Source organism: Sebastes umbrosus, chromosome 14, assembly GCF_015220745.1.
Source record: "Sebastes umbrosus isolate fSebUmb1 chromosome 14, fSebUmb1.pri, whole genome shotgun sequence".
NCBI classification, from domain to species: Eukaryota; Metazoa; Chordata; class Actinopteri; order Perciformes; family Sebastidae; genus Sebastes; species Sebastes umbrosus.
The window spans coordinates 30,393,942-30,455,098 of record NC_051282.1 but is presented as its reverse complement, the minus strand read 5'-3'; the positions used below and the strand labels follow the sequence as shown (position 1 = coordinate 30,455,098).

The following is a 61,157-nucleotide window of genomic DNA, read 5'->3' as shown; positions in this document are numbered from 1 at the left end:
CTTCAATAAATAGATATATACAAGGAAAACTACATTACTGATTTTTTTTCTGTGCAATCACTGAAGTTGTCCACTGGGTGGCAGCACAACACACAACAAAGCTGGTGACTAGTGAGAGGACTGTAAACTGGCCTGAGCATAACTGTTGCTTATCTCTTTGATATGTGTCATATACTAGAGTTCACAGGTCTCATTCAAGAGCAGAAATACACTGTATACAATATTCATCTTAACATGTCAGTTTAACTCATATTTTAGCAATCAAATAATTTATTATAAAACACCAAAATGCTGCATATGAAATGAGAAACGTATAAAATTGAATAAATTTGATAAAAAAGTATGATTTTTAAGACCTAAAAATACACAAAATAAGTTATGGTGAATATTGTTTTCGGCTTTTACAGTGTACATCTCAGTTTAAAAGCAGATTCTATTATAATGTTCTGTCTATGACACACACAGCGTCACTTGCCCGATGAATGGCCCCACAAGCAGTCAGCCAGATGGGCCGGTACATCGTGCCTCATGCACTGGATGTGTGCAGCCACACACACACACACACACACACACACACACACACACACACACACACACACACATACACACACATGTACGCACACGCTCAGTGTCAATAGCAGCTCTCAGGGTTAGACTAGAAATTCGCCAGATGGGAAGGGATAGAGCGAGGGGGACAGGAAGACAGAACGTCATAAATTACCAAGATAAAACGTGGACTACCAGCACAGTACGTCCACTACTCTATAAATCCATCCATGCGTGTGCACACACAGACACGGCGAGCGCACGAGTGCACTGGATTAATGTTGCTGCCACTATTAGGTGAGGAGTAGGAGAAGGAATTTTTATAGTCACACAGAGGATGTTTCATGTTGGAGCACAAAAAATGACACATTTTTGCGTTACATGGTTAACCCTCTGAGACCCACAATAAACCTGCTTTAGTCTTCTTTAGGGGGGTACAGGGGGTGTTTAGGGGGAGATAGCAGGTCAACAGTGATGTCACATAGAAGTGGTGTACATAATCTGAAAGCTGGAACCTGAAGATTAATTTGAGACACCAAAACCTTGAGGAACATCATAGAAAAAGCCATTCTGTGATTCGGTATCAAAAACTTTTGACATTTGGAGATTTCTGCAAGAATTGCATTTTTCGGCGATTGGATGGGCGAGCACTTCTGTTGTGTAAAACTGCTCAGAAACCCCGTTATTGTCAATCTAGCTAGGAAAGGCATCCATCCTCTGAATGCTCTAGGTCTCTAGTTTGATCCATCCATCCTCTGAATGCTCTAGGTCTCTAGTTTGATCCATCCATCCTCTGAATGCTCTAGGTCTCTAGTTTGATCCATCCATCCTCTGAATGCTCTAGGTCTCTAGTTTGTGGCTGTAAAGTTTCATGAGGCTGTGATTATCCTAGAGGTCACCACAGGTCATTTTATACAGAGAGGTCAAGTTTCACTACAATGAAATGTCTCCTATGGGGACTAACATCATCACACATGAATACAGTTGGGCTCATTGGATCCACAAGAGTCTCAGCTTTACAGTGATACCCAATTTATGTAATTCAAGACTGTTTAGGGACCCCCGTATGCAGAAATATTCACATACACCATTTTAGAATAGGAGACAATAACACATTTATACTGCATGCAAAAAGAACTGCATGTGATTATCATAAAGTGGGCATGTCTGTAAAGGGGAGACTCGTGGGTACCCATAGAAGAACCCATTTTCATTCACACATCTGGAGGTCAGAGGTCAATGGACCCCTTTGAAAATGGCCATGCCAGTTTTTCCCAACTTAGGAGCTTTATTTATCCTCCTTCCCGACAAGCTACACAGACATACTAATGGATTCATTAGATTTTTTAGTTTCATATGATGTCTGCAGCTTCATTCTTGCCCTAGAACTGAACCTACTAGAGCCTCTGAAAGACAGTAAAGAAAAGTACAAGCTCTTGCAGCTCTTGGTTGCTTATTATTTAAGACAGTGAAAGAAGGTGTAAAAGGTAAACATAAGGTCTGCATGTTTGCAAATGACCGGTTAACAATGTGGCAGACAGAGGAGACATGTTGGAGGATGGAAGATGAAACATGAAACTGAATATAGGAAAGCGTAGAACAGATAAAAGTGCAGGAGGGGGAGGGAAGGGAAGAGAAGGGAATCAAGAAAGGTGAGGAGAAAGGAGAAGAGGACATAGAGGAGTATGAGGGGATGAGGAGGGGGGGCTGGGATGAGGAGTGAACGATGAAGGCAGAAAGGTCATCGTACCATAAGGAGGGTGTAAATTGTCCAGAACATAAAACTGCTGCCGTTGACTCTAGGGGATTCTTTTTCCCCCCTTATCCTTCTGCTTTCTAAAAATAGTACCTGCTCAATGTAGGGGGAAACTAGGACATGGTTACCTCTCACATCTCTCTGTTCTATCCATACCTACTTCATTACATCTAGATAGATAGATAGATAGATGGATAGATGGATAGCAGTTAAGTCACTTGGATTGTGGGACTTTTAGGGAGTGCAAAACCTACAATCTACTTCTGACCTGTGATTTTAGGTTGATTTAGTCAGAATTATATAAATAATATTATATAATATCGAATCTGGCTCTTAGTGGATATAGAGACTCTGTTGGTTGCATTAAAGGAACCGTGTGCAACATTTTGGGGGATGTATTAGCAGAAATAGAATATAATATTCATAACTACAACTTGTCATTAGTGTATAATCACCTGAAAATAAGAATCGTTGTGTTTCCGTTACAATTTGACATTTTGGGAAACCGGCTTATTGGCTTTCTTGCCAGGAGTTGATGAATAATATGCTAAATATAAAGCTGGTTAAAATCCACCAAAAGCTCACTTTTTAAAGGAACAGTTTGTAACATTTCGGGGGATCTATTAGCAGAAATGGAATATAATATTAAAAACTAAGTTTCAGGTGATTCAACACTAATGGAAACAAGGAATTGTTGTGTTTTCATTAGCTTAGAATGAGTCCCTTCGTATCTACATAGAAAGCGGGTCCTCTTCACGGAGTCTGCCATGTTTGCTCCGCCATGTTTCTACAGTACACACCGAAAATACTCGGCCGACGGACGCTCACCAACGGCCCCAAAACTGTCCGGTGGCTGACCGTCGGCTTGGTGTGTCGGGGCCTTTAGATTATAGCCTCGCATGATGCACTGAACAAACCTGTACCCTCTAATGATCTAATATAGAGGGGCTAGTTGAAGTTTAAACATGTTAATTGTACATGCAACTCAACACAAATACAGTGATGGCGACATGTAGAAATGATTGGATCCAAACCGCTGACGACCGGTACCGAATAAAAGCAGAAGGATCCTGAGATTTGAAACTCCTGGCCTGCTTCATTACCATTTATGTGCCACGTAGATCATAAAATATGGTTAAAAAAACTAGCCACAGGGCTGCTAGCCATCATCCACCGTGACACACATGCATAAACATATACACATATCCTAGCTCATAAACACACAGCGACCTGTATGCGTTGAATAAAACAATGCATTTAAAGTACTTCTTCCCCCTCAAACTGCGCCCGAGGCTTTCAGTCTGTGAAATGTAGATGTGCTGCCAATGTATGCAGGCAGACTGTCTCTTTAATGAGATGTCACACCACCAGCCCGGTGTTGATTCATGTCATGCACACACACTTGCTGATACATGCAACGTATTATGCACACACACACACAAACGTTTCCTCTGTGTATGGACCAGTCAGCTTGAATTTGGGCAGAAATTCAGAGACGATGTAGATGCAGAATTGTGGAGTTTTAGCCTGCATGAGACGCTCTGTGAGACCAGCTTCAGTTCCACGTCAAGGCTTCTTAATAAATGAGAATGATAGAGAGACACAGAAGATAGAAAATCCAAGCAGAAGTGACACAGCATGAGAGAGAGAGAGAGAGAGAGAGAGGGAGGGAGGGAGGGCGGGGAGCGGCCAAAAAAAGAGACAGAGAGAGAGGGAGGGAGGGGGTGGGGATAAAGGGATGCTTGGGACAAAATGTTCTAATCCCAAACCAACATCACAGAGAGTCACTCAGGGATTTCACATTGTTTTCTGTTTCGGGACGAGGACAGTTGCCCCAGTGTGACCCGGCAGAGATCAGCTGCTACAGTATCACGACTGGAACAAGACATATCAGTGTTGGTGTGACGGATCTGATCTGATCTGAATAACCTGTAGATGTTTAAAAAGAAACAGAGAGAATCCTCTGGGACATGAAGGGGAGGACACGGGAGCTATTAGAGACTGTTTTAAAATGAAAGGGATGCTGTTATCACACAAAGGACAGTAAGAGAGAGAGAGAAAGAGAGAGAAAGAGAGAGAGAGAGAGATGACCTTCTCACATCAAAAGTTTGTTAAAGTCGCCTGCAAATGAGCTCATTATGATCATCTCATTAGTTAACAAGCTTTTGAAGTATGCTAGTGCACACAACACACACACTGCTTTACTTTGTGATACGTTACAGTAACGGGACATTTTGTACTGTAAGGGATCATATTTTTAAATTGACATTACAGTTACTAATCCCACCAAAAGAGGAGGAATGTGACTTCAAAGTAGTCTAATTTACAAGTTGTGTGTTCTTAGCTGGCTTCCTAACTAGGGATGCTAATTTTTAATTACTTTTTCTAACCGATAACTGACCCCCGTTAACCGATTATCAACCATTAACCATCAAGATTAATGCGTTGCATGCAGCGGGGCTTTTTTTATCAGTTGTATGTCTGCCCGGCGTAACGTTAGCGAGTGTCCAACAGGCCGTGTGTGTGTTTGTGCTACGTCCACAGCTGTAGTGTGGCTGGTGGCTTTGTGCTCGCCGTTGTCACACACATACGGTCTGTCAGCGCGGCGAGTGTCCGACAGACCGCGTGTGTGTGTGTGTGGCGGCGGTGAGTGTGGGGTTGCTGTAGCAGTGTGTGTACAGTTTATTTGTTGGTGAATAAACGCTACAGCTCCTCCTCCGTCATGTGACCTGCAGTTCCGACTGTGGCCACTGTGAGGGAATGGCAGCACAGCCCAGTACCGAGCCTCGCAAGCCTCCAGGTAGAGCGCCAGTTGTCAATCCAAACTTTCGTAGTGGCCAAACGGCGGTACTGCAACTTCCGTGCCCGTCACGTGATGCCAGTTTTTAAAGTTGTAAAACGCACTAACAGCTTAATCCAGAGTTATTTCCCTCCCTCCGTTCATGTGAATGAGACCCAGACTAAGGCTGGAGCGCCAAGCCGTGACGACGGCATGACGTTGGGACCCCGTTACCGAGTCCTGTGATCGAGCGGACGTAACTGCGCATGTTCCATGTGCCCAAGTTCCGGGTACTTCTCCAGACTGAAGTCGAGCCATTTAGGCTTCATGCTCCACTGAGACACTTTCATACGAATGAACGGGGCCCCGCCTCCAACGCTGGATCTGGTTCTCTTAATACATCCATCGTTTCTCGGTACTTGGGACACACACATGTGAATACGTACAGCACAGTCTTGTTTTCGTTGATAGCATAATTAAAAGACCCACTACACACACACACACACACATGCCTACAGACAACACAGTATTCACACACAGCGGGGGAGTCGGAACCTCTCGATGTAATGAGGCCCAGTGGGGCTGTTCTCCATGACCCAGTAGTAGTAAATGCTCTTACAACTGAGCTGTGTTATCAATACTGCTCTCAGAGTTGGGCTGAATGCTTCAGTCAGTTTACTGACATCTACTGAAACGTGCTCGTTCGCTGTAAACGCGTCCAAGAATTTATGTCAAAAATATGTCATACTTCCTCAGCCTTCATCTTCATCACTGGGATGAATGAGCTTCTTGTCAATACGTATTTGGATGCTTTTCCAACGTTCCCAGTGGGCTTCCCACATCCATTTGTTTATTGTTTCAGCTCCCCATGTTAGTACATGATTATTGATCTTTTATTTTAAAAGTATTTTGATAACAATGGTTGTGTGCATGTTCTGGTAATATCTCATCACAAAACTACAAATCGTAAACTACGTATGGATAAAGATGAACTAGAAATCATTATATTAATTTATTCTACTCATTGAAAACAGCTCACCTACATTATCCTTATATAATATGTATTCATGCAATATAATCATTCCATTCCCTGGGAATCTGTTTCTTCTTTTTGTTCGTATGTGTACGTAGTTTACATAGTTTGTGACTGATTTCAGCCAAGACTAAAAAACAAACAAGAATAGTATGGATCCAGATGTGTTTACTGAATTGTTGGTTACAAAATTGAAGTTGAATATATATATATATATATATAATTAAATCACTGTCAAAACTCTCCAATTAGCAATTAAACAATACAAAAGTCCCTCTTGTGTTCCAGTCCAACCACTAGATGGCGTATGATTTATACAGTTACAGTATGAAAGCATCAGGTTTGTTGTTGGTTAAGACTTTATATATTTACCTTTATATATTGACATAGCATTATTGTGTGTATTATATAGTTAAATTGTACATCCCACATACTGTATGACCTTATAGCTCAATATTATCACTTTACAAACAAATACACAGCACATGGAAATAAAAAACTATAATCAATTTAATTTCCCGAGCTCATGCGCAGTAGAGAAATTCAAGCCAGACGCCAGCCTGTTTTTGTCCATGTAGAAAATATACCAGGCCTTTCCTCATTGACACAGACCACATGGCTATAGAGTCGCTGTAAATAGCTCTCTTTCTGCTTACGGCCACAATGACTTCACAGCCCCTGTTGCTGTGGCGCCGGAGGGGCCAACGGATGCACGTCTCTGCTGAAATGCTGTAGATCTCTGCAGACACTGGAGGGAGTGCTAGACTACTGTCTGTCACACAGGAATGAGCTGAAGGCAGAGAAAGTTAGTCTGATATCTGAGTTGTTGCTCTAGAAGATCAGCTGTTCTTTATAGAGAGATAAGCACAGATAAAATTATTTAGACTCAGAAGCAAATGAATGTGCCAAACTTAAAGGGGCCTCTTTTAATTTGGTGCTGAGCAGGTGGTGTACGGTGCTTTATGGGGCTTTATCACAGACAGAAAGCTGCCTGCTGTGGCCAAAACATGACAAGCAAATGTCAAATCTTTCTCTTTTTTTGTATTTCTGTATTTGGTGCTTTCAAAATAAACTTAAATTTCAACTCAAAACTGTGTGGAGTGGGAGGGAGGAGGGTAGTTATCCAGCATCTATCCCATGTTTGTTACCATCTTAGCATTTGTAGCTTCTGAGTAATGTTGGCCCCATAGTAGAAAGGACATTTTCACGTGTACCGTTGCCATTGCGACCGCTGTAGCGAGCTAACTTTCGTATAAACTAAACCGACTTCCTGCAAGTTGCAGACTCACTGCAAGCCCCCAGGAAGAACGCCGGTCCTTGATGCCGATTTTCGTAGTGGCCAAACGGCGGTACTACAACATCTGAAGCCGTGACGGCTGTTACCCTGTGATCATGTGACCGAGTGGACGCTACTGCACCTGCTCCATGGGCCAAATGGATGCAGAAGATCGCCGGAAGATCTGGGTACTTTTCCACTCGGAAGTTGAGCCATTTTGGCTTCATGCGCCACTGAGCAACTGTCATAGGAATGAACGGGGCCCCACCTCCAACGCTGTATCCAGTTCTCTTAATACATCCATGGTGTAGCATGGCGGAATTAGCAAGCTAGCTGACTAGCCAGCTGTCTACTAGCTAATACCTCCAATTTAATGCTATACTGGTTATGGAAAATGAGCCGAACAGCGGGCTGGTGGCCAGCGCCGCTGGGTCCAACGTCCCGTCTCCGAAGAAGGACAAGCTAGCCAGCCATCCATCTCCGGAGCAAGCTACCGGTGCCTTCAAATGGGGTCATGTTTACCGTGTTCACCAGAAGAGTCCCCCCCTCCAAGTTGTGACGTGTTTGTTGACGTTGTGAGAAATGGCGAAGGCCATGGAAGATAATTTTTCGGTGCATAATAAGTGAATATATCATAATTTTATAATATTGATATTCCCAACAGCCTCATCTTTTTCCTCTGTCATTATGTCTTTGCGTTTCCTGCATTTATATTACCCGCTTGCTAACATACTAAATGGTTAGCCTCTGTGGCTTCTAGACGCCGACAGTAACGTTAATATCGGCGTTGCTTAGCAGCGGAGTTCTCACGACTTGCGAGCAAACTTGAACGCCAAGCATATCATGTACACGACTTCCCGTGTTGTAAACACAAGCTCCCGAGTTTCATTTGAAGGCACCATTCAACCACACTTTACGGCCCCACTGACGTGTGTTCTGTTGTCACCATAACAACAGTTCAGTGTCCATTCTACTCCTATTCTATTTCTATGGTTGGCCCTTACATAATAAGTCAGTCACTGAGACCCTGGTTTAGCACACGGGGGCACGGGGGGGGGGGGGGGGGGGGGGGGGGGTAGTAGAAATAAGCACGTCAGATAGTTTCCTTGGTTAGTCATCGTCTCCTAAAGACTACTCCATGAATAGACACAATCTATGGACTCGTACACAGTTATTTATAACCAGTCACTGCTTTCCAACTAACACGTCTTTAAATGATGACTGAAGCATTGTTGATCACGGTGTGACCTCCAGGCTTTTCATGCTACGTTAAGCTACAGTTTACAGAGAATACTGAGGTACATGGAAAACACACCTTGATGCATATCACAAGGGTTGGGTGTCTGACCTTATTTGAAGAGAAGCATTACATAAGTGTTCACTACTTTGAAAAGGAAGGAAATGCCTGGGCCTGTCACAGACAGAGAACCAGATAGAAAAGTCGCAGTCGAACTATTTTTGGATTGCAGTCAGGTCCCTTTCTCCACAGTTTGTGCTTCTCCGCCACGAGAGAGTATGAATATTAATAGATGCTTTTATCGTTTGTTATGGAAAGGATCCCTCTCCGTTTGAATGGCAGGGAAGCCATAAACCTGTTTTTCCCTTTTTGCGGCATTACCATACGAGTCGAAAACATTTCTCACGGAAAGAGAGACTCGTTTGAACATAAAAGCGTCTGTGTGGATCGGGGGGGAGCTGGGCTGCACGGGCGAATAATTTGTCCTTTCAGATTTGTTTAGAGAGGCTGATGATTAGTAATCAACAGGTAAAGAAAGGACGATAAGTGACGCTCTCCACAGATGGGCCTTTGTGAGGCATACGTGTGTGTTTACTTCACATATATGTGCGTTGGCTGTGAGGCAAATGCCTCTCTAAGCTGGCTACAGCTGAAATCCTCACGTGCAGCTCACGTCTAATCAAGGCTTGTGTCTTTGTGTGTGTGTGTGTGTGTTTATGTGTGGCAGATCCCATGACGTCATGCTTTCGTCCTGAGCAGCTTAGGCAGCATGTCAGTGTGTATTAAACATCCAAATCACATGACACCTGACCTCTGACCTCGGCACGTCCTGCACCGAGGCACAAGCTCAGAGGGAGCTTGTTGGGTGAGAGAAACTTCGACACAAAGGGAAAGAGAGAAGAGACAGATTGGAATAAAATAACGAGGTAAAGACCAATAGAAAGAGTAGCTCGGTACCTCTGAGGGGCTGGAGTGAAGGTTGACGGCTCTTAATGACGTCCCAATGTGGACGGCACCTGCCAAGTGACCGTTAATGGGCTTGCTTGAATAGGCCCGGAAAGGGGGGAATCACATCGAAAGTTTGCCTCGAGGATGTCGCTTATGCCTGATCCGTTGCCATGACAACTGGAGCTCTGGTTTGAAGAGGGGTGAATAAGTTTGTGGAATTAATTCATAAAGAGACGAGAAAATCTCGCAGCAATTCAGATGACGGATGACAAAAATCAGACGTCGCCTTTCATTTATTCTCTTGTAACCTGTCGAGCCGTCGAGCTGCATGCAGTGAATGAACACCGTGTCTCTGCAGTGATGATGTCATGGCCTTTCAGTCAGTATTTACATGTTACTCTCGTTTTCTGCTCACATTTATATTGCAATATTCCAAAGCAGCAACCTCTGGTGCTCAGAAGCGAGCGCCAAAAACTGCAGTTCCTCAAATGACCACATAAGGCTGGCTCCATTAACGAGTTAATCCCCATTGACCTCCATGTTAAAATGCCTGACTTTACAGCAGAAATAAACATGATTACAGCCTGCTACAAAAAAGGGTTTTGGTCTCTATAGCTAATTGCTCGTTAATGATGACTATACTGGGGGTGAATTTTGATATATCTCACCCGTTTGAATTATATTAAGGCTTAAAGTTTGGCATAATTGAGGGCGTGGCCGCTTTGAGCGACAGGTGGTTGCCGTACCAGGTAGGGATGAGTCATGATTTTTCGTATTCAACTATAAAAATATCAACTAGCTTATGCCACTGTTGTCCTGTCTTAAAATATATATATTTTCCCTTGTTGTAACCGTCGCAGGCGCTGCCTGATAGCAATGTTACTTCCGGTAAAATGTCGTATTTTCAGCGCGTAGCACAGCTGTTCGAGCAGCGGAGCATATCGTTATTCAAACCCGACAGAAACAAAGTAAAACTCACCAAAACCGTCTCGGTTTGTCTTTCCACCGGCCTCTTCCACTGTTCCAACTATATGGTTGAAATAAACTCTTACTTCATAGCGTTAGATGGGAAAATGTGCCGAAGCTAATGACGTTTTCTCCCCCACTGTGTCTCTCTCCACACAGGGCGATTTTCCAAAAATCGGGTTGTTTGAGCACTCAGAGCCACCGTCCGCGCAAACGTCATCATCCAAAATGACATCTGATAATCATTCACTTCGTCTCCCAGCACAAAGCACTTTTGGATAAAGAAATAAAAGAACACAGAGATGCAGAATGTAAAGATAGATTGTGGCAGATGATTGCTGAACAGCTTGGAATCGGGGATGGTTGCAAAACACTAAGGACGTATGAAAGATTAGACGTATGACTGTGCTTTAGGAAGCTAAACGATAGCTTCTTGCTAATGTCATTCATTCATCAGCCCTGTTTTGGGGATAGCGCTATGCATCGCACCCACGTCATTAATTCAGTTTTGTCTCGTACTGTGAATTTGTGCAACAAATAGAATAACATCGTACTCAGTGTGCAAGGTTTCTGTGCGTAACTTTTCTTTTTTTTTAACGCCACCCACTTTGAGCATCACGACGGCTCTTTAGAAACCTCTGAGTGACGTCACGGAGACCACGTCAGCCTATTCATATTCCCCAGTCACTTACTGCTATTTTGATTAAATAGCCTTGCATGATCCTAATAGAAACAACTTTCTGCAAAGCTTACTGGCTTACATGAGTCTAATATGACTGATATGAATATACTGTGCTATAGAGATTACCACACACTGTGAAACATCTCTTATAATCACATCACCATGTGTGTCCTACAGTCCCACCCAACATGAATTCATTTTACACTCAGATATTGTGACTCATTACCTCACATAAAATCCAATTACACGTTTGACTTCCATGAAAATGGGCTGTGTGTATTTGTGTCCTCTGATGTCTACAGTTGCCAGGTAATATGATTTTGTCCTTTGGTGGTGCCTGAGCCATCCTCCCATATGGCATTCGCCGGTTGTAATATCTTTTTTAATGTCTGTTCAGAGCCTAAGTTGTCTTCCTGAACAGCCATTAGTTTCCACCTCCAGCTATAGTCAATTTTGACGTGCAAAAAAACCCCGATGGCATTCAATCACCCGAGTGTTCATTTGGAGCGGTAGCAGGGAGGGAGGCAGTTAGATGTTAGAAGAAAGGCATGAGAAACAAACAGGACATAACAATGTGTTGTTACAGGTGTTAAGACTAAACTATGAATTTTGTCTGAGGTGCGTTTGTCATCTGTGTTTTTGTGTAACACTTATGAGGCGCAGCAGCAGATGGTTTGTGCTGTCGTCTGCCAGAGCTTCCACTTCTCACTGTGTCAAACAAACACACACACACACAGAAACGTGCACAAACACATGCAGAGTGTACGATTATCCCCCTCGAAGGCTCATCTGCTCAGGATATTGCCTTGGGACGGAGCAGGAGCTGAAAATGTTGCAGCAGCTTTGCTGTTTACCTTCAGCCTGGTAGCTGAGAAGAGGGAACAAATACATTCTCTCAGCTTTATTGGTTTTATCCACCAAGACGAGTCAAGTCAAGTCAATGACTAGGGATATACCAATACCGGATCGGATATCGGACCGATACTGACTCAAATCGCTGGATCAGGTATCGGTGACAATGGGTCCGATCTATTCCATTTAGTTCTATGTTACATACTGTATACATTATATACAGGAATTGTAATTCCTGTTTAAGTTTTGACCAATGTTTTGCTGCAATAAAAAGGTTTACACTTAAATCGTAATTAGATCTTTTTTTTCAGACATTTTTCAGACTTTTTTTCAGACTTTTTTTCAGACTTTTTTTCAGACTTTTTTTGTCCGACATTTTTCAGATCTTTTTTTCAGACTTTTTTTTTCGGACATTTTTTCAGATTTTTTTTTTCAGACTTTTTTTTGGACATTTTTTCAGACTTTTTTTTGGACATTTTTTCAGATCTTTTTTTTCAGACTTTTTTTTTCGGACATTTTTTCAGATTTTTTTTTTCAGACTTTTTTTTGGACATTTTTTCAGACTTTTCTTTCTGACTTTTTTCAGATCTTTTTTTTCAGACTTTTTTTCGGACATTTTTTCAGACTTTTCTTTCTGACTTTTTTCAGATCTTTTTTTTCAGACTTTTTTTGTCTGACATTTTTCAGATCTTTTTTTCAGACTTTTTTTTTCGGACATTTTTTCAGATTTTTTTTTTCAGACTTTTTTTTGGACATTTTTTCAGACTTTTTTTTTCGGACATTTTTTCGGACATTTTTTCAGATTTTTTTTTTCAGACTTTTTTTTGGACATTTTTTCAGACCTTTTGTTTCGGACTTTTTTTCGGACTTTTTTTTCTGAAAAAAAATCGATCAGTTTAAGTGTACGCTATATTTAGAATATTTTCGCTGGTTTACCTCGCAGTGAGACAGCTATACAGTCTGTGTTTCTGACTGAACTCGGTTAGTTTGTTTGTGCTATTGTGTGACTTTGGTGAATCTTATCACTCATAATAACACAAACAAACTAAATGACTCTGGTTGGTTTGGCGAGAGCATAGATAACAGCTTCAGTTCCCCGTCGATTAGGGCTGTCCGGCGGCGAGGTAAACCAGCGACAATATTGTAAATATAGCGTACACTTAAACTGGTATTGATTTTTTTTAGGTGGGCCTTTCTTTTAGGTGGTTAACTACGTAACATATTGTACTTTTTTTTTAGTATGATTCAGTCGTTCATTTCATTATAGCAGAAATACTGTTGTACTTTTTTCTGCAGCCATTTGTGTGTGAGGCCCATGGTGACATGGTGACAGGTGCAGAGTGTATTATCGGGCTGGTGAGTCAGTCTGTCTATCAGACTGTTCTTAAAATTGAAAGAGGGAAGGGGTGACTAACCTTTATCACCACACACATTCATAGGATACTCGTTATGTAACGGAGAAAACACATATACATAGATAGAGGATATAGAAACACACAAAGTGACCTCAATCACACCCATGCACAACCTCCAGTAGATTAGTCCCCTTGCTCACCCTCATCTGCTCCTCACATTAATCTCTGAAACACATATTATACACACACCATATCCTTCAACCTGGGGTTAATATCCTTGTGCTGCTGCCACCTTCATCCCGCCACCCCAGCAACACCTCCTCCAACCAGGCGTTATTGTGAATCCCTGGCATAAAAATGGCCCTGCTGCACTATTTGCATTCACATGGTTGCCGTAAGTCTGACTTATGGGCTGTTGATAGCTTTGTCCTATCAGTAAATGAGCAGCAGTCCCCCTGGAGCGTACCAACCAGGGCAGGTTATATCATAACATGTGTGAGTGACTGTATAGAACAGCTGTGAGCAAAGCCCTGCCCTGGCTCTGTGCATATCTGACTCCTGCTCTGCATAAGCGTCACGTTTCCTCTTCAACAACAAGACGAGGCAGGCACATACTGTACACCTACTCATTCATACGGTATATATACACTAGGGCTGTCAACCGATTAAAATAATGAATCGTGATTAATCTCAAATTAATTGCACATTTATTATCTGTTCAAAATGTACCTTAAAGGGAGATTTGTCAAGTATTTAATACTGTTATCAATATGAGAGTGGACAAATATGCTGCTTTATGCAAATATATGCACACTAAAAAATACTGAGTCAATTTTAATCCAATTTGAGTCAATCGTGGTACCCAGTACTGGGTCAAACTAGCACCAACCTAGTACTGGGTAAAGTTTACCCAGTACCAAGAGGTATAAAAACACTGGGTCAACAATAATCCCCAAAACACTGGGTTATTTTGACCCAGTGTTAGTGTTATATGTTATTATTAACATTGGGTTAATCAGCCATACCAATGTGGTTATTTTGACCCCATAACAAAGACATATTTACATTTTTTGGGGTTAAAAATTAGACCAAAAAAGGTGGTAACTTTATATTTCTGTTGTTTTTGACCCATACTGATATATGATTATTTTGACCTAGCAGCATCATATTTATATTTTCTGTTTATTCCAACCAAAAAGTTATTTTTTCCCCACGTGGTCCCATTTTTCATCTTTATATTGGGTCATCCATTAAACCAAAAATTCTATTTTTGTTAAATATTTTTAGTGTTCTGTTTTGACAAAACAAGCTCAAGTTTTACCTTAAAACTGCTGCCAATTTATTTTGCTGTACAAAACAATGTATGACAATATATACATGTGTATATTTACTATTGGAAATCAATTAACAACATAAAACAATGACAGATATTGTCCAGAAACCCTCACAGGTACTGCATTTAGCATAAACAATATGCTCAAATCATAACATGGCAAACTGCAGCCCAACAGGCAACAACAGCTGTCAGTGTGTCAGTGTGCTGACTTGACTATGACTTGCCCCCAAACTGCATGTGATTATCATAAAGTGGGCATGTCTGTAAAGGGGAGACTCGTGGGTACCCATAGAACCCATTTACATTCACACATCTGGAGGTCAGAGGTCAAGGGACCCCTTTGAAAATGGCCATGACAGTTTTTTCTCGCCAAAATTATTTAACCTCCTCCTAGATAAGCTAGTATGACATGGTTAGTACTGATGGATTCATTAGGTTTTATAGTTTCATTTATCATCTTCATCTTCTTCTACCTTTACGACTGAGCCCACACCAACCTAAAAATCACAATTTGTATTAATGCGTTAAAGAAATTAGTGGCGTTAAAAGGAATTAGCGTTACGATCACGTTAACTTTGACAGCCCTTATATACACACATATACTCATCCACAAAAACAAAGCCGTGTTGCTGCGATATAGTCACGTGCACACTGACGCACACACACATGTAACATAATGATAAGAGACATACAGGGTACAACACAAGATAGTAAACAAGAGGGGAGATTTGCATCCCTGGGGCGACAGAACCGTGGAAGGCATGTCACATTATGGGGAGTTGAAAGAAAAACATTTGTTTTCCAGAAGACAGAGACGGTAGATATCCTTTAGGTGCTGTTGTTTTGCTGTTGGCAGCAGTCACAGCGGATGGGGCATTAGGTGGAACCCTTTCCTGCTAATCAATACAAGTTGTTAGAGCCTCTCTCTCTCTCTCTCTCTCTCTCTCTCTCTCTTCCTTGCTCTCTATGTCTCTCTCTCTCTCAGATCCATTGTAATGCAGCACAGAGCCGTCCACACATTGCCTTTACAAAGGCTGCTTGTACTCTAGTAGACCTTGGGCTGGGAGCCTTTGTAGCGCAAGTCTGTGACCTCACTCACTCCTTTTATTACACGGACGCATACACACACACATGCTCCTGAGGGAAAGCACATGGAGGTGTACGCTTTGAAAAAAAAATAAAAACAACACACATCCGCTGAGATGTGATATTGTTCTATTTACAAACATAAGCTCATGCCCCTCGGCACTCACACACACACACACACATATATATATATATATATACTCGACACATACGCCGAAGCGCCGACACACACAAGCTCACTGTGCCCCCAATCCAGCTTTTCACAATGCTAATGGCCTTGGTGCTACCAAAGCACGGAGCATAAACACAATGCCGGCCCACACGGCATGTGAGCGAGTAGGACTGTGAGTTGTGTGCTGAATGGATCTGTGTGTGTGTGTGTGTGTGTGTTTTTTGCGAAGGAGCCAGGCTTTGTCACAACACACTGAGCTTTCCAGAAAAGGCCGTGTTTCAGTATGGTTTTGTAAGGACCTCGCCACCGGTGGGGGCTCAAAGAGGACAAACTGTTCGCTGTAGCTCAGTTCACATCACGATTAGTTTTATTGTTGTGTCCCTCTGGGAGCCGGAGTGAAATCATGAGAGACATAGAAAACAAACTGAACTAATAATCGCGTGGTGTGGCATGGGCGCCGGAAGTAGCACTTTACGGCCCTGTCCCACTTTCCTTTTAAGGTCGTGAATCACTGTATCCCCGCAAATGCCACTGCCACTATAACAACATGGTAAAACAGAAGAAATCATCACTTCCCGTCCAGACTGGAGGGTGTCAGAGATTCTCTCTCATTTTAATGTGGTCAGCAGCCGTCTGCACGGCTCCGTCTCAGCTGTGTCTCACGTAACCGCAACCTGAACTGAAGCCTTTATTTACACTTGACATTACGTGCGTAAACGCGAGGTTGATGCTTAATAAAAAAACAATGAATATTATATTTATCTGCGGAGCAGAGTGTGCTGTGGATCTTTATCCAATCATAATCATCCATTCTGTATCCTAATTCAAATGAAATCAAAGTGATCTGACATCCAGTCCGCCTAAGATTCATAATGAACCCAAAATATTTTTACACTTGTCAGCTGGTTGGTTGGCCCTCGCCGGGCGCATCGTCCGGTGCGCCGCGACCAAGGTCTGCTTGGAAAGGCCCGACTGTGAGTTTACAGCACCCCTCTCCCTACGGCCGCTGAGTTCTCGCTGCGCAGTGCGTCCTCTCTCCCTGTGGGGAAGGACGGGATTCCCGCCGTGACTGTCAACCGGGGCGGACTGTCCTCAATGCGAGGCGTCTGCGGCACCCCGTCTCGTTTACCATGTTTATGCCATCAGCATTCATAACCATATGACCTTTATGATCAAATTGTTTACTAGAGCACCAAGTTCTTCAGAGATCTAGCCTCTTCATTTTGCTCTCAAAGTGCTCCAGATTGATGCATTTGACTTTAAAGGTCCCATATCATGCTCATTCTCAGGTTCATACTTGTATTTTGTGTTTCTACTAGAACATGTTTAGATACTTTAATGTTCAAAAAACACATTATTTTCCTCATCCTGTCTGCCTGAATATACCTGTATTTACCCTCTGTCTGAAACGCTCCGTTTTAGTGCATTTCAACGGAATTGCAATGGAATTGCGTTGCTATGCAACAGCTTGGGTCCATGTTTACTTCCTGTCAGCTGATGTTATTTACATACACTGCAACAGGAAATAAATTGGGACACATTTAGAATGTTTACGTTTAAAACCGTGTAATGGTCTACATATTGTATATTTGTGACATCACAAATGGACAGAAATCCTAACGGCTTGTTGTCAAACGCACAATTTCTGAATACGGGCTGTGTGTGTTTCTTCGTATATTGAGCGTTTTCATAGTTTAACAGTATTTATATAACACTTAAACCTGCTTTACAATGTAAAAGACCTGAGAAATCACACTTTTTACAATATGGGACCTTTAAAAATAACCGATTCCTTGACTTTTGATTCCTGAACTTTGGAGCATTATTTAGCCTCATACCCGACAAGCTAGACGTGGTTGTTAGCAATGGATTCCTTAGTTTTTCTAAGTTCATATGTAGCTCCACTCTAGCTCTAGAGCTGAACCTACGAGAGCCTCTGAAAGACGGTAAAGTCAGTCAGTCGGGTCTCAGGGGGTTAAGATAAAAAATAAGCAACTTAGTGAGCATTTTTTGAAAAGCTTTGTTCGTCACAAGTGGAAAATGCTGGCTTAGTGTCGATTGAGGGGAAAACAAAAGATGCAGTTTGCAATTTATCCACATTGGACATGGCCTTGGTACATGGTGCCAGACTCTCACACTATCAAAAACACACACACACACACACATTTGTGTCTATTTCCCTTGGCCATACAGTGACATGTAAAGCAGCTGTGCTGGCAGTTGTCAGTGTAGTAACCCGAGAGAAGAACAGAGCAGAACAGGACTTCAGCAATAATGCCACAGTGGGTCTGTCTGTCCGTCCGTCTGTCTGTGTGTGTGTGTGTGTGTGTGTGTGTGTGTGTGAGAGAGAAAGAGAGGCAGAGCCTGCTGAGCCAGGCCTCTCATTATGTGGGATGTAATCTGAGCTTTCGGGGCCCGGGCCGGCCCTCCGACTGCGCTGAATGGGGGGGGGGGACGAGCACCGGCCCCCACTGTCTTTCCTGTGCTTTCACTCTGCTTAGCTCGGCAACTCTGATTATAAACCGAGAGGGTGGGGTGGCCGAGCGGTGGAGGTTTGGGTGGTGAAGTTTAGGGCTGGTATGGGTGCGATGGTGAGCTTTGCAGTGTGTGGGTTGTCCGAGTCTGTCAGGCTGAGCTGGATAGTTAAGTGCAGGCAGTTTGTAATTTGCGGTCTTATCTTGGCCTACATATACAGCACCAAAACATCTGAAAAGTATGAGATTGAAGTTACTTTCCACTTTCCTTCTAACTACATGTTGATGTCTTTTCCTGCCTTTGGCTATAAATTAGGAAGAAATATATATAATAAAATCAAATATGATGAGATTCATTGAGACATTTCATTGTAGTGAGACAATGTAGTTTTTTTATTTTAAACTTGACCTCACTGTATAAAATGACCTGTGGTGACCTCTAGGATAATCACAGCCTCATGGAACTTTACAGCCACAAACTAGAGACCTAGAGCATTCAGAGGATGGATGGATCAAACTAGAGACCTAGAGCATTCAGAGGATGGATGGATCAAACTAGAGACCTAGAGCATTCAGAGGATGGATGGATCAAACTAGAGACCTAGAGCATTCAGAGGATGGATGGATCAAACTAGAGACCTAGAGCATTCAGAGGATGGATGGATCAAACTAGAGACCTAGAGCATTCAGAGGATGGATGGATCAGACTAGAGACCTAGAGCATTCAGAGGATGGATGGATCAAACTAGAGACCTAGAGCATTCAGAGGATGGATGGATCAAACTAGAGACCTAGAGCATTCAGAGGATGGATGGCTTTCCTAGCTAGATTGACAATAAGGGGGTTTCTGAGCAGTTTACACAACAGAAGTGCTCGACATCCAATTGCCGATAAAATGCAATTATTGCAGAAATCTCCAAAATGTCAAAAGTTTTTGATCCCAAATCACAGCATGGCTTTTTCTCTGGTATTCCTCAAGGTCTTGGTGTCTTAATGTGGTATTTTGGAGGGATTATTGATAATTTTTTATCAACTCTCCAGTGGTAAAAAAAAATGGTTGATGACCATCATATACTTCTATCATAATGTTCCAAGCTCTTACACACTTTAACAATTAATTTGAAATTATTAATTCATGTTTATTTCTGATTTATGACTAGAACAACTTGACACACAGTGCCGAGCAGCATCTCAAATGAATCTCCAGGTTCCCAGCTTTCAGATGATGTACACCACTTCTATGTGACATCTACTGTTGACCTGCTATCTCCCCCTAAAGACCTCCTGGACCCCCCCTCTAAAAAAGACTAAAACGGGTCTACTGTGGGTCTCGGGGGGGTTAAGGTGTTTTAAGGTGTGATGCTGAAGTCGGCCTACCACAGCAGAGGAGCCCAGATAACCTTGGGTCACCTCAGACTAAATGACCGCTTCTGCACAATAGAGATGATTAATGTCCACCTTCAATACCACACACACACACACACACACACACACACACACACACACACAAGCACATGTGTCAAGTCACGTGGATGGTTCGTGTGTGTATTGTTAGGGTGACAACCTTGTCCCTTGGAGCTAATGAGGCCTAGCGACCAGTGTCCCATGGCTGGATCTGCACTTGATACTAGGGCATTAGCTAAATACAGCGTGCACACCATTCATTTCCACTAGTACGTATTCATCATAAGACTACATATTATACTACTATACAGTCATTATAAACACTATTTACTCACTGAAAAAACACCGTGAGAAAGAACCATTAAAAAGCACCTTTCATACAAATATGAGAGAAAAAAATGGAAAAAGTTTTGCTTAACAAAACCGCTTTAATTGCTGTAATACAGGAGGTAAAAAAAACTCGTAAGGTGACCCTGTTTCTCACTGGCAGAAGTGGGTCTCTCTAATGTGGAATGAGTACAGGGAGAGGTTGTGTGTCTTTGTGTGAAAAGGGGGGCAGTGGTTTACCCCAGGGGAGCGCTCCGCCTACCTTTATGTGCTCCTGTGTTTACTTTCTGCCAGTTGTAATTGGAGGAGTGACTCAGTCTGGCGCTCTCTGGGGAGCAAATTATTAATTTGTAGCCTTTTCTGCCAGACTGCACTTTCAGAAAACAGATGCACAGAGAGAGGAAAAAAGAAGACTTTTTCTTCAGTGTATTGTATATTTATGTGAATCCTTTGACTTGTTTTATACTGTGTGATTGCTGATCTAAAACGGGAGTGTATATGTAGTGTAATAGGAATATATTCAGTCAATCTCTTCAGTCTTTTTCTCTGTTAGAAATGCACCGATCTGACTTTTTCGGTCCCGATACCAATTGTGATACCTGGGCTTTGGGTACCGATCTGATACCAGTGTTTAATTAATAAGCTGTATACCTCACTGTGTGGAAGTGAGGTTAACAAAATGTAACAAATTAATACTTTTTTAAAATTGTATTTATACAAATTAAATTTCTATTTATTATTAAAATAATAAATTGTACACCAGTAACTTGTTAAAAAACTTCAAAATCAACAGAATTTTTATTTATTATTAAAATAATAAATCGTGCATCAGTAACTTGATAAAAAAATTCTTCAAAATGAAAAGATTTTATTTATTATTAAAATAATAAATCGTAGACCAGTAAAAAATCTTCTCAGGAATTACAATTCAAGTGTAAACCTTTTTAATGCAGCAACACATTGGTCAAAAGTTAAACAGGAATTAAATTACAGTATATAATGTATAAAGTATATAACCATAGAATTGAATTTAATAGATCGGCCCCATTGTCACCGATACCTAGTGATGGCGAGATGAAGCTTCATGAAGCACTGAAGCTCTACAGCGAATTGGTTCCAAAAGGGTTCATTTCACGAGGCTTCATCTGGGCTTCATGAAGCACAGGAAACCACCAAAGAGTGTAAAACAGGCAGATATATTATAGGAAAATAATAGAGGGGAGACTGTATTCGTTTTTATTCTGGAACAATAAGTTCTCAACTGTGTTTCGGCTGCGGACGTCATTGTTCTAAAATGATACAAGCCTCGATACGGCTTCACAGAAATCTTCCTGGATTACTCGACACAGCACGTAACATCACTACCGATACCCCATCCAGCTATTTGAGTCCGGTATTGGTGCATCGTTATTCTCTGCCTTGTTCTGTATTCTACCTCAGTATTGGACTGTGTGTGTGTTGGAGTGAGGAGGGTGGTAGTTGGCAGCCCACGCTGCTTGTTGTGAGTCAGCTTACTCACTTACACTTGGCAGAGCATGCCGTTTGAGAGAGAGAGAGACCGAGACAGAGAGAGCAAACGAGCAAACAGCAAGAAAGCGGCGAGGCTCATGACAGAGGGCACAGCGTGAATAGTGACCGAGCGGGGGAGGTGGTGAAATATGTGTTCCCAAAATCTGATGGGTGTAGCTGGTGAAAAAGATTGATGTGGTAGCAGGTGCAATGTTTACTGAGTCACCGACTGCACTTACAAGAGAAACAAGGTTGTTGGGAGAAATGAATGTTCAGGCAACAAGATGAAGATCATTTTGAGATGCATGTTTTCTCCCCATACCAAGGCTGCTGTCTTTACAGCTGGCGTTTGGAGTGACAACACATAGAGAGACCGCAGAATGACCTTGAGCGTATGGCAAAGCCTACTGTCAAGCTGTGGAAGGTTTCAGCTTTAGTCAGGCTTTGGATTGTGATTGTGATTGTGATTGTTGTGGATGGATACAAGGATGCATCACTATACCAAGTAAAGCCGCCCACACATGATGAGCGGTGAAATCGCTCTGCGCTGGCTCTGCCATTATTTTCCTATAGGGAGAGAGAGCGGTGCCGCCCAACTAGACGGATGCGCTACTCTTGGCGTGGCGCAACTCTCAAAATTGCCACCGAGCGCTGTGCTCGAAGTTCAAATTAAATCAACTTTAACCTTGGTTGCTGTTGACCTTTCAAAGCACAACCAATGAAATAACAGCTGCAACTGTTGTTGTTGCCTAGAAACAGTGAATGGCGTTCCTTGCGTACTTTTTGATGGCATATTATCAGAGTCTGAAATTAGCATTAGCAATTAGTGAAATCATCAGGACATCCGCCACGTAGGCAGGCAGGAAAAATGCCAGTGATGGGAATAGAGGAATGTAGTTGTCCGCTTTCTTGGCATTTCATGCCTCTGTAACTATCGATTCGTCTTATTGATGCTTTCCGACAGTTACGCATGCACAGTGACGCATACGCATGCTGTATCATGTTTCAGTTTGTTTTGGACCGGAGCTACGGTGAAGAGAAAGAAAAGCGCTCAACAGCGTGGCGCTACTGCTACTAAAGGGGATGCACCCTATTTTCTCCCTGATGATAAAGCGACACTGTGAACAACAAATCTGTGTTGAAATCATCAGGAGGAGAGTTAGTGACGTTAGCTGTTAGCAGCCGGTGGGAGGCACAGTCCTGATTGGTTAAATAACGGAGCTACTAACAATAACGGAGGTCCCATTGAGTTATTATTATGAGTCGTTCAAAGTCTGCTCAAGAAAAAGGACTATTGGGTGAAGGTAAATTACTACGTTATCATGATGTGTTCAAATGTAATCTCGTAAAATGTAGTTTTTGGTGAGAAGCTTGAATAAATCCAGTTTGAAGGAGATGTTTTCACATCAATATAAAATAGATATTAGAGAGAGAATTATAACCTGTTTAACTTCCTGACACTAGCTTTAAGCAGCATGCCAAGATTTTTTTAATAAAAGCAAATATTTAAATAATCATAATCATTTGAATTGTGTGTTTTTATGCAAACTATAGATGACAATAACAAAGTAAAGTAGAGTACTGTGTACAGTAAGCTACCATCCCCTGAAAAATAGGGCTCTTTGGACCTGCAGTGCATGCTGGGGGATTCTCTGTTTTGTTAAGTTTTGTTAATGGAAACATTACTACCCAAAACAGTCAGTCCTGTACGGTTCATATAATGTAATTTTCTTAATAATATGCTGTTTGGAGTGATTATCAGTATAATAAATGTGAGAAATAAGTGTGCAGTATGTTTTCTATAAATTAATCTAGTGATAAAATAGAGGTTACGTCTGACAGAATTTGTTTGGCCCCCGGCAACAATCTGAGTTCTCATGTGGCCCCCCAGGAAAAATAATTGTCCACCCCTGGTCATAATGGTGGTACTTGGAGAGTCATATATTTTCTGAGGTGCTACTTGGTATAAAAGGTTTGAGAACCACTGGCCTAGCAACAGTGAATGGCGTTCCTTACGCACTTTTTGATGGCATATTATACCTGCGCTGCGCGTTGCCTCTGCAAGGCTCTACGCTCTACCCAGTGGGCTATCTCTGGGTCTGAAAAGTGAAGCCAATGCTGAAGTGCTTTAAACTTGCGTTCTTTCTAACAGCTAGGATATCTCCAATGTTAATTCCGGACAGTCAAGCTTAGCTATTAAATTTTAAAACGGCTGTGTGCTTCCATTTATTCCCTCGGATATCTCTGAGGCCTCAACCTAAATTGTATTCTGACCACGGAGGAAAATACAACAAAACAAGTAAAGTGAGAATGGAGAGAGAGAGCTCACCAGAGAAAATGTTGTTTGTGAGTGTTTGTATGTTTAAGAGAATTCCTGTGTGTGTGTGTATATAAGCACCTTTGTCCGCCTGTTCTCTGTGTGTTACAAGAATCAGGAGCAAGCCAAACCCTGTCCTGTACCTTTCATACCCCGGGCCGGTGTTTCACCCTCTCTGACAATAAGATAGCTGGTGATTTGTGTGTTACTATCTTTAGTGGAGCATATGCTCTGCTGACCTATCAGTAACTGGAAGAGGAGACCTGAACTGGGAAGAGAAGGTGGGTGTGGTGGTGTGTGTGTGTGTGTCCTCAGGGTGTGTGGATGGTCTCAGATGATCGAGCCTGACCTGCTTCTTTTTTTTTTTAAGAGAATGTTGTGCAATGCCTCGTGAAATCTGCTCCAGACACAGGGGTCGCTTTCTCAAAGATCACCAGTAAGCCCGGCTCGGCCTCCCAAGACGGCTTTGGAAAGAGATCAGGTGGCAACTCATATTACCAGTTAATGATGTTGTCTTATTATCGTATTCCCCAAACACCTCAGAAATCCTCTTGGCAGGACAGTTGTTAAAACTAAACAAATCTGTATCACCTCTTAGGGTAGGCCTCAGAACATACTCATATATCATATAGGTACATGTATCGTACACACATATGTAAAGCCTCGTGACCAACTTTTATCTGGTCTCCAGTGAAATGTATTGAGTGTCCCCTCACATTAGGAACAGTGCTTGTGACTCGTGTCCTTATTCTTAGCACGCTGCCTTGAATGTCCTCCTAGTGTAGTTTGTCTGGTGCTCTATCTATTTCAGTCCTATATGGACAAACATATGGTTAGTGGGAAGGACGTTAAGGGGTGAGGGAGAAGAGAAAGAGAGTAAGGGCTGAACAACAGGCCACATCGGGAAAAACCGAGTTGTGGTTTTCACATGCTTTCACACTTTCAAACCAACACCTCTGTTGGATTGTATTTACTCCCACTGTTACAATGCCAAACACAAGAGAGAGAGAGTGTGTAGATGAACTGGAGTGGGAATAAACAGAGAGATTGTGTGGATATAAGAATCACAAATAATTACAAGCTCAGTGCAGCTCTTTGCTACACATATTAAAGGAACAGTTTGATGTTTTAGGAGATCTGCTTATTGGCTTCCTTGCTGTGGGAGTAAGATGAGAAGATTGATACCATTTGCTAAAGGAACAGTGCGTAACATTTTGGGGGATCTCTTAACAGAAATGAGCCCTTCATATCTACATAGAGAGCGGGTCCTCTTCACGGAGTGCACCATGTTGCTCCGCCATGTTTCTACAGTAGCCGAGAACGGACAAACCAAACACTGGCTCTAGAGAAATGTTTTTACGTTACCGGAAGGCCACCGTAGTTCTCCGGCACGCTTGTGAAACTGTGGTAACGTGAGCCGCAGAGTGCAGAACCGTGGTGCCAGCAGCCGCCGTCTGACTCCCGTGCAGCTCCTACAGTAGTGTTATTATGGTAAGAATGACCTCTGAGTGAGGCCAGCGGCGTTACCACGGTTTTGCACTTGGCGGCTCTTGTTACCGCAGTCTTGGATGTGGAGGAGTGAGCGGAGGGGTACTCAGTTGGTTGCAATCTGCAACCACACCACTAGATGCTGCCAAATCCTACAAACAGCACCTTTAATATGTTACATATCTTATTATTAATCTGTACTAAAACCGAAATGTAAAAACATGTTGTGGTTTTATAGGGGGGGTTATGTGCGGACTATTTCTTGGACGGTCACTTCCTGGAGTCTAGTTATCACCATGAGGTTGTCAGGCAACTCTTCCTTTAATCTGGTATTCAAAGAACAATGATACAAAATACACACCAGAGGCTAACAAACACAGGATAACCTACTCTATTCAAAACCACACAGGACATTACTCACTATCTGCATCCTTGGAATTTAGATAACAACTCTCAGCAGGTTTTTCTCAAAAAGAATAAAACAGAACACAGAAGTCAAACCCTAACCCTTCTGATAGAAGTTAGAGCAAATATTTCCTTTTAAGGGGTAAAGCAAGCGGTGACATTCCTTCCTTCCTACAGACATCTCAGACCAAACATCTGAGCCAAATAACAACCTTTCTTTGTCGCCAGAATCTAAACCAGAAGAGTGAAACCCCCCCCAAAGGACTGCTAGTCTAGTGCCTTATCTACTTGGCAACAACAACGTCTATAATCAAGATTTATATTCTCAGAGTCAAACTCTGACTCAATATTGACTCAGATCAATAACCCTTTGTGAGTCCGGGACCGAGGCTCTCAAACCTCATTACACCGAATAGATCTGCATTTTATCAGGAAGCTTCACATAGATAACATTCAGCTGGGGATTCACATCCGGCTGCTTCGGCTGTTTGGTCTAACTAGCAGCTGACAAAATGGTAAAAACCTTTGTTGTTTACCCCTTGAAGTATTCCAACCTCTATTCTAGACTCTATTATGTGTCGAGGGTTTCGTCCCCAAATCACACACTATGCACTACATACTCAATATGTGTTCTATCGTTCAACATGCTTTTGTGCGAAAAATAAACAGTCGTATGGATCTTTCCGGACGCACTGAGCATTTATCTACGTCGTCACTTCATGAGAGCCTCCTTGTTGGTTGGAGACATGTAACCATGGTAACCTGTGCCAACCTCATGTGACCAAAACGACGATTTGTGAGAATCAAAGTCTGAATAAATTAAAAATATGTTATTACGCCTAGCAAAGTGAAATCATACACTTAGTTAAATTGAAGCGTTATTGATGTTACAGAGCCGTCCGTCAACGTCTGTGATGAACGTTGTCATCATTACCACATTGCATTGTGGGATATTTATTCCGCTGTAGTGTCCAGTGTTGCATACTGTAATATTTCACCAGAAATAGTATGCAATTCACGTACCGTTGGTTTCATACTAAGGTTTCAGACATACTGTTTTAGTTTACTACATAGCATGTTAGTGTGGAATTTAGGACGTAACCTGGAGCTCAACAGTGAGCGGTTCTGGAAGTGAATTTCATAAGAATATAAGGAATAAATCCTTGTCTAAAGGGTTTTAGGCATGGAACCAAGCCAACAAGCTACGAGTTGAATTGTGTCCATAACACATTTGATTCGGAGTAAAAAGAAACACATTGGAAAATGGAAAAGAAGGCAAAGGTACAAGACTGTGTACATACTTATTTTAAGAGTAAAGGAACTACTCATCCCATAAACCATTGCAAATGGTGACTCTCTGCTAGGCTTGCCACGGTAGTCGGTGCTACTGGTGGTCGGGCACACATGATTTCATTACGTACCAACCGTCGTTTAGCTTTGTTTTTACAGAAATAAAACCCATTTAGTTAATTTTTTGCGTATCAGCGCCGTGTTAGGAATAGACAGTCGGACGACAGACGCTACAAACTGAAAGTGAATGCGTCTGCAGCGTACGGAGTCTCAGATCAGAGTAGCAGGAGTCAGATTTCACACACACAGGACGAGAGAGAGTTGACAGACTAGACGATGGCGGAGGATTTGGTGTTGAAGGGAACCATAACGTTAATGAGGCAATCGCCGTGCAATGGCCCCGCAGTGAAAGCTCTACCGGAGAGACCAGACACACAACAACGTTAAAGATCACAGTCAGCGCGCTGCACATATTGACCGTCATATTTTCTTGTAAAATGTCCGGTGTAATCGGTAACACCGGTGTCGTCACAAGTTTATTAACCGATGGGAAAAGTTCCTCACCGTCCCATCCCTACTCGCCCGCTTCTGGAAACTCCTGGAAAAACATTTAAACTAAGTGTTATCGATCTAAAATGAAGACCGATTCAGCAACTACATGCCTTAAGTATAATCTCAAATGTTTTCAGAAACACATTTCGGTGAACTATTTTCGTAAAATAATATAATAATGTGCGGTACACATTTCCATGGAAACAGCAAGCTCCACCAATCAGAGATTTGCTCTTGAGCTCTATCCTATAGCCTTATTATCAATACCATGAAGAATTAATATAAATGCTTAATTTCACAGTGCTATGAATATTGTGCCTGTAATCACTGATCACATGGTTAAATTCCCGACAACATAACTATAATAGTATGGTACAGAAAAGATTGAAGCCCCCTGCTGCGCTGCTGCAATAGCTGAACGTGTCAACAGCTTCATCAGATGTCAACTTTAAATATCAGCCAGCCACTGAGACTGATGGAAATAAATGTTTCAAGCTGAGTTTCAAGCACGTGACGGCACTCTGTGCGGCGCCTATTAGTTGAACAGGATATCAGTGGATGACAGTAAAATGTGTCTGTTGTCTGGTACTCATATAGCGACAGTACGTCTCTGACTAATTTAAGGAGTTTCATTCTTCATTTCAAAACACGCAGCTTCTCAATTATAACTCAATTATTTCCTGTGCGAGGTTAAAACAGTGAATAGTAGAAGTCCCACGATTCTTAATACTGAAATAATGAAAATATAATGTGTTTTTAAATATATATTTTGGGGTCTTTTTATGCATGGAATCAGCTAGTTCTGATGGCAAACAGCTGTAATATCTACTCACTCATTCCTGGTTGAGAGGATCCACATTAAAGAATGATGTGAATCCCTTCATACCTTCTCTAATTGTACCGGAGAGACCAGGAACGGGAACAATTCGCCTCGTTAGCGGTGTTGACGTGGAGTTTCACTGATGATCAGAATAGAAATAAATAACTAATCAGAGTCAAAATGTCTCATGTAAACAACTCAATCAGAATAAACTGGCGTTAACAATACATTAACGTCCTGTCAACAATCAATTAGATTTATATTTCATAAAAGCAGCCTTTACAATGACTGTAGGCATATCTCTCTTTGTGCACATGCTGCTCTGAAAGTGATTTAAGTTAAAGATACCGTTCCGGGAAGTCTCCCCACTCCTGTAATTTACGGGCACTCTCTACCTTTTTTCTGAGTGCTGCATGTTCCTCCAGGGAACCATCTTGAATAGGTGATGTTATCATTTTGGAGGACATAAACAGAGGGCTCAATAACTCCGCTGGTAAATTCTAATAAAACTGTTTCAGCGCGATAGCACAGAGGACCAATAATGACCTGTTAACTCAGGCTCGTCTCTTTGTTCGTGGTGGGATGTGCATACAGTGTTAGTAATGTAAAGGGCTGCTTATGAAAACAGTTTCTTATGGGAGTTATTGATCAGATTGATTATATTTGGAAAGAAAAACAGAATATATAGAGTTTCATAAACTTAACACAAAAAGATTAAAATTCTCTACAGGAGACGATACTTCCCACCTGCCCTCTGTCGGTATATTTCCACTCGTTACATTCAGTGAGTCTTTTCAAAATAAACTTCTCACTTCACAGGAAGCAACTTGGCAACAGATCTATACTTGGTTAGGTTTAGGAAAAGATCGTGGTATGGGATACAGTAACTACTACTAACTAAGTGGCATTACTTAAAGGAACGTTGGGTAAAAATTAGCAGATCTATTGGCAGAAATGGAAGATAATATTAATAAGTTTTATTTCTTTAATGTATAATCACCTGAAAATAAGAATAGAAAAAGAAAAAATAAGAATTCTCACGGACTCTGTCGTGTTTCTACAGTAGCCCAAAACTAACAAACCCAACTTTTCCTGCTTGAGCTGGAGTCGATAAAGTTACTCGCTCCCGTCGCCGCTCTTTCTCTTTTGTTTCACAACTCGATTCCCACGTACACACAAGCACTGGCTCTGCCCCAAATGACCTACACCTCTCCTACAACACCTGGCTCTATTCATGTTTTCGCGTCGGCCACCTTAGTTCTCCTACACGGTTGGCACACGGGAGAGGCTTCAGTTGGTTGCAATCTGCAACCTCACCGCTAGATACCGCCAGATCCTACACACTGCTCCTTTAAGTTCGGAAGTTATGCGACAAATAAATCAACGTTGGGTTCTGGTTTCACATGGGACACGAACGCCGGTGGTCTCCTGGGTGAAAGGCTGGTGTTTTTTTGACCCGACCATCCACCTCGACCTCGTTCCTACGCAGCGTTTGTCGCTCTTTTTACTTCCCAGTTCACAATTACGTGGATTAAATATGCATTGATTTCATGGGACATGTGCGAATTACAGAGCAACTTTTCATAGTTTCAATACTTTTAATGCATTCTTATATATCCCACGTAATCGTGAACCAGGAAGAATAAAGAGCGACAAACGCTGCGTAGGGAGGAGGTCCAGGTGGGTCAAAAAATACCGGACTTCGCCCAGTAGACTGGTGTTCGTACCCCGTGTGAAACCAAAAGTCAACGTTGATTTATTTGTCACATAACTTCTGTACTTAAGTAACGCCACTTCCGGAGTTATTTTAACCCAAACCACGATGTTTTCCTAAACCTAACTAAGTTGTTTCATGTGAAGAGGAAAGTCTATTTTGAAAAGACTGTATGCATGTAACGAGGTGGAAATTGACACGTGTTGAGGAATGAAGAATAACTTTTCGTATGATATCATACGAACCGCTGCGTTAGGATACGTTGAATTGCTGGAGTACCCCTCTAAATATATCTTTGGGTGATAAGGGACTTGACGGAGAACAGGTAGTAAAATCCGACATATTTTGATTTGCTAACCTCAGAAATGTAATCTATAAATTCTTGTCTGGTCCCACACACACATGCACAAAGCACAAACGCAAACAAATGGCATATAATCAGTGTCTGCCGTTTCCTGTGGAGGGGAAGGCCGAGTCTAAATGATGATCTTTATGTTGTGGTTCTCTGAAAGCCTGTGGTCTCATTGTAAGTCTGTATACGTTTCTATTTTGTGAGTGAGTGTGTGTGTGCGCGTCAGTATGTACCCGACCATTACCATGTCTATTGTGTGTGGCTGTCAAGCCACCATGAATACGACTGGAGCTCCAATTGCAGGGTGGGAGGAAGAAGCCAACGGCTTATGGCTTAGGGACAACGTTATATTTTCATCTCTGTCTTGACAACAGCGTTTACAAGTCCAGTCTGAAAGAAGGCCGAAAGAAGATGTCACATTAAAGTGTCTGAACTGATTTAGATTAACCGATCAGCCATTGCTCTATGATGCACATGCACTATCCAAGCGCGTACTCGCCACGAGGAATCATTCAGGGGGTCAATTTCTCCCCTCAATATTTTCTCCCTTCATGTTGGTGTTAATGTCAACCAGCAATCAGCAGCACTTCATAATTACCACTGCTTGGTAACGTCATCATAGTCATCGAGACAACCACTGTGATCATCTGCGACGTCACCGTCACCATCACTATCATTGTCGTCACCTGCATCATTGTCTCACACTCATCTGCTCTTCAGATTTCATCTTGTTCTCCTCTCCCTCCTCTCTTCCCCTGAGCTACCTGTATCAGAGACCCCTGCAGCGTTATGCTAATAGCAGCTTTTCTCTTGAGACAGCACCAACTATTGGCTTCAATAAAGACTGCCCTCCTGCTGGGGGCTTTAGCTGGCTCGTTGCTGTCTCTGACTCCACAACCTGCCACATGGTGTTACAGTCTTTACAAGCTAAGCTAAGCTAAGCTAAGCTAACTGTCTCCAGCTACACATTTACTGCACCGGTGTGACGGTTTTATTCATCTTCTCATGTCACTCTCGACAAGAAAGTGAATAAGCGTACAGTATTTCCCAAAATAGGGAACTATTCCTTTAATTAGCTTTCTTAAAGAGGATTATGTTTTTGTGCTTTTCCCTTTCCTTTAGTGAGTTATATAGAGTGTGTGTGAAGTACGGCAAAATGCAGTGCACTCAAAGTACCCGGATGTTGTACTCAAAACGGTCAGATCGTTGAGTGTGGAACGCTGGACACTTTCCACACTCAACTGTCGCCATCTTGGCTACGTAGCGGAAGGGACGGAGCCACGACCACTATTCAAACATACGTAGATAACAGAATAAAACAATACAATACGTAAACATACCGGTGCATTTTCAGCCAACAGGAGGACACATCGTAGGCGACGACGTTGGAAACGTAATTTCCACTCTGCTTTCATTTTTTTTCAGAAGATATTTTGGCGGGTAGCGAGCCGCGGTCAAATGCTGCAATCGTCATTTCCGGTCAGTGCGCCGCAGAGTATTCGATTTCAGACGACCCTACCCCGTTGAAATTCTCACATTTCGGTCGCCTAAATATATCTTATTCAGTGTTCGGTTGCACTTAGCTTCACCCTCTCCGGTCACTTCTGGTTGCAAAAAAAACAAGATTGCGACGGCCAAAACTCAAGATGGTGACGGCAAAAAAAATATGCAGAACTCAATGCTGCAAATCAGCAGTCCACAAAGCAGTGGGTGACGTCACGGTGACTACGTCCACTTCTTATATACTGTACAGTGCACGGTTTCTATGCAAGATTCCTGCAGTTCACAGTATAACACACTGGTAACACTAGCACTTTGTAGTTGCACATAATTCAGTGCATGTGTGATGCACATTTTTCTGTCTGTATTTCATATAAGATCATACATTTTTTTTCTGGCAAAGCTCTCTCTCTCTCTCTCTCTCTCTCTCTCTCTCGCTCTCTCTCTCTCTCCTCTCTCTCTCTCTCTCTCTCTCTCTCTCTCTCTCTCTCTCGCTCTCTCTCTCTCTCCTCTCTCTCTCTCTCTCTCTCTCGCTCTCTCTCCTCTCTCTCTCTCTCTCTCGCTCTCTCTCTGGCTTCCTGCAGCTCTGCCCATCACTCTTTACTATTTCAGTCCCTTCCTATATCTCTCCCTCTGTTCTCTCATTTCTCCATCCATCCATGTACCCCGCTAACCTCTCCATCATGTCACCAGTCTATTCTTTACTTCCTACCTACCTCTAACTTTCCATCTTTCTTTCTCTCCATCTGCTCTCCTTACTCCAACCCCCCTCCCCATCCCCCCTCCTCATCCCATCCTTTTCAGCTAGCTGGCCGGCCTGCTGACGTCTGCAGCAGCGATGGAGCGCGGCCAAGGACTGCCTTAAATCACACCGGTTCATAATGAAATGCACACGCGCACATCGCACATATGTGAGCCGAGGTGTGTGCCAGGGAGGCATCATATACACCAGTGTGTGTGTGTGTGTACACCCTCACACATAAATAGTACATACACACACACCAATACATTCACACAAACATTTTATCACATAATTTTGTGTAATTTGCTGATAAAAATGAATAAATAAAAACACGAAGGAAGTCACGCTGCATGTCTGACAGTTTAGTGCTTCATATTTGATGAAGGCTCCCGGTGAGAAACAGGAATGTTGGCTCCTATTTTATACCGTGGCAACATCAAGACAACTCCAGTGAAGCCCTCTAACCTTTACCCTCTCAAGTAAACTTATCTCTTTAGTGCTTTGAGGTTTTTATTTTGTTGTAGTCTCTCTCTTTCTGGAGAAAGCTCTTTGCTGGGAACATCAGATTACATCTTTATTCCCTAATCTAATGCATCCAAATGTGTATAAAACCTAACTCTGGGTAGATTTCTGTCTCCAAATATAGACATGACAACATTGTTTACTAAAAGAGCCTCATACTGGAGGGATTCAACACACCTTCTGCTTTTCTTTTTTTTTTTATAAAACCTGGAAACTGTCCAGTCAGTTGGCTCTGGCTTCAATACTGTACACAGAAGATAGCCCGTCTGTTCCATATTACATTTTCACTCCCTTCCCCTGAGCCCAGAAATCTGTGTTACCTGACCCATATTTTCTAATATAACCAAAAGGAAAAAAACAAAACAGTTTAACTCGTGCAACATTCACGTTACAGGACATTAAACCCTCGGTCAGAGTGTAATGACCTAAAGAGTGTTTAATCAGGACTGTGCTCCTTCAAGTGAGACCCACTGATCATGTTTCAGTGACATGGGGCGACTTGACCTGGAAGAACCCCTTCTGCCGCTTCTCCACTCTCCATTTCCTCCTCTTCCTCCTCCTCCTCATTTGGCTGCAGCCAGGCCGCCAGAAATCTCAACAACACTGCCAGTAATCCTCTGCGATGGCTGACAGCACAGCAGGCCCTATATCACATGATGGGATTGACGTTTTATAGGTCTGCTATCAGCCCGAGGGAGGGAGAAGCACGAGCGAGGGACGGCGTATAAATCAGCACTGAAATGCGGCTTCCGTAAAACTCTGCAGCGCCTCGTAGAGAGGAGGATGTCTGTAGGTTTTTTAGCTTTACCAAACAAACAAACACCAGTCTTGTGGAGGAGTGTTTGGAGCTGCTAACTGCAAAACTGTTCTGTTATGTGAAGGCATCTCTTCACTATGCCACGCAACAGTAAACTCATTTGAACCAAACTTAAGATTTAATTTCCTTTACCTCTTTTCTTCCCTATTCATTTAATCCTCCTCATAAAACGTTCTTTCTTCCTCAAACTGCTGGCGTAGCTCAGTTCGTCACCATGCCGGGTTATGTAGGGAGCGAAAAAAAGGACGCACTTTACGACCCTCCAATTATCCCCGAAGAGCTCGGTTTCTACCCCTCTTTAGCGCTGTCATGCGTCAGCACAGAAACAGCATGACAACGAGTTCTCGCTGTCGGCAAGGAGGGAACACAACAGAGGAACATACTGAAGAAAGGGGTTGGAGAGCAGACACAGTGAGGTGGTGATAAACGAAGTAAAGTAATGTCATTTGTGGTAGATGAAATTATAGTCTTCACCTGCACACAAGTGTTAACATGTCTAAACAGTTGGAACCAGAATACACTGACATTTAAACTGAGGGCTGAAGTGTTGACTCATAAACCAAAAGTTATAATTATGTCACATCGGTGACGAAAGATTAATGTTTGCTAAGCTGATTAGATAGTGATAGCTATTTCACTTGAAATAATTCACTCAGAGATCATAGTCTGGTAGCTATGAGCGACTTCTGTATAACAAAAATCCCCAATTCACTCAGGAGATGGTCTGAATGCAGAGACAGTCTTTTATTTTGATACAGTTATATCAGTGTCTTTCTTCTCACGTGCCAAGAAGACAGAACAGCTGTAATGAAATATTGTAAAACTGTTATTCAACTTGCAAAGTTCCAAGGCCTTTTCCCCTTTTTTGTCATTCTTACAAAGCCTAAGTGGAAACACAGTGTACCATAATTTGATAAAGAACTCATGATTGAGTTACACAAGCACATTTTCACAATAGAAAGTCACATTTTTATCAACAAAAGAAAAAGGGTACATCCACTGGGCTACCTCTACGTCTGAGAAGTGAAGCCAATGCTGAAGTGCCTTAAACCTGCATTCTCTCTAACAGCCAGCAGGGGGCGACTCCTCTGGTTGCTAAAAGAAGTCTGATTGTATAGAAGTCTATGAGAAAATGAATCTACTTCTCTCTTGATTTATTACCTCAGTAAACATTGTAAACATGAGTTTATGGTCTCAATCGCTAGTTTCAAGTCTTCTTCAATACAGCATGATGTTCATTTAGTAAATTATGGTCCCATTTAGAGTCAGATAGACCATAAAGCAGGGGATGCTTTAGGGCGGGGCTACCTTGTGATTGACAGGTCGCTACCACGGCGTTGTCCGGTCTGGAAGTTGTCCGTGTTTTTGTCGTAGAACTTTAACCCTTTCACTGTGTGTTTTCAATTCATGAACTTAAAATGTCTTGTTCAGCGTTCAGCATTTAGCTCCACCATCTCGTGTCACTTTTCATATGGACTCTTCTCGTGAACACGGTAAACACGACCCCATTTGAAGGCACCAGTAGCTCCACCCCTCTCGTGTCACTTCTGGTTGCAAAACACCAAGATGGCGACAGACAAAATGCCAAACTCGAGGCTTCGAAACGACAGTCCACAAACCAATGGGTGACTAAATGTAAATACAAATACATAATATGCTATAAATCTGAAATCTAAAATGATCTGGTCTCTGGGTGGATTTTTAAAATCAGATGTTAATTAAACACCGTTGAAGGATGAAGTCGCTGCTTCTCAACTCAAACTCACAGACTTTATGAAGTCTTTCAACGGGGAAAGAAATGGTCCCACTCATTTGTTTGTTTACTGGTAGATATGAAAGGTCATTAGATAAGGTAGAGAGGAGAGTGGGATGAGCAATACTATCAGCCAATCAGTGTGTTGGGATATTCTGCTGTTATGTTAATGAACCCCCAACAGTCTGTTTCATTTGAGCTGGGTGTTGATTTAATGACGTTTTTCACCTTTAGAGAGGGAATCTTTTTATTTTTTCCTTGTCTTTGTTGTTCTGTCTGCCTCCCTCTCTCTATCTGATCTACAATGTTGGTCTGGTGTAGTCTCGTGTTTACACGCCGCCGCTGCTCAGTGGGCTTTTTTCTACAAATCACAGTCCACACAGTTGACTCAGACACCAGCGTGTGTGTGCTTGGCTCAGTCCACGTGTTTGTGCTATACTGTATGAGACAGAGAGAGAGAGAGTGAGAATGAGAGAGAGACATTAAGGGATAGAAGCCCCCCCCTTTCTCTTAATTCTCTATCTAACCTTACTTCGGCACTGACGTTCTTATGCAACGCCACCCACTGAGGACCCATCAGCAACCTCCCACGCAGTCGGCCTACACACGGGGAGTAGCCTTGAGCATATTTGTTCTGTGTGGGAGAGGAGTGACATCATTTAGTCCACCTGCGTGGCGTGTACAAAACAAACAAACACGACAACATAAATACAGTTTAGTCTGCTAATCTACTGAATGTGCTAATTAGGAGCAGATTTACATTCGAACCAGAGTGACTTCACTGATCCACACATCTTAACCTGAGAGGGAGGAACAGTAGAGTCCATCTGGGTAAACAATACTTGATAATTTATGTTATTGTTGCAAAGGCAAACACAAAAATATAAAGCAATAGTTTGATATTTTAGAAAATATTATTCGCTTTCTTGTGGAGACTCAAAGCATGTTTCAAACAAGCAGTCAGTCCACTTTAGTCTAGTTCAGTTTGTTACACATTAGAACGCTTATTTTTGCGTTTCCATTGCCAAAACTTGTGGACGTCACCAGTAGAACCGCTCCAGTCTTGGCACCGCCTCGGTCGAGGTTCTAAGCAAGCTGAGTCGATACCAGAAGGTGGAGTTGAAACACTGCAGACCACCGGTTGGTCAGAGAGAATCGCCCACTAGCGCGACACGAGACATCCTGCACAAACCCGACGTTTTTAAATAGCCGAGCTACCGGCAATATTTTAATTGCAAAACTACGCTGTACACTTGATGAAATGCAGATAGCTGTTGAAATGATTCATTAAGTCCCGTTGAAGATGATGTCATGGCAGTTTCATCAAAGCGATCATCTGAGAATCCCGCCTACACTGAGGGGGTGCTATCTGCAGTGGAAACATGGCGTAGAGAAAAGGACCTGAGTCGAGCAGAGCTGTACCATGCAACGGAAACACGGCTTTAATGTCTGTACAGTTAATATGAAAGTATACTGCCAGCAGCCGGTTAGCTTAACTTTGCATAAAGACTGGAAACAGCTAGCCAGGCTCTGTCCAAAGGTAACAACATCCACCTACCAGCGACTCTAAAGCTCACTAATTAACACCTTATAATATATCTTGTTTGTTTAATTGGTACAAAATGGAATTATGTACTGGACTATTTCCTGGCCAGGTGTTAAACCTCACTATCTGGTCCACTGGCTGTAGTTTCATATACATACATGACCGATCTTCCCATGTCAGCAATAAAGCAAAAGCACATTTCCTATTTTGTTGTATTGACTGCATTAGTTTTAGCTAGGTGAACCTATAGGCTATAGTAAACTATTTCATATAATGTTTTATCTGCATCCTACCTAACTCGTTCCCTTGAGTTAGGTATCTCGTTTTCTCGAGTTAGGTATCTCGTTCCCTTGAGTTAGGTATCTCGTTCCCCCGAGTTAGGTAACTCGTTCCCTCGAGTTAGGTAACTTGAATATTGAATATTTTCTCCATTAAAAATTCACCAAAATTATGCAAAAGCATATTTTTCCAAACTAAGTGTTGTAATACAACTATGAGGAGAACATTGATGTATGAAGTTATTGTGATGGTACTGCACTGTATAATACTGAAGTTATGAAATATTTTTATGGCATTTCTTTTCGGCGTTACACTTTGTAGACGGTCCCTGACCACTCGTCTCACAGCTGGCTGCACATAGAGACCGATGTAATGTGTCCAGCTCGGAGGACTAAAGGCTCGTTGTCTACCTTACTACGGTCAGAAAGATCCCTCGTTGGTGTTTTAACAACATTTCTGTTATGAGTTATTGATCCGGGAAGTTTGAATCTGTCAATATCTTTCCAACTTTACCGAAGTACGTCATTCTAAAGGAGCTCTGTACATCAGCATGTGTGGACTGTCAGGAATGATTGGAAGAAGCTCTATGAAGGAACTCGTTCCCTCGAGTTACCTAACTCGAGTTAATAAAACATTTCTCCGTAGCATCCTGTGTTTCCACAACACAGTAAAATGTTACAGTGTTATGTTAATGCTACTGGCGATATACAGATATGAAGTATTCATACAAAGTCAAATAAATGCCCTCTATTTCACAGTTCATTACATGCCAGAGGGGAAAAGGTAAAAATTAAATTGCTAATTTGATGTAAAACAGTGTCAAATCTTCTCACAACATAAAATGCTTTGCATGTTGTAATGCCTTTAGGTTTAATATGCTTCACACGGGAAATACAGGCAATAATCTTTAGGAAGCCATAGGAAATTAGCACCGTATAATAAAATGCACAAGGCACCTCGGGCACTTTGGGGGGGTAATCTATAATACCAAACCATGTGACAACAAACAAACCACACATTCACACGTTTCTCCTTTCAAATCACTCAGTATTAGGACATGGCTGTAGTTGTATTATGCATCGTAATCAACAACTGTTCTGTAATGTAATGTGTCACTGAGCCCCTTTTTGTCACAGTGCTGCCGTTGCAGCAGTATTATGTTAATCGGATCATAATGATTGGTGAAAAGTAGTGATGTGTGTGTGTGTGTGTGTGTGTGTGTGGGAGAAAAGACCCTGCAGCACAATGCCGTGACCGAGTGCAACACCGTAGATATATATCTGACTATGGCATACATCCACTCATTAGCATAATGTAACGTGTGTTTAATGGTATTTTTAAGTTGGTGATGAGGTGCGACTGATTCTTCTAGAGCTCCAGTTCTCTTGTTATGTGTGTCAGTGTTTATCGCCAAGAGCATTGGAATTTGTGTCACCCACACACACACAGTGATTAATTCAGCCATTATTTCAGATGCATCCTCGACCCAAACTGGATTCCACAGCAAGCTAACAGCCTCCGACTCCTTCTCTCTATTTATTTGTGTCATACGGTGTTTTAGCATGTGGCAAACGACGTAAACAGCCCCGGATGACACCTGGCAGTTTGTGTTATAGTTTCATAAGCTTGCACACAACAATACAACGATGCAATTAATTTAGTGTTGTTAGTGAACTGATTAGAGGACTGCAGGGAGACGAGCAGAAAACACAAATACTGTAGCGATATATTCAAAGCAATTACAGAAACTTTCTTCTTTTAATTGTTATTTTTTAATATGTTTACAACGTTGTTATCTTTCAGCTGCCCTCCTCCCCCGATTTTGCTTTAAAAACCGCAGACATTTAGCCTTGCTAATTGGAAATGCATTACATTTCATCTTGAAAAGTAATCCCTGGACGTGAGAAATACTAATATTATTGTTGTGGCTGAAAAGCAGTGTAACAGGATTGCAAACTGATTCCTAGGAGGATTTTAAAATGATAAATAACCTCTTGGAAAGTCACTTTAAAAAATGATTTTATGATCCACTAATAACAGATATAAATCTACTTTCCTGGTAATGGTCAACGCACCAAAAATAGAGAGAGGGTTAGATGGAGGAATCTCTATCATAACCACCAAGTCTGGCTTCATTAGAGCCTCTCTGTGCAGTGCTGTTGGCTGACAGGTGTGTGGTACATTCCCCAGATCATTGCACTAACTGGGCCACACTTCTGTGAGGACATCGGGGGGGGAAGCTGAGTGGGTACGCCGCATTTTGTTTTGTTCTGACTCAAGCAGATATGTTTTTTCACCTCGCATGCAGATCAAGGTCTGTTTAAAGCCCCCCCCCTACAGCCAGTTTTACTTCCTGTTCTTTCTCAAACAGACAATGGGGGTGTGGTTAACAGTCGGACGTAATTCATCACCACGGCAACCAGATTGCATCGTTTTTCAACCCAGTTCAAATGAATTTACTGTTTATCAGACCACTAATGAGACAACAATTAGCTCAACAACACCGACTCTCTCTCACTCGCTCTCTTCTTCACCGTCTCCTCCTGGCGAGGCGGCCGTCTGGCTGCTGCTGCACTGAGGAGCCGCACCGCTGCACCGGAGGACGGATAGACATGTTGCAGAGGTCCGACGTTTTAAAAAGCAGTTTCGGGACGTTTTTGGAGGAGCACCGTCCACCAGCACCGGCCGCTCTCTCCTCAGCTCCAGCCCCGACACCGCACCGGGCTGCTCTGGGATTCTTTTATTTCTCTAACTGGACTTTTCTCTGGTTTTCTCTTGAGCTGAAAGTTGTGCGCTCCCCTGTCAGAAGCCCGCAAACCTCCGGTATCGGCTGCTTTCCGTTTATTTATCTCCAGCAGGAGGAGACGGTAAAGAAGAGAGCGAGTGAGAGAGACAGTCGGTGTGTTGTGTTAATTCTGATGGTGAGATTTTGTGTAATTCACTGCGTTGATTTCACCCGTTCACCGCAGACACAATGGTAAAGATTGCATGCATGAGCTTGGAGGATGACCTTTGACCTGCAGCTTCTACTATAGTCATACATCATATTCCCATTTTAGCAACAACCTTCTTTTTTTTTTTTTTTACTTTGAGCACATTAAATTATTTATATAAAAAAGAAAAAAGGCAAACAGTGTGGCTAATCAACCATAAAGAGCAGAATCAAGGGACAGCGATGTGTCAGTTGGAAACACTGAAGAGCTAATCAGCTGAGGTTGAGGTTAATGTGCTAAGAAGCAGAGCCAACATCTGAGCCTTGGGAAGTGACACTCTCAGGTAAATGTATGTACACAAGAGGTTAAACTGTTAATGGAACACGTTTTTGCACTTACCAATGCAAATAACTGGCATTAACTGTCGTGTAAATGCATGTAAAACTGTTCCGTTTGCATAGAGGTGCACACCCACGCCAACAGGCTAGTTATCAGCACTGATAATTCTCCTTCATGTCGCTGTAACTGTTCAAACAGGAAATAACACTTTCTCAGAAGTGAAGTGTTGAATTCACAATCAATAAAATGCATCTCTGCTCAGCTCAGTATACTGGAAGGTTTTGCTGCTACAGCTTACTTACTTGGTTGGGTATGACCAGTAGCTTATGGCTGCTAATATGTTGGCAAACTTTAGATAGATATTGCTGAGCCAGTTTGCTGACGTTTATGAGTTTTCTCATTTACAATTATCCCAGAATTGTCACTTGTGGCCACAGTGGCTGCTCTTCAGTAAAGGTTACTAAAATGATTTACATTTGCACGGCAGCTGGATTCTCATTGGAGAATCGCAGGATCACATACCTTGAAAAATATTGATATTCAATACTATTTTCGATACAGTGGAAAATTTACACAACATTTAGGGCATGACATTTTTTAATTTTTATTAACAGATAAATAGCAGTGTGTGTGTGTGTGTGTGTTAACTTGCTGTCGGAGAGAAGAGAGAGCAGAAAGCGCAGCTGGTACCCGTGTATCGATACTGCGGAAAATGAGTATTAAAACCATTTAAAATATTCATTATCGATATATACTTTGATATTTTTTACAACACTAGCACAGATCAATCCGCGTTATCTGAGGCACCAGATTAGACTGTTATCAGGCCATTAAATAGGCGTTATCAGTCGCTATAAGCACCATAGATGTGGGTCAGTAGGGGCCTACTACGTTGTAAAAGTGAAAGTGAAACTTAAAAGCAACACGCTCTAACATGTTGTAAAACTGAATAAAACGTCATGTTTTGAACACAAACAAAAAGGATTCTTTAGGTTTAGGCAAACAAAAACACTTAGTTAGGTTTAGGGAAACTTAAAATAACTACGAACACAAAGACAACTACACATTGTTTGTTTCACGCGGGATGCAAACTCCGGTCTCCTGGGTGAAAACCCTGTGTTTTGTGTTGCTAGAAGACGCTGTCGTCTTCTTTATACCTTTCTTCGGTGATATACCATGTGAATACATGATAAAACCTACTTGTGGGTGTAGTAGGCCCCTATTCACCCATATCTATGGTGCTTCTAGAGATTGATAATGCCTATTTAATAGTCTGACAACAGTCTAATCGGCTGTCTGAGGAGCTACTGGCAGCTACAGGCGTGGTTTATGTGTGTGTGTGTGACGCAACAACTCAGGGAGACGACTGTTGGTTCTAAACAACGATGTCGGCTCTTAAAGAGGTTAGCGTAGATGCTGCACTAGCATCAGTCCTAACAGAAGTGGAGAGTATATTTCTTCGTTGAAAGAAGAGCAAAGAATGTCACTGAAGGCTTTTCTCGATAGAAAAGATGTTTTCGCTCTTCTCCCGACTGGCTTCGGCAAGAGTTTGACTGACAGATGGTTCATCCAATCAGCTGTCAGGTTCTAAAATGATGGCTAATTCAGTATTTAAAGGTGTAATGCAGGAGAAAGGGAAAGGGGAAAGAGTGTGTTGGGGCCTGCACGTGAGTGTCCCAGGCATCCTTATGAGCAGGATGGTTGAAATTCCTGAGTCCTGAGTCAGTCGAGGCTGCTCCAGCTGTGGAGACATTTCTCGGTGATGTCCAGATAGGTTTACTTAAACAAGAGAGGCCCGGCAATCTCAACTGCATTGTAAACAACTGAAGAGAAGCCATTACATTCTTGAGTTATGATTTGCAGTCACGTGTGGCCACTCTAATTATCATGAAATATAAGTTTAGAAAGAGCAGTGTATCTCTTACCTCGCTCTCTTTTGCAGCTTTTAAACACACACTCTCTTTTTCTCTGGAGTTAACCTCATCCTAGCACTTCTCAAGGGGGCACAAAACTGCCATAGTAGCGTTCATTCACGATTACGGCGCCCGCGCCACTGCCAGTAAACGCCACAGAGATGGCTTTATCTCTGCATGTTTTGACTTCCTGTCCCACTGATCCATATGAGTGTGAGCTGTGCTTGCCAACAATCCCCGTCCTCACACACTTTTTAGACAGACGGGGAGGGAAAAAAGAGCTTCCTTTGAGAGCTTGAGAATACATTAACCGTGTTGACAAAATATTTTAGTCCTTCCGCAGACAGCTACGGAAAGTAAAAGAACAAAGTGTGCTCAAGTCTTGGTTACAAGTCAGAAGCTGCTCGGCCGGTCGTCACCGGGGTTTCTTTTCTTTAATGTGTGTTAATATTATTCATGAAAAGTGTTCAAAGCAAAGTCAGGTAAATCCAGACAGACTCTAAGTAGACAGAAAAGGTGTTTAGAAAGCAACAGCTGTTTTTTCCTCAGCAACAGAGGAGACTTTGTGGTGACGTGTAAGCCAGAGATAATATGGATTAAGTGGTTGTGGAGAGAAAGTTTCATAACACGAACATGGAAGGACTTCTCTTCCTTCTTGCTTTCAGTTTCGTTGTATTCCTCTCAACTCAGAGCATATGCAGAAGATGCAACAATCATTTTGTGCATGTATTTGTATGCATTTGTGCGTGCATGATTCTCCTCTCCAGCGTTTCCCAGCATGCCCTCCTCTCCTCTCCTGGCTACACTCAGCCAGTTCTGAGCACGAAGCCTCTCAGAGACACCAAAAAGATTCCTTTGTTGAACACACACATATATACAACACACTAGGAACTAGGAGGTGATGAATAGCAGGTGTCCAACGCCCCCATACACCTTCCCCTACTCTCGACTCCCCCACCATCAGCACCAGTGCGTGCCACAGATCTGCAGATTGCAACAGCACTGATTAATCTCCGCTTGACAAGCCGAGTCTGATTCATGTCGCTCGGACTCTGCCGAGAGGAGCCAAAATTCCTCGCAATTACAGAGGCAAGTTGGGGGGCCCAGACAGTACATAACAGTGTTATCTTTGTAGATTCAATGTTAAAAAATGTGTTCCTCTCTATCCAGAAATAGCGGTGCGATCCTCAAACAAGAGCCATATTCAGATAGTGTTTTAAAGGGGACCTATTATGCTTATTTTTAGCTGCATGCTAGTATTTTTGGTTTCTACTAGAACATGTTGACATGATTTCATTTTCAAAAAACGTTTAATTTTTCTCATAGCGGCTTTGCTGCAGCGCCTCTTTTCACCCTACGTCTGAAACGCTCTGATTGGTCAGCTGGCCCACACTGTTGTGATTGGTCGACTGAACCAAACTCTTCGGACTCCGCTCCGCTCTAACTAGCTTTGTTTGATGGCGTGCCAAACTAGCCGCTATAGGCAGGTATTATGCAAATGTGTTACTTGCTGACATCACCACGTTACGGAAGAAAAGGCGAGCTGTTTCTGGCAGTTCAGTAGCAGTGTTTCTGTCGGGCGTGGACTTTGGGCTTTGTAACTTTGCAGATCTTTTATATGCACAAAAAACTATATAACACACTAAAGGAAAGGGTACAAAAGCATAATAGGTACTCTTTAATGGTGGAAACTGTCAAGGCCAGGGTCAGCAACCCGCGGCTCTTTAGCCCCTCTTTATTCTGGAAATCTCTGATTTGTTTTCCCTCAATATGGCCCTAATACTCCGTGGTACATTGTCTCTTTGTCCCTCACTGCATTAGACTTATATACTATATACTTAGACTCTAAACTGTGTTACCTTCATCACAATGCTCACATGTTTTGCGGCTCCAGACAGATTTTGTTTTTGTGCCTAAAATGGCTCTTTTGATAGTAAAGGTTGCTGACCCCTGGTCTAGGCCTTGAGTTCACTCTGAATGTGACACACAGCATGTTGTGCTTGCTGTAACAGAACAGACTATCTTATCAGATCATGAAGCACTAAAGAGGATGTGATCAGGACTAAATGCAAACAAAACAAATGAGATAAGGCAGAACACGTGGAGCTAAATATACCATAAACATCACAGATGATTGATTTGCGTGATGCTACTTGGATGGTCAGTTTTCTCTCCCCACTCTGTAGCTGCAAAAAATCGTTGGGCCCCAGCAGCAGGTACAGGAGAGCTGCGATAGAAAGCAAAAATACGTCACCCTGAGAGGCGTGGTGAGGGAGGGGAGGCCAGGGAGGACTTTGTGTTTGTTTTTGGTTTTCTTCTGCAGATAAGAGCAGCCGCTGTTTAAAGGGCTGGGCGTGTGAGTGTCTGCTGGGGATATCTACAGTGTGCAAAGCAAACTGGACAACTCCCAGCACTATGCATCAGTGTGTACACAGGGACGTAGTAAAGTATGTATGAGAAGATAGACAGACATGCAATGTAGCTATCAAGATACATCACGCTAAATGCATCTACCAGATCTACTCATAAGCTTCCTAAAAGACACACGTATTCCTGATATATGACACACGTTGTAAAACCTTGATCTGTTTGAATTAGCACAAGCCAGTCGGCAGCTGCAGGCTGTATTAGTACCGAGTATATTTGAGTGAATGTAAAGTGTTTCCCGTCTGCCTACTAGCTAACAGCTCGTGTGTGAGCAACTGTTTAAAGCAACTGTGTCGGTACCCTTGAAACTGTGAGACCAGTCAACACATGCTATCTTTCTCGTTAATGTGAGCAAGATGTGGAAGTCAGTTCTTGTACAGAAAGTTTTTTTTTTTTTTTTTTAAGAAAAACAAAGCAACAAAAACAAACTGGGTTAAAAATCCCCCCCCCCCCCCCCGTGAGATACAGATAAGCTGTGGTTAAGTCGTGTTCAGAGGAAAGCGTCGTTCCCTCAAGCTTATCATTGCTCAATCAGCTCCAGCGTGTGTTTCCAGAAATAGCCGGGGTGAGGGGTTGGACTATAAGGCGAGGGGACTGAAAAGCCATTAGCTGTTTTTCTGCTGAGGAGGGTGTGACATTACCATAAGGCCTCGTCGGCTGGCCGGGACCACAAGCGGAGCTGAGCTCCACCTGTTTTTATGACAGGCGGAGGGGGGTCTGGGGAGGATGGGGGGGCGCTTGGCACCGGATTAGCATCAATAGTGGCGCTGGCAATGTTTCGCTCTCACTCTTTTCTCTCTCTCTTCCAGTCACATTGCTCCATGCCTTTCCCATTCCCTCTTCTTTTCATCAGTTGTTCCTCTGTGCTATTCTGATCCCACTCCCGGCCTGGTCTTACTCCCATTTTTCTTCTCACTGGTATTCTTAGAACAAATACTCTTACGGCGTTCACATCCTCCATATCACACTCTCTCTTTTGTCTGCACCTCCTTCCTTCCCCGCCCCTCCCTGTCCTTCAGTCACACCTGGGGATGTAGACAGGCTTGGGAAGTGAAATTAGTATACCAGACATGCAGCACAAATGTATTCTAATTCTTACTTGCTACTTGCAACCTTGCCAACATTTGTGCATGCTATAATTATGTGAAAGACCCTGCGCCTGTTTCATAAACACAAACCTTATATTTAGTATAGTGATCAAATGTAATCAGATTACATTATTATGATAAAAAATACTTTGAAATGATAATCTTTAACAGACTATATTCCAGCTCAACCATGAAAGCTTTGTTGTATTTGACTGTAATTTCAGGTTGATATTAATCTTAGTAACATACTATGTAGTATGATAATTTAAAGAGGCAGTTCAAGTGTCAAATTCAAATGTTCTGAGAGATAACTAGACTTCTGCACCTCCTCATGGCTCTGTTTTCAGACTTTAGAAAATCTAGCCCGACGACGGGAGGTCATATCAGAGAAAATGTAAATCACTCCACGAACTGCGATCAAACGGTCAAACTAGGCAGCGCTGATCAAATATGAATCAATATTCTGTTATTGTATAATGCCTATTTTTGCTCCGGCATGGTGGGAGGTGCTTTGCATTTCCTCAACTTGATCTCAACATGGCTGCCGGGGTCACAAACTTTCTCATTTTACAGCTAAACAGTACACTACAAGATCTTTCTGAAAACATTTAAGGAGAGAAATAAACATTACAGTAACAGAATATTGATTTATATTTGATCAGCGCTGCCTAGTTTGACCGTTTGATATCGGAGTTGGCGAGTGATCGACAGCTGCTCAGAGACGGCAAGGCTCCAGCTCGGCTCTGATTGGTTGTTTTCCTCCGGTCTGTGAGATCTTATAGACGCTGTTAATAGCACCGGAGGACACCGAGGCACATGATTTTTTTTTTGTCTCATGCTCTACTGTCAGAATATAGTGACCGCTTTATAAAAATAACTTTTTTGTAATCATATTTGCTCCATTACCTATTGCTGCTTTAAATGAGTAAAGGACAAACACTGATCTAGCGACAGTGATGCCCTTTCATGATGACTGGAGGTTAAGGTGCATGTTTCTTTTCATTTACAACATCACTGATCTCAACCTTTGTATGTGCTATTGATTCTGTGTAGAATAACATTAACTGGATCATAGAGAGAGGTGACGTCTATGGCTCCTCTTGTTCAAGCTAGCTTGGAGGGGTCACAGTCCTGAGTTGTGATGCACAGAAGACCATCAACAAAAAGAAAGAAGGGAAGGGAGGGTGCAAAAAGTAATAATTATCCATCGGAACGACCTGTTCCACACCCGCTGGCATCATACATGTACACAAACACAGTGTCACAGACCCAAGATAAGCAAACACACTCCCACCCGAGTCTGCACAGTATCAGCAACTGAGATACACCCACAGCCCCCTACACACACACACACACACACACACACACATACACACACACAGGCTGAACTTTACACAGCCTATCAAGCCCCAAGTGTATCAGGGGACACGCAGGCTGACAAGCGATGATGAGCTGGCCCCCAGAGGAACCGTGATATGCCGGCAGGGTTCAGGATGATTTTGAGTCAGCCAGCGTTGGCGTGATACAGTCCAACAACCTCTCATCACAAGCAACAGCATCAACTTAAACAGGGCAAAGCCCAATCATGCGTTGATTAAGCTACCATTTACCTTCAGCATTAACAATTTGACCTGGATGCTCAACCCCCCAAACAATGTAAGCAGCAAAAAAAAAATCTAATTTGATATGTTTACGTTTTGGAAAACCACATCTGGATAAGCAATTTTGTAAAGGTTAATATCTGATAATCTGATTTCAGTCTAGACGTCGTACTTCCAGCCCCACTGTATCACAATCCTCTCTTTGGATGTACATGCTTGGATCTCATTGCATAAAAAGTGCTGCCAAGTTACCCATTAACAGGCCACATCCTCGAGGACACTGGGTGAAATGTAACTGACCAGCTTCAGTCTTTTTAGTGCTGTTTTCCAGCATTGCATGATGCATTTTGTTTTATTATTAAAGTTAATAAGTGACTCTGCTGACACCCTGGAAGGTGACTTTTGGATCTATAAGGAGGTGAGAGTGCAGAGGAATAGTAGCCTATCCTGCAGCCGGGAGGGATTCATGATGCCTTCAAATGAAACTTTACAACATGGGAAGTCGTGTACACGATATGCTTGGCGAACACCGCTGCTAAGCAACGGCGATATTAACGGTACTGTCAGCATCTATAGAAGCCACAGAGGCTAACAATTTAGCAAGCTAGCAGGCGGGTAACATAACGCAGGAAATACAAAGACATAAGAGAGGAGAAAGATGACATATCAGACAGATTATTACAATATACGACTAAAATTACAATATACTGACTTATTATGAGCCAAAAGATTAACTTCCATGTCCTCCGCCGTCTCTGACATCGTCAACAAACACGTCACAACTCGGAGCTTTCAGAAACGTTCCACTTCTGAGGTCGTGAACACGACACGAGGCGTTCAAACACGACTCCATTTGAAGGCACCATCAGAATGCATAAAAGCATTTTAGCAGATGTTTTGTTGTCTTCCTAACGTGTCACCTACACAGTCTGAGGGACTTATGATGCAGAGAAAGTTAGTAAAAACTATTTGGTTTCCTCCCACTTGCCCCACCGAACATGATGGCATCTCATACGTACAGTTATCAGATCTGCATTCCACCTTCTATAGTACGAGGTTTCTGCTCGTCTGCTGTGTAGTTTATGCCTCTGAGATTAGTTAGCCAACAGCCTCGTCACGCATATGAGGCCTTGCTTTAGTTCAGGAGGTTATCAGGCTCGACACGATCACACTCCCGGTATCCATATGTGTGATGACACTTGGCCCAAGGGCAACTGTTGGCCAACGCAGCCTGCATGGTGTGAACAAATGTGTGTACTGCAGAGGATATGAAATGTATCGAGGTATAAATCATCTAATGTAGCATCATTTTGACTCATTTATGAGTTAACCGTCAAAACGGTTTGTTGAAGACATGCCATAGTACCAAACAGTTGGGCGTATTTAAGAAAAACCTGATTGTTGTGACCTCAGGACAGAATACTGGATCTGCCCCGACATGTTGTATACTAACCTCCTTTAAAACCGGCGTCAACCAGCTCAACCACAAAATGACAAAACTGAAGAAGCGTAATTATTTTCAAGCTTTTTAATACAAACTTAATAAACTATCAGTCCCTCTTAACATGTAAGACACTGACTCCAAATACTTTGTTATATACCGTTTGTTTTTTTATCAAGTATTGCACAATGTAGGTACAAAATTAATATACGATTACATTTTGTCCATAATATAGCAAAAATCTTTTAAACTCTTAACAGAAAATACAACTCTTATGTTTTTCAAAAAAAAGCAAATATTCTTAAATCCCACCACTACGGAATATTCTGTACACAATCTTTAGAATAGTCAATGTTTTTTTTTTTTTTTTTCTTTTTTAAAGATGGATTCATTTTTATAATTTCAATAAAAAAAGAAAACATAAAGTTGCTGCAGCCATCACAGATCACTGGAGTAGTAAAAAGATATAAATGCAATACCATGTCGTAGAAACAATAGATACTCTGATATTTTACAAACTCTGTACTAAATTAAATTATACAATTAGAAAAAAGACCAGGAAATCCCACTTATTTATGCCAATTTCTTGAAAAAAAAAAAAATTGGCGGTGTCCAGTTATGTTTAAATACTGAAAGAGGCCATGACTTGTGGTGGTGTGTTTTTTTTTTGTCTTTTTTTATATATTTTAAAACAGTCACATAAAAAAAATATTTTGTGCTTGGTTGGCAAAAGAAAATAACAATGATGCATGTTGAAGTTTAGGTAACCAAGCTTGGACATCTTGTACTAAAGGTATAACTCAAGGGGGCAACGTAGTAATTCACCCTCGGGCTCATGCTCTTAGACTCGTGACGTAGATCTTACAGCTGACAAGTCACTTTTTTTCCTTTTATCCATGACATTCTGTTCTTGTTTACACTTTTTTTTTTATTTTTGTTTCTTCAAAAATGTGCATTTGTGTTTGTTTCCCCCCTATCACATTATCTCTGGTCGTTTCTGTGTGGAGTAGTAGCTTAAGTAGTACCTTTTTACGTGTACTAGTTGGCCATAACTGGCTGGAATTGCTGGTTAGAATACTGCATGTTGTTCAAGCTGAAATTCAAGCCATCCATAAGGGACTTGTCGTTAAGGCCACCGTAGGCCGCAAACACGTCGAAGGCATTGCTGTACTGCAGCGGGCTGAGGCTGAGCGAGCTGTCCCCGGGGAAGAGAGCGCTCTGGCTGCCCTGGCCCTGAAGGCTGGGGAACACAAACTCCTTGGCGTTGGGGGACAGGGCCGAGGGCTTCTGGTGCTGCTGCTGCTGCACCCCGAGGCCCAACCCGTACAGAGAGTGCATGGAGGTGGAGATGGCTTTCTGTTTCAGGAGACTGTTCACATTCAGGCCCAGGTTGGTGGGAGAGGTACGCGCCACCTTGTTCCCAGTGCTGGTGCCGCCACCGCCGCCGCCACCGCCGTTGTTGTTGTTGTTGCGTCCGCTGCTCTTCATCTTAGTGGAGCCAAACTTGGTGGCGGCGAAGGTGGCTGTCGTGAAGGTTAAAGGCTGCGTGGAGCGGGGCATGAAGGTGGGGCTGACTGCCGCCGAGTGGCCGAAAGGAGGAGAGGGCGAGGTGGAGCCCGGGGAGGCTCCGCTCACGGGCTCGTTGATGGGCATGAAGACCTGCGCGTCGGGGTTGAAACTGTTCTTGATCTCCTTGTCCAGATCGAGCCCCCCGGTGCTAGCTCCGCTTTCGTTGCTGTCGTCGACGTACAACACTTTGACGGGCCCCTTCTCCCCGATCTGATAGGACACCTCGAAGGGGTCAATCCACACGCTGAGGTCCTGGGGCAGGTTGTTGCGGACATCCTCGATGTCCAGCCCGCTCTCTTTGGCTGCCTTCTCCACCACCGGGTCCACCTTCTCCCCAACGTGGATGCACCTGAATCCTGAGCCCTTGTATGGCTTTTCCGGGTACCAGTGTCCATCGTACTTCTGCTTCAGCTGCCTCTCCAGCTCCTCGCCGAAAATGTTAACCCGCCGCCTCGGCAGCTTGTTGTACAGGTACGAGATGATGAAGTTGAGAGCTACTTGGATTTCAAGCTGCATAGCTAACTGCCGACGTTTACCAGGTGCGTGAAGATTAGGTGTGTCTGACCTTGAGTGCGTCCACCGGGTCTGCTTTGTTTATCCGTGGTTGGCAACGCAGATGCTCTCCAGGCAGGATGGCGAAAGCAACCAGTGTTTGGATAAAAACGCAAAAAAGCAAAAGTGCTGGTTTTGTAGTGAAGTGATGTCCTTCCACAGGGTGTGATGATGTTTTCCTGCAACAATTGGTAGAGGAGAAAAATATACTTATTAATCATTCATTTCAAAATGAATAAATTCACCTTTAAGATATTTTAAATGTCATACATGACACATCAGTTCAGCCCTTTGTGGCCACTAGTGCAGACTGTAGAAAGGAGATGTGTGCATGTCCTTTTAATAATTAACCGTCTGTCTGGAGTGCATGTTGCTGTTTTGACTGCTCAAATATCACAAGTTGAATGTCACACAGCAGTCGACCAAAGCTGAATTTCACAGTCACATGGGAGGAAAATGTGCAGCGATTGCAGAAATAATCAACACAGAAGCCCACTGATCTGAGATCAAGCTGTATATGTCCTGTTCCATCTGGGGCATATATAACCTACATAGGCCTAGTGAGTGTTTATGTAAATGTCAAAAAGTGGGTAACCTCGCACTAATACTCGGGAATCCTGTTACATAACAGGATAGTGGATCTAGCCTCCTCCATACAGGCAGCAGACAGAGGAAACTAATGTTGCATCTGATCAAACTTAACGGAGGAAAACTGTCTTATTGTCAATACTGGAGCAGAAGTTAGAAAGGATTTCGGTTGGGACTAGTTTGTGCGCAGTCGGAGCACTTCCCTACATACAAAAAAAACACAATCTGTACGCACTATGGCTACACCCATATGTTTGGCAATTTGACACAGAAAAGACGAAATACTTGAAGGTTGCAACATGAAATGTAAATGTCACAAGATAACTGCAAGAAGAAATAGGCTGTGCTGCGACTGAAGGATACTAGAGGCTCTTGAAATACCTCAAAAGTTCCGTGTATTCATCCGATAGAGGAAATAAACCCCCTCACAGCTCAGCACAGCTCAGGGATCTAGAACTGGTCCATTTAACGCCTCCCCTCTAAAGAAAACAGTAGCCTGGAGGAGATCCTCACGGTTGTGAAATGGCTACAGGTCTCTATTCATCTCAGCAGTCTGAGTTCAGCTGAGAGGAAACATTGTTGCATATTTCACAGAATGTGCAACATTGTAGCAGCCTGGACTGACATGAGTAGATACAATAACGTTTCCATATGGAGACATTCTATGGAGACATTCGAAATCTAGATTCTAAATTCGATACATTTAAAGTCTTTGAGGGGATATTATTGTCATTTCTTTTTTACCTCTTTTTCGCGTGCACACACACACTTTCTCACACACCCACGCACGTACACGCACACGCACACGCACACACACACACACACCCCTCCCTAACTTGGTGGACTGACGCAGCAGATCATCTCAGTGAGTATTTGGACACTCAGTTCCACAGCAAAAAGCAATAATAAACATCACAAGTAACATGAAGAAGTCAGATTAAAAATACTTACTTTTCTTTGTAAAAAATACAGATTCTCAGTAGTTGTGAAGTACCGTTAGTTAGTTAGTTAGTTAGTTAGTTAGTTAGTTAGTGCAAATAGAAAAAAAAAGACTTTCTTCACATAGAATATATTACAAAAACAGTATTCCAGTACATGTTTCGAGGATTGGCTTCGGTTTCTGTTCTTTAAGGTTATTATTTTCCTCCTCCTCTGTCAGCAGCAGGCTTGTTAATGTGTTGTGTTGTTGCAGAGAGTAGCTCCCGCCTCTCAGCCTCTCTCTCTCCGGGAGTTTGTGCTACTTCGTCTCCTCCTGATGCAGCGCTGCCTGTATTTATAGCTTTCCTCCGCCATGGGCACGAGGTAGGCGGTGATGCGGTTTCAGAGGTCAAAACAATCCAGAGCTGCTGTGATTGGTCCAAAAGCGAGAATCCCCGCCTCCCAGCTGCGCGCTGATTGGCTGACACTACACATCAATCTTGTGACATCTGATTCTGTGGAATGGGAGTGTGATGAGCGCTTGCGTCAGAGATAACCTAACAGGTCTGTGTGCTGCTGCTGACAGCAGAAAGTCATTATTAAACATGCACAAACGGTGTTATATAAAAAGATATCCTGTGTTATGAAACAAAAATGCTTTTATAGTGTGAATGATGTTTTTATTATGGAGGAAGCTGCTCTAATCCTCATTATCAGACACAATTAGTGCTATTAATGTTATAATCTCATTTATATGATCCTTTTATTTATAATATGTTATTCATATAAACTGCAGGAGGTTGTGATTGAATGTTGTACAGCCTGAGAGGAGATTCCCTATAGCAGCAGCAGCAGCAGCAGCAGTGTGGGTGGTGCTGAATGCTCTGAAGAAAACAGCCTCTCTGATTGGTGTAAAACGGGGCAGGAGCCCCACGGTGAATGGTGAAGCCGTATCTAAGGTGCTGATGTAGGCTGTGCACGTCATCGCTCGGGCTCAACGCACGTTGTTGCCAAATTTAAAGCGCACCAGCAGCAGCATGTGTGTGTTCATGATGTGAAGTCACTGCTCCACAATGTCAGTGTAACTTTAATGTAAAGTGATGCTCATCCTGTAGAATACTCATTTAGTCCCTATATGGAAACAAACGTCTCCTGTGTTTATATAACGTATGACTCCACCTGGATATATACAAACTATTCTCTAATATTCATCTATATTATATATTCACTTAATCCCATATATGTATAGAAATATAACTGCACCTGTATATGATAGATAGGTAGATAGATACTTTATTGATCTCGAAGGAAATGTAGGCATCCAGTAGCTTAAACAACACATCCCAACACCAATACACCTTAAAATGAGATAACAAAAAGAATAGAATAAAGGCAAGGCAGCTTTATCTGTAGAGCACATTTCACCAACAGGGCAATTCAAAGTGCTTTACATAAACATTCAGGAACATTGCTACAAAGTGCAAAAGAACATTAAGACATAATTAAAGCAGTTATAAAAACATTGAAGATTAGAAAATAAAAACAAGCTAAAGATAAAAGCTAGGATAGAAGCTAAAATAGAGTATAACACAGAAGAGTAAAAGCTCTAGTGCAGTATATAAGATCATTATCTGGTTTAATAAAAGGCAGCAGCAAACAGGAAAGTTTGAAGCTTTGATTTAAAAGAACTCAGAGTTGGAGTCCTGCAGGTTTCTGGGAGCTTGTTCTAAATATTTGGTGCATAAAAAGTGAACGCTGCTTCGGCATGTTTAGTTGTGACTCTGGGGACACTAAGCAGACCTGATCCAGATGACCTGAGAGGTTTGGATGGTTCAGAACATAGCAGAAGATCAGAAAGGTCCTAAACCGTTTAGTGCTTTGTAAACCAGCAGCAGTATTTTGAAATCAAAATAAAATCAAAATAAGATAGCGTAGGTTCAGCAGTGAAGTGACAGTGTGCTAATGGTAGTGCAAATAGTGCAAGAGTATACTGAATATAGTGTATATTATAGTGTATGATACAGTAGTGTGTAATAGTAGTATAGCTGTATAATATGAAAATACAAGAAGATGTAAGAAATTATATGAGAATATATAATGAGATAAGATATAATAATAATAGTAACATATAGGTGTAGTATAGGCTAATACAACAATAATAATAATAGTAATACTAATGATGGTACTATATATATATATATATATATATAATATGAATGAAATACAGTTTTATTACATATGTAATTTATTCTTTATAATACTCTTACACAACATTTTTATACAATATTTCATCAATTTATACTTAACTCAAACTATAGGCAGCGCTGATCAAATATGAATTGATATTCAATGGACCGTGAGCAGTGGGGCTCGACTGCGGGCGGCTCATCTAGAGAGTCGCCGCTTGTCGCCTAATTTTTCCCGAGTGATGTGCGCAGTTCTCAGCCGAAATAGACGGTGAAAACAATCTGTTGAGGGCAGTCTGTGTGGACGCCACACGTACGAGCGTCTGCAGCCACGCTGCTCACCCGGTCTGTGTGGCGGCTCTAACCTGTTAATATGGGCGTCGAAATGAAAAGTAAAAAGTTCAGCGACGAACGGCGGTAGCCTGTACGTAACCATAGACATCCTGTGTGGGTGTGACGTAGTTTATCTGGTGTTGTATCAATGAAACGAGACGTAGGTATCGGTAGTGTCTATATTTTCCGAGAGCTCCGCCGACCCCTGCTTTAAACCTTTCCTGTTCTCTTCTATTCATATCTCTTTTGTCATCACGGCAGCTGTGCCTGTAATGGAAAAAGGAAGGCTGTTGGTCCGTGCAGGCCTGCTGACAGAGTGGACTTTTACACATTCCTCAAGCACTTACTGTAGGTTTGCCAAGCGGAGTCATGTGAGCTGTAAATGTGTGTGAAAGGGCTCCCATGGAAAGTGCTGTGGGGGATCTAATAGGCCTACATGAGACAGACGATAGATCAGGCCGAGGGGGGGGCAGAACAGAGGAGAGATTATACGGTTCGTCACTGGATTCAGATTCACAATCTAGCTTAGAGTGGGATAGTGTATCGGCTGCCAGCGACACCGTGACTTCCCCAGTCCTGGCAAGGCCTTCTGGGTTGTTTACTGTAAACAGCTCAGCGCCATCTAATGTCTCGTGGACCAGAATCTGTATCGACATTCTCCGGTAGCTGCTCCTTTTATGGTAGTTGACATACCATGCGTTGCTTCCTGGGCTTTTTTCAGTAGCGTGTGTAAATTGCGTGTGCACGCCTGCTCCTGGTGTTTGCAGTTGTAACAAACAGCTGTCACCTGACAGGGGGCAAGGTCAGCAGCCATAATGAGGCATGTTAAGACTGCTATATTGTCTTAGGGGTGTAATCCTCTAACATATCCTCCACTCTGTCACTTGTGCTTATGAAGGAGCGTAACACCCTGAGATCTCTAATCCGTCTTCAGTCGGAGTCTGTGCTTTTGATTCCAGGACTGTGAATGTGGTATATAGAGGGAGACTTAACTTAGATGAGTAAATGTCGTTGCTCTTTTTCAGCGTTTTTAATGAGAATGTGACTCATGAGGGTTTTGTTTACACTGAGGGAATACAACACAGGCTTTCTCTGGGAGTTTAGTAAACAGAGCTTTTCATTTGCTAATCCATTTATATTTATTATCCCAGAAGATTACCATAGAAAAAAAAACATGATGCATTTGTCACAAGACCTCCCTGTAATAAAAACAAACTTGATCTCACCCTGACAACAGAGGATGAGCCGAGGCTGTCCTCCTCCTCCGCCGCTAGCCTATGAGATAAACATATAGGCTCCTCTGATAGGACCATAAACAGAATCATGCTGTGTGACGGCGCATAATAGACCTCTTCCGCTTTTCTCTGAACCAGTAGTGGAAAAAAAAAAAAAAAGCAGTAAGTTGCCAGGGAAAAGAAAAATCAGTTCCATAACGAGAGAAGAAGGAAAGGAATCACACACGTGTTGAAGGATTGTGATTAGTGAATTAAGCGCTGCACAGTTTATGTTGAGCAGCGATGACACATAAACAGAAGAAGGGCACACGAGTAGAGGAGGGGTTTTTCACACACTGCTGCTTCCATGTCTGCCTGCTCTCCTCCCCTCTCCTTTTATCCCTTCTTTCACCCCACCACCCCCCCCCCTCCCCACCCCTCGCCCTCCTCCCTCTTTCCAGCTCAGACGGAGAGCCTTTGACGTCACTGGTTGTTATTACTTAACACAACTCTGCAGAGCGCCCTGGGCTCCTCGTAATAGACAGATGCTCTGCTCTCCCTTTGAAGAGTAAATGAGGTAGTGGGTGAGACATGCAGCGAAGGAAACAGAGAGAGAATGAAGAGATTCATTCCAAACTGAGATAGACAAAAAGGGTGATAATCCTAAAAATATAAATACTGCTTCCAAGAAAGTAAAAGTCTCCACTTCTCCAGAACCTTTCATAGAAATTGCATTACTACAATACTCCATTAACCCCCTGAGACCTGACTGACTTTACTGTCTTTCAGAGGCTCTAGTAGGTTCAGATCCAGGGCTGAAGCTACAGATGTCATATGAAACTAGAAAAACCTGAGGAATCCATTGATACCAACCTTGTCATGCTACCATGTCGGGAAGGAGGCTAAATAATGCTCCAAAGTTGGGCTAAATTTTAGCGAGGAAAAACTGGCAAGGTGTCCCTTGACCTCTGACCCCTAGATATGTGAATGAAAATGGGTTCTATGAGTACCCACGAGTCTCCCCTTTACAGACATGCCCACTTTATGATAATCTGTTTGAATATGTCTGCATACTGGGGTCCCTAAACAGTCTTGAATTACATAAATTGGGTATCACTGTAAAGCTGAGACTCTTGTGGATCCAATGAGCCCAACTGTATTCATGTGTGATGATGTTAGTCCCCATAGGAGACATTTCATTTTCATTTTTTTTTTTTAACTTGACCTCTCTATAAAATGACCTGTGGTGACCTCTAGGATAATCACAGCCTCATGAAACTTTACAGCCACAAACTAGAGACCTAGAGCATTCAGAGGATGGATGGATCAAACTAGAGACCTAGAGCATTCAGAGAATGGATGGATCAAACTAGAGACCTAGAGCATTCAGAGGATGGATGGATCAAACTAGAGACCTAGAGCATTCAGAGGATGGATGGATCAAACTAGAGACCTAGAGCATTCAGAGGATGGATGGATCAAACTAGAGACTTAGAGCATTCAGAGGATGGATGGATCAAACTAGAGACCTAGAGCATTCAGAGGATGGATGGATCAAACTAGAGACTTAGAGCATTCAGAGGATGGATGGATCAAACTAGAGACCTAGAGCATTCAGAGGATGGATGGATCAAACTAGAGACCTAGAGCATTCAGAGGATGGATGGATCAAACTAGAGACCTAGAGCATTCAGAGGATGGATGGCTTTCCTAGCTAGATTGACAATAAGGGGGTTTCTGAGCAGTTTAACTAACAAAAGTGCTCACCATCTAATTGCCGAAAAATGCAATTCTTGCAGAAATCTCCAAATGCCAAAAGTGTTTGATCCCAAATCACAGCATGGTTTTTTCTATGGTGTTCCTCAAGGTCTTGGTGTCTTAATGTGGTATTTTGGAAGGATTATTGATAATTTTTATCAATTCTTGAGTGGTAAAAAATGGTTAAATTTAGCATCAAATCTGTGTAACAAATGGTATCAACCCAAAAACTGCTGCAACAACTTATGAGACATAATAGAGCAAGGGGATGACCATCATATACTTCTATCATCATGTTCTAAACCCTCACTATTTATTTTATACAATTCATTCATTCCTGTTTATTTCTAATTTATGACTAGAACAACTTGACACACAGTGCTGAGCTGCATCTCAAATTAATCTTCGGGTTCCCATCTTTCAGGTGATGTACTCCACTTCTATGTGACATCTACTGTTGACCTGCTATCTCCCCCTAAAGACCCCCTGGACCCCCCTAAAGGAGACTAAAACGGCTCTATTGTGGGTCTCAGAGGGTTAGACAGCAGAAGATAGAATTAGATAGATATTGAATCTACAAAACAACTAATCTTTTCTTTTAACCTTCCGATGAGTCGGTACTTCCTCAGTTATTCTGCCGCTGATACATGAAGACGACCGGCCCGGTATCACATCTCATTAACTAAATTTCATGAGTGACCGAGTCTTCACGGCAACATGTTATGGAGTTATATCAGGGAATGACGGATTGTAGTTTCTCTTTGCTCTGGAGCTCTTTGTCAGCTGTGGCTGCCCATTAAACATCACGCGTCGGTGACCTACGGCGAGCCGCGCAGCGTGCACAGACACACACACACACACACACACACACACACACACAGAGGATTTACATGGCGCCATGTATATGTAAATATGGAGGTTATGTTATCAGTTGTCACGACAGCGGCGTGAGTACTTTTTCTCCTGCACGGTCGCCTTCATAACCTGCCGAGGCTGTTACATAATTCATCCAGTGGCAGCCCACTGGGGCAACATCAATAGATCCATTCGCCATCTGCACAGAGAGAGAGAGAGAGAGAGAGTACAAGGCTGAACTGCACAAGAGTATCCTAATAACTTTAAGCTGTGTGAAATGGCTCGGTATGATCTATGGTCAGTTTTAGGAACATGAAAACAGGGAAACATGTTAATTATTCAATGAGCCATGCAAACGAGTCATGTTATCTCTGGGAATGGAAGGAAGTAACTCATATGGAGAGCTGTTTCAACATTTAATAGCTAAGCTTGACTATCCAGAATTAACATTAGAGTTATCCACAGTTACGTTTTAACTAGTCATAATTACCTTCTGACTATATCTGTAGTTCAGTTCTGACTATCCTAAATAACAGTTACAGATATCTCAAACCTCATTATGACTAGTCAGAGTTGTTGTCATGACGTTGTTCATCAAGGCTTCTCATTGGATATCGGCCCAACAAAGCATCTGAACAGCGTCAGCAGAAGCTTTTGCTAACTTCGGTAAAGTGTGAAAGATATTCACAGATTCAAACTTCCTGGATCAATAACTCATGAGTAGTTAAAACACCAACGAGGGCTCTAGTGAGGTAGACGACGAGCTATACAACCTCATTTTAATCACAACGAGCCTTTAGTCCTCCGAGCTGGACGCATAATAACATAACATCGGTCTCTATGTTGCAGCCGGCTGTGAGACGAGTGGTTCAGGGACTGCTGTGGATCAGATAGTTAGAAAATGACGTGAAATAGAAAAAGAGCTCATCATCGAGGAATCTGTGGCCAACGAGAGCTGTAATGTTCACTAGAGAGTTGAGTTAGAAATTGACAGCGTGTTGTAGATTTATTGTCTCCAGACACACTTTATAAACCCGTACGGCTGCCGTGCAGCGCCGTAGTATGTTTGAATAGCTTCGCCCCCCCCCCTTCTGACGTCATTACAGATATCTGCAACGTCATTTCCCCGAGTCACAACTCTAATTCTAGATATCTGTAATTACATTTTGACTATCCCTACCTCCAACTCCCTAATTTAAAGGTCCCATATCGTGCTCATTTTAAGGTTCATATTTGTATTTTGGGTTTCTACTAGAACATGTTTACATACTTTAATGTTTAAAAAAAAAAAAGATTTTCCTCATAATGTCTGCTTGAATATACCTGTATTCACCCTCCGTCTGAAACGCTCCGTTTTAGTACATTTCAACGGAATTGCAACAGAAATGCGTTGCTAGGCAACAGCTTGGGTCCATGTTTTACTTCCTGTCAGCTGATGTCATTAACATACACTGCAACAGGAAATAAACTGGGACCCATTTAGAATGTTTACATTTTGTGACATCACAAATGGACAGAAATCCTGACGGCTTGTTTAAAAAGCTCAGTTTCTGAATACGGGCTGTGTGTATTTCTCTGTGGATTAAGCGTTTTGATTCTTTCACAGT

At 42.4% G+C, this 61,157-nt stretch overlaps 1 protein-coding gene and 2 long non-coding RNA genes across 3 annotated transcripts; 1 reads left to right on the top strand and 2 right to left on the bottom strand.

Moving 5' to 3' along the window:
* Window positions 1–36,125: 36,125 nt before the first annotated feature.
* LOC119502466 lies at window positions 36,126–46,765 on the bottom strand. The gene is made up of 3 exons (XR_005210084.1): window positions 46,089–46,765; window positions 36,538–36,644; window positions 36,126–36,448 (listed from the first exon to the last, which is right to left on the bottom strand). It is a non-coding gene; the product is annotated as an uncharacterized LOC119502466 (long non-coding RNA).
* A 2,884-nt stretch (window positions 46,766–49,649) lies between these two features.
* On the bottom strand, window positions 49,650–53,541 carry LOC119502462 (protein Tob1-like). Its single transcript, XM_037793471.1, has 2 exons — window positions 53,238–53,541; window positions 49,650–51,877 (listed from the first exon to the last, which is right to left on the bottom strand). Exon 2 carries the CDS (start codon window positions 51,660–51,662, stop codon window positions 50,616–50,618), a length of 1,047 nt encoding a protein of 348 aa, XP_037649399.1. The 5' UTR covers window positions 51,663–51,877; window positions 53,238–53,541; the 3' UTR covers window positions 49,650–50,615.
* LOC119502465 lies at window positions 53,045–54,311 on the top strand. The gene is made up of 3 exons (XR_005210083.1): window positions 53,045–53,151; window positions 53,566–53,768; window positions 54,001–54,311. It is a non-coding gene; the product is annotated as an uncharacterized LOC119502465 (long non-coding RNA).
* Window positions 54,312–61,157: the final 6,846 nt, after the last annotated feature.

Excerpts from the sequence above, each read along its gene's own strand:
- LOC119502462 (XM_037793471.1), bottom strand. The coding sequence starts at position 51,662 with ATGCAGCTTGAAATCCAAGTAGCTCTCAACTTCATCATCTCGTACCTG.